Source organism: Pogoniulus pusillus, chromosome 19 (assembly GCF_015220805.1).
Source record: "Pogoniulus pusillus isolate bPogPus1 chromosome 19, bPogPus1.pri, whole genome shotgun sequence".
Classification (NCBI taxonomy): Eukaryota; Metazoa; Chordata; class Aves; order Piciformes; family Lybiidae; genus Pogoniulus; species Pogoniulus pusillus.
Genome location: NC_087282.1, coordinates 7,493,690 through 7,564,523, shown reverse-complemented (window position 1 = coordinate 7,564,523; position 70,834 = coordinate 7,493,690). Strand labels below are relative to the sequence as shown.

Below are 70,834 nucleotides of genomic sequence, written 5' to 3'. Positions count from 1 at the left end.
AGGACAGCTGGAACAAAAGTAAATAAAATAAGTTTAAATCCTTGCAATTAGTTCTAATTTTTTGTGCCTGTTTTTGCTTCTTTCAATTTGCCTCTTCCCAGTTCCTTTGCCAGTTTGAACGTCCCATTCCCTGTCCCCCTCCCCTAAAATTCAGCCTATACTAACAGGGTAGTTTGGTCCTATAGCTTCTTATAACTTGATTTCCCCCCCCCCCCCCCTTTTTTTTTTTTTTTTTTAAAGCTAGCTATTGTTTAATTACTACTTTGAAGTCAATTTAGCAGGGGAAAAAAAATCCCTAGTTTTAAGGTGGCTTTTTGCATCCCCACCAAGCTATTCAGCAGGGCATTCAGCCAGGATACAAAACTGGGCTGAAGCTTTAGGAGCTGAATGGATCACTCCAGTAGAGATTTAATTTCCATGAAATTCCTCCATGAAAATCCACTCACTCCTCTCAGATCTGACAGACAGGCACAGAGCAGGCACTACCTTTGAACTGGGTGATTTCTAAATGCATCCCACCCCTCTTTGCCCTCCGTGTAAATATGAATTGCTGAGGCTCAGAGCGCCCTGTGGTAGACTTTAAGCCACAGAGTGCAAGGAGCTGGGGGTGGGTGGAGTGGGGGAGCAAAGTCAAGCACATGACTGCTTGATGACCACACTTGGGATGGTGAGGTGAATTAACCCAAAAGCCATCTCCTGACAGGTCTAACTATGGCTTCTTCTGCTATGGCTAACTCCACAGAGCTGTCCTCAGGAGTGCAGCTCTAGCAGCTGAGGTACCCATTCCTCTGCAGGCCTGTAGGAAGGCACTGGGCTGAAACCTGTGATCAGAGAAGGTCCCCAGCAGCTCTGAACACTTCACCTTCATATAATAATAGAATCATAACACCACAGAATCATGGAACTGTAGAGGTTGGAAGAGACTGCCAGAGATCATTGAGTCCAACCTCCCTGCCAAAGCAGGATCTCCTAGGGTAGTTCACACAGGAACACATCCAGGTGGGTTTGGATCCTTTCCCTTGTGTGTGTGTGTCAGAATATATTTACCCTGCAGTCACCAAGAGCATCACTTCATGGTTGGGCCAAAATATGGCTTTAGGTGTTTCTAAAGCTTTGGTATTCCAGGATTTTTCAACAGAGAGCTCACTTGTCACAGCTTCCAATTCACTGCTGATTTTCCCAAGTGTTGCTGCACCCCCCCTCCTTCCCAAGCATTATTTCCCAGCCTTGGACACTGCTTACACTCCACTCAGACCCTCACAGTAAATCCTTGCTGTTTAAATGTGAGGTCCAAGCTGCTCCTCTTGCCTGGATCTCTCCAGTTCTTCATTTCATCTCCACTTTGCTATTTTTTTACCCTAAGCCTGGTTTTGAACCATCAACTCCCAGATTTTTCCCACCTGCTGCACCAGAGAGCTTTGTACTGCATCTGGTGGCTCCCCTTTTCCCTTCTGCCATTCACCACTCCTGCCCTACTCTCCCACCAACACTGCCTGGGCTTCCACCAGAAGTTGGGAATGCCTCTGCATTCCAGGCACAATGACCTTCTATTCTCTCTAAGCTTTCTTCAACTCCAACATCTAAATCAGAAGCCCCTGCCCAGCAGGCAGAATCCCCTCCTATTTCCTCCACCCAGAGGGCCGACCAGATCCTGGGCTGCATCAGGAGAAGTGTTGCCAGCAGGGCCAGGGAGGTGATTCTCTCCCTCTACTGTGCTCTGCTGAGACCCCACCTGGAGTACTGCATCCAGTTCTGGAGCCCCTGGGACAAGAGGGATGTGGATGCTGGAGTGTGTCCAGAGCAGGGCCAGGAGGATGCTGAGAGGGCTGCAGCAGCTCTGATGTGAGCACAGACTGAAAGAGTTGGGGCTGTTGAGTCTGGAGCAGAGGAGGCTCCCAGGTGACCTTCTTGTGGCCTTCCAGGATGTGCAGAGGGGCTCCAAAAAAGCTGGGGAGGGACTTTTTAGGCTGTCAGGGAGTGCCTGGACTGGGGGGAATGGAGCAAAGCTGGAGGTGAGGAGGAAGTTGTTGAGCAGGAGAGTGGTGAGAGCCTGGAATGGGTTGCCCAGGGAGGTGGTTGAGGGCTCATCCCTGGAGGTGTTTGAGGCCAGGCTGGCTGAGGCTGTGTGCAGCCTGCTCTAGGGTAGGGTGTCCCTGGACATGGCAGGGGGTTGGAACTGGCTGATCCTTGTGGTGCCTTCCAACCCTGACTGATTCTATGATTCCTATATCCTCATGGGTAACGTTTATCTTTGCACCTACTCTCTTAAAGTCCCTGTGCTTTAATCATGGGTTTGGGGATCTACTCCTTACCTTCTCAAGCTCTTTTTCCCTCTAAAGTTTTGGAGGTGTTTTTTTCTTTTTGGCCACTGCGGTATTGTAGAGGATTTTTCACTCCCTTTGCTCTTTCTAAAGCCAATTTTTCAAACATCAGTGATTCAGATTGATTGGTTTGACTGAGGAAAAAAAAAAGCCTCTGCGATGAACTGAAGAGAAAATAGCTCCTCCCAGTGTTTTCTCTCCAGTTTTTTTTCCTATCACACAGAGAGAAAAAAAAGAAGTCAGAAGAACACAGTGGCACCTCGATGATTATTTTTATTGCAGAGAGCTTAAAGGAAGCTTTCTGCAGGAGCCCTGATGTAAAGGGCTGTGGTGAGAAGCTTGCACACCAAGGTGGTTTTCTTTGGTCTAAGGGTCTTAGCAGCATGACAGCACTGAGCTAGAGAGGTGCTCAGCTGGATTTTAGCTTCTGGAGTAATGGGAAAGCTGTTAGCAAGACACCACTTTGCTGGAGGAAGCTTTTTAGGGCTGCCCTTCCAATAAACCGAATAAAATGCGGGTGGTTGGTGCGCTTCGTGTGCTAAATAAAGTGAGTTTCCTAGAGCCTGTGTTTGAAACCTTGGTTTTATGGGCCGGGGGAGGGGGGGGGGGGGGTGTGCTTTACAAACGATGCTCGTGGTAACCTGGCTTCTTCCTTTAATTGCAGCACCACTCAGAACCCTTTCACAGGCGTTCATTTCGTTTTAACATTTGCATTGGGACCCGAATGTATGAAAGGCTGCTGGGATGGAGGCGCTAAGTGCTAGTTAAGAACTGTGGAGGTGTCAGAGCTGATTATGCTGAGTTACTAGAAAGCTATACATAGGAGAGACAGGCAGTGTATGCTGCCTCTGGTAACCTTGACAATTGCCCTTTAATCCTGACCTACAAGATTCCTGATATTCCAGTCATAGTCCATTCTTTGCATACAAACTGAGCAGGGAGACAATTAGACAGCCAGGACAGAAGTTTTGGCTAGGCAGGCAAACTGCTGTGGGAACTTGGAAGCTGTCTCCAAACCCATAGAATTTCAAACGAAATCAGGACATGACTCAAAACCTCCAGAGTAGGGGGGACGGACCAACAAACCACAAAACAAAAGAAACCACAAAACAAACCCAAACAACAAACCCAAAGTGACAAACCACTGTGGAGCACATTATCATCCTATTTACTCAAAGTTGTTTGTTCAGATGTGGCGCATTGCATGGTAACTGCTGAACTGAGATGAAACTTGCTGTTAAAAATAGAGGAGTAACACATTCCACCTGGATTTACATTAAAATCCCAGCCAGGACAACGTCATGAGGTGAAATACATTGACAAAAGGTGATGGCGAGGGTTGGCCTCTCCTCAGAATTGGCTTATCTATGTAGAATTTTGAATGGGTAAGTATCGTAACACCAGATCACTGAGTGTCATAACAGTCACAGAATCACAGTATCACAGTATCACAGTATCACAGTATCACAGTATCAACAAGGTTGGAAGAGACCTCATAGATCATCAAGTCCAACCCTTTACCACAGAGCTCAAGGCTAGACCATGGCACTAAGTGCCGCATCCAGTCCTGCCTTGAACAGCTCCAGGGACGGCGACTCCACCACCTCCCCGGGCAGCCCATTCCAGTGCCCAATGACTCTCTCAGGGAAGAACTTTCTCCTCACCTCCAGCCTAAATCTCCCCTGGCACAGCCTGAGGCTGTGTCCTCTTGTTCTGGTGCTGGCCACCTGAGAGAAGAGAGCAACCTCCCCCTGGCCACAACCACCCCTCAGGTAGTTGTAGACAGCAATAAGGTCTCCCCTGAGCCTCCTCTTCTCCAGGCTAACCAATCCCAGCTCCCTCAGCCTCTCCTCATAGGGCTGTGCTCAAGGCCTCTCCCCAGCCTCGTCGCCCTTCTCTGGACACGCTCAAGCATCTCAATGTCCCTCCTAAACTGGGGGGCCCAGAACTGAACACAGTACTCAAGGTGTGGTCTAACCAGTGCAGAGTACAGGGACAGAATGACCTCCCTTCTCCTGCTGGCCACACCATTCCTGATGCAGGCCAGGATGCCACTGGCTCTCTTGGCCACCTGGGCACACTGCTGGCTCATGTTCAGTCATGTCATGAAGTATCATAACAATCATATCACTGAGTATCATAACATAAGATCATTAAGAATCATAGCAATAACTTCACCGAGTATTACAACAATCATATCATCAAGTATCATAACATCATATCACTGAGTATCACAGCAACCATATCAATGAGTATCATAACAACCATATCATTGAGTATCATAACATCATACCACCGAGCATTACAACAATCATATCACCGAGTATAACAACAATTGTATCATCAAGTATCATATCATATCACTGAGTATCATAACATCGTATCACTGAGTATCATAACAATCATATCACTGAGTATCATAACATCATATCACTGAGTATCATAACAACCATATCATTGAGTATCATAACATCATACCACCGAGCATTACAACAATCATATCACTGAGTATAACAACAATTGTATCATCAAGTATCATATCATATCACTGAGTATCATAACATCATATCACTGAGTATCATAACAATCATATCACTGAGTATCATAACATCATATCACTGAGTATCATAACAATCATATCACTGAGTATCATAACATCATATCACTGAGTATCATAACAACCATATCATTGAGTATCATAACATCATACCACCGAGCATTACAACAATCATATCACTGAGTATAACAACAATTGTATCATCAAGTATCATATCATATCACTGAGTATCATAACATCATATCACTGAGCATCATAACAATCATATCATCGAGTATGATAACATCATATCACTGAGTATCATAACAATCATATCACTGAGTATCATAACATTATATCACTATCATAACAATCACATCATTGAGTATCATAACGTCATATCACTGAGTATCATAACATTATATCACTATCATAACAATCATATCATTGAGTATGATAACATCATATCACTGAGTATCATAATCATATCACCAAGTATCACAACAATCACATCATCAAGAATCATAACATCATATCACCGTGTATCATATCATATCATATCATATCACCAAGCTAGGAGCAACTGTGGGGCTGCTGGAGTGTAGGAGAGCCCTGCAGAGGGACCTGGCCAGGCTGGATGGGTGGGCAGAGGCCAATGGGATGAGATTGAACAAGGCCAAGTGCAGGGTTCTGCACTTTGGCCACAACAACCCCAAGCAGCACTACAGGCTGGGGCCAGAGTGGCTGAGAGTAGCCAGGCAGAGCGGGAGCTGGGGGTGCTGTTTGGCACCAGCTGAAGATGAGGCAGCAGCATGGCAGGGGGCTAGAATTGGATGATCCTTGAGGTCCCTTCCAACTGAACCCATTCTATGAGTCTATGATTACAGGAAGATCAAATTGAAAGCAATTTGAAGTCCTCAATTTCTGTCTCCATTGACTGGAGATTATCATGCAATTTATCATGGAATTTGCCTTCCTCCTCTGTGGGATTTTGATTTTTCTGATCTAGCAGTAGTGTAGTTCATAGAATCACAGAATGGTGAGGGTCAGAAGGGACCTTTGGAGATCACAGAGTCCAACCCTCCTGCCAAGGCAGGATCAGCTAGGTGCCATTCACACAGGAACACATCCAGCTGGGTTTGCAAGAGTGGCAAGAGAAGAAGCAAGAAAGGATGAAAGAGAAGAAGCAAGAAAGGATGAAAGAGAAGAAAAAGAACTCTTAAAAATAAAAAAAGACAGGAAAAGGACGGAGGCAAATAAATAAATGAGAAGAAAATCTGCTCTGCTCACAATGAGTCCCCATCTAGAGGGTCTGGTGTCCAGTTCTGGGGCACTCAGCAGAAGGAGGAACTGTTGGAGAGGCTCCAGAGAAGGTGTCCTGGAGTCCTGCCCGCCCCAAACCCCTCTCTGGCACGGGAGAGAAAAGGGCGGGAAAAGCTGTCCCCGAGCCCTGCCCTGCAGCGCAGCGCAGCAAAGGCTCCTCCGGCACCAGGGCTGGGGCCGGGCTGGGCACCGGCTGTGGGCTCCTCGCCCAGGCAGGGGTAACTCGGCCCTGTGCCTGGGCAGGGTAGGATGCTTGGGGGCTTCCCGCCTTGGGGTGCCCACCTTAGAGCTCTGCCCCGCCTGGGTGGCTCCTGCAGAGAGAGTGCCCTGGCGCTGCGGGGGACGAGCTGCTGAGGGCCAGGCCCGTCCCTGCTGCGGGCGGCTCCCGCCGTGAGCACGGCCTGGGTGCGGCTGGATTGGCCTTGGCGAGCCTCGGCTGGCTCTGAGAGAGAGCAGGGACAAGCCTCTGGGTGCCCTTGCTGCCAGCCTCACCGGTGAGTAACCTTGGCTCAGCCGAGTGAGCAGTGCTGTGTGAGTAGCTCAGCCTGTGCCAGCTCCTGGCTCCCAACACACTCACAGTTACCTGTGGTGTCCCTGTAAGATCTTCTCAGTCAAGCTGAGTCTGCTAATTAAAAGTAAGTCAATGTCTGTACATGGTTCTGGGGGCAGGGTTTCAGGAAAACAAAATAATTCTATGGAGGCACCATCCCTGGAGGTGTTGAAGCCAAGCCTGGCTGGGGCACTTAGTGCCATGGTCTGGTTGGTTGGGCAGGGCTGGGTGCTAGGTTGGGCTGGATGAGCTTGGAGCTCTCTTCCAACCTGCTTGATTCTATGATTCTATATATATATATATATATTCCTGACTGGGCCACATTAATACCCTGCCTCCACAAGAGACATGAAGGGGTCAGGAGCCACTCCCTGTGGGGATAGATTGAAAGAGTTGGGGCTGTTCAGCCTGGAGAAGAGAAGGCTTCAGGGAGACCTTAGAGCAGCCTTCTAGTGCCTGAAGGGCACTACAGGGGAGCTGGGGAAGGACTTGTTCACCACGTTTGTAGTGCTAGGAGAAGGAGCAATGTGTTGAAAGTAGCACAGGGTAGATTTAGATGAGACATTTGGAAGTGAGAACATTACAGGCTCACAGGATGTTAGGGGTTGGAAAGGGGACCCAAGGAGATCATCAATTCCAACCCCCCTGCCATAGCAGGACAATCCTATCTAACACAGATCACATTAGACATTTGCAAGTGAGACATTTGGAACTTGGCAGTGAGGGTGGTAGAACACTGGAACAAGTTGCCCATAAGATGGTGAAGGCTCCATCCCTGGAGAGATTCAAGGTCTGGCTTGATGGGGCTCTGAGCAGCCTCATCTGGTTGGGGTATGTCCACGCTGACTGCACAGGAGTTGAACAAGATGACCCTTAAAGGTTCCCTTCCAAACCAGTGCATTCTCTGACTATTAATGAGAACTGGAGAGTGTGCACCATGAGCCTGGCATTAGATGGCCAAGGTCAGTAATCTTTGGCAGAGGACTGAGGTGACAAGCTGGAGGCTGCAGCAACTTTGCTGCCTTGACGGGATCTGGAAGAGAGTATTTGTACCAGCAGAAGATTTCTAAACACACAGTAAAAAGAAAGATCTCCTGTAACAGTTTAAGGAGGGTAACAGCTCTGTTTCCAAGTGACCTGGTAAAAGATGGGAATGAGGTCAGCAAGCCTAAGTGACCTTAGGAATCCAGCCACCAGCTCCTGCAGGAGGAGCTTGGTTGTCATTCCTCCAGTCAGAAAGAATCAGGCAGTATTCAGCCTGATGGCTGCATGGTCTGAAAGCACAGAGCAGGTCAGAAGCTTGTTCCTTGGGAGAGAAAGGTGCACACTAAACAAACTACCTCTACATCAGCAGCAGGAGGAAGGAGGGGATTCTGCCTCTCTGCTCAGGGAAACCCTACCTGCAGTACTGTGTTCCCTTCTTCTGTTGCTGCTTGCCTGGCAGAAAAGACCAACCCCACCTGGCTACAGCCTCCCTTCAGGGAGTTCTTGATAGCAATGAGGTCTGCCCTGAGCCTCCTCTTCTGCAGGCTGCACACCCCCAGCTCCCTCAGCCTCTCCTCACAGGGCTGTGCTCCAGGCCCCTCCCCAGCCTTGCTGCCCTTCTCTCAACACCTTCCAGCACCTCAACAGCTCTCTGCAATTCAGGAGCCCACAGCTGGACACAGCATTCCAGGGGTGGCCTGAGCAGTGCTGAGCACAGGGGCAGAAGAACCTCCCTTGTCCTGCTGCCCACACTGCTCCTGAGCCAGCCCAGGATGCCACTGGCTCTGCTGCCCACCTGGGCACACTGCTGCGTGCTCTGCAGCTCCTCTCTCCCAGCACCCCCAGCTCCCTCTCTGCCTGGCTGCTCTCAGCCACTCTGGCCCCAGCCTGTAGTGCTGCTTGGGGTTGTTGTGGCCACAGTGCAGAACCCTGCACTTGGCCTTGTTCAGTCTCATCCCATTGGCCTCTGCCCACCCATCCAGCCTGTCCAGGTCCCTCTGCAGGGCTCTCCTACCTTCTTCCACTGTTCTCCACTCAGTAGCTCCTGTCATGACTTTAGACTACTTAAATGTGCCTGTAGGAGAGGGGAGCAACTGCCAACTTTTTTTCTTTCACAGCACTGACCTTATCCAGGGCATGACACTGTCAAGCCACAGATTCCAACAATTAGGTGCTGGGCTACATCTCCTCTGAAGGAACCGATTTGTATTGGAAGCAGGTGTGGAAGCTGAAGCAATGCTGGGAGGGTGCTGTGGGAGTAGTGAAGGGATCTACTACTGGAAATAGCAAAATCAGCTGGGCAGGAGTGATTCTATGTTAAGAAGGAAGCACAGATATTTAAGGAATGTGCTTCTTTCTTTCAAGCTTTCTAAGGGCAGCAATTAAACCTCCTGTGAGAGATTGGGATCGCCTTAGTCTTTAAGGGTCCTTATGAATCATGATTTAACGGATCTGAGTTAGGGGCAGTTAAGTCAGCTGTGTGAGTGAGCAAAGTAGCATCTGTGAATGCTTCCCAACGAAGTTCCAGCTGCAGAGTAAGAGCCCTTCAAAAAAGACACCAGAAAAGAAAACAAAAGGAATCAAACCAATTTTAAGTAGAGCCACATAGTGAAGAAAAAAAAGGGTGGAAAAAAGTTGGATTTTAGTTGTTTTAAGTCGGATTTTGGTTGGTTTAGGTTGGATTTTGGTAATTTTAAGTTGGGTTTTAGTCATTATAAGTTGGATTTTGGTCATTTAAAGATGGATTTTGGTCGTTTAAAGTTGATTTTGGTGATTTTAAGTTGGATTTTGATCATTTAAAGCTGAATGTTACTTGTTCTAAGTTGGATTTTGATCGGTTTAAGTTGGATTTTGTAGTTTAAAGTTGGATTTTATTTGTTTAAAGTTGAATTACAGTTGTTTAAAGTTGGATTTTAGTCGTTTTGGTGATTATTGCTTGAATGCTGAGTTCTTGGGTAAATTCAGGGAGTTTATCAATTGATATTTGTTAATGTTTGGGTACTCCAACCAAGTGCTTAATGCTATTTTCTCTCCTGAAGTGCAGTTTTAACTGCAATTAGCACTTTGTTTAATGCTATCTTCTCTCTTGAACTGCTCTTCTAACTGTGATTTTCCAAAGTATGCAGCTGAAGTTCTGCTTCATGAAATACACTCCCTGCCTTAACCAACTTTAGGGTCCTTTGACTGCCTTTTTATAGGGAACTTGAGGCTGGGAGGAACAAAAGGATGCACTTTTCACGACCCTGGAACCCTGTGACCACTGGGAAATCAAAAGGGTGGTGACACGAAGGAAAAGCATTGTCCAGGAAAATAAGCTCTTCAAGGGGCACCAGGAATGCACAATAAAATCCCAGTTTCCTTTGTGTAGCTGTTTATGCCTATGGCTTGCATCATCCAGAGCTTAAGAAAAGGTCTACACTAAGAAGGAATCCTGATTTCTAAGGAAATTCTATATTCTTATTAAAAAAAACCCCACCCAAACCACAAAACCAAAAGCCCAACCTCTATGTGAGATAGAATCTTTTAAGGCTTCATCATCTCTTTACTAATTAAATATGGATCTCTGTGGTAATAAAGATCCTTCAGCCTGCTTTGTGGGAATCCAAGAGGTAGATTTAAAAAGTGATCCTAGCAAGGAGGAAGAGGCAGATGGGAAAATAACTTGATTTAGCAGGGCTGGAGGAGTTAGTGAATTTCTTGCCTTCTAATTCTTGTTACTAAAAGGTAGCAGCATGTAAAAGTTTGATTAGAGAATCAGCTCTGCTCTGAGTTGAAAGCATTTCAAGTCAAAAGGTGGATGACAAAAAAAGATGGAAGAAAAGAAAGATGGAAGAAAAAAGGTGGAAGAAGATAAAGGGGGAGGAAAAAAAGGAAGAAAAAAGGTGGAAGAAAAAAAAATGAAAGAGAAAATAAAAGGTGGAAGAAAAAAGGTGGAAAAAAAAAAGGAAGAAAAAAGGTGGAAGAAAAAAAGGTGGAAAAAATAAAAGATGGAAGGAAAAAATGTGGAAGAAGAAAAGGCGGAAGAAAAAAATGAAGAAAAAAGGTGGAAGAAAAAAAGATGAAAGAGAAAAAAAAGGTGGAAGAAAAAAAGATGAAAGAGAAAAAAAAGGTGGAAGAAAGAAAGGTGGAAGAAAAAAGGTGGGAAAAAAGGTGGAAGAAAAAAAGATGAAAGAGAAAAGAAAGGTGGAAGAAAAAAAGGTGGAAGAAAACAACAACAACAATCAGCAAACAAAACCCAAACAAAAAAATAACTAAACCAAACTAGAATCATAGAATCAGTCAGGGTTGGAAGGGACCACAAGGATCATCTAGTTCCACCCCCGCAAAAAGCAAAACCAGCCAAACAAAACCACCTCAAAACCAAACCAAAGAACCCAAACACAAGCCAAACAAAAAACAAACTCAAACCAAACAAAAAAAAACCCTCCAAAACAGCCAAACAAAACCACCCTAAAACCACAACCACAAAACAGCAACCAGAAGCCACAGAAAACTCAAACAAAAATCAAACAACCAAACAACAACTCCCCCTACTCCCCCCCAAAAACCCACCAAATAATAAGAAAACCAACCCAAAACCCCCCAAACCTCTCCTGGTTCTAAATTCTTCATTAACCCAAGATAATAGCTTTATTTTTTGGGGGTGTGTGTGTGTCTTTTTTTCCTACTGAAAACTGCAAACAAAAAAAAGGCAAATAAAAACCTCAGGTAAATCAAATGATGAGTGAGCCTCCTGTTCCAGTCTCTGACAGCAACCCCCAAGTGCCACATCTTGCTGTACAAAATTGTCCTAAAGTTCTTTGTTGTTAAACAATTTATTTATGTATTAGCCCCAAGGCTTGATGAGGCTCTGGACAGGCTGATCCTAGGGTAGGGTGTCCCTGCCCATGGCAGCGGGGTTGGAACTGGCTGATCCTTGTGGACCCTTCCAACCCTGACTGATTTTATGATTTTATGTCCTTTCTAGTTGATTGGACAGGGTTGGGTGCTAGGTTGGACTGGATGAGCTTGGAGGTCTCTTCCAGCCTGATTGATTCTATGATTCTATGAACTTTTTTTTTGCCGCTCTACTGATTTCAAAGTTGAATTAGGAAAAGTTCATAGAACCATAGAATCAAGCAGGTTGGAAGAGACTTTCAAGCTCATCCAGTCCAACCTAGCACCCAGCCCTAGCCAATCAACATAGAATCAGGCAGGTTGGAAGAGACCTCCAAGCTCAACCAGTCCAACCTAGCAACCAGCCCTATCCAGTCAACTAGACCATGGCACTAAGTGCCTCATCCAGGCTTTAAGTTGTTGTTAATCTGTTTATTTATTAATTTATTTATTATCTCCAAGACTTTTCTAATTCAACTTTGAAATCAGTGAAGTAGCAAAAAAACCCACCAGTTATTGTTGTTAAACTATTTATTTACTTATTTATTTGCTTATCACCCCCAAAACTTTTCTAATTCAACTTTGAAATCAGTGAAGTGGCCAAAAAAGAAATTGTTGTTGTTGTTAAACTCTTTAATTACTTGTTTAGTCTCCCCAAGACTTTTCCCAATTTAACTTTGAAATCAGTGGTCAAAAAAAAAAAAAAAGTTATTGGTGTAAATTAAACTATTTATTTATCTACTTCTTTTTAATTCCAATACTTTCTAATTCAACTTTGAAATCAGTGAAATGGAAAAAAAACCAGTTCTTTGTGTTAATTAAACTATTTTTGAACTATTTATTTATCTATTTTTTTATTCCAGTACTTTCTAATTCAACTTTGAAATCAGTGAAATGGCCAAAAAATAAGTTGTTGTTAAACTATTTATTTATTTATTTATTTATTTATTTATCCCAAGACTTTTCTAATTCAATTTTTATATCAGTGAAGTGGCCAAAAGAAAAAGTTATTGTTGTTAGACTATTTCTTTATCTAACTATTTATTTATCTCAGGACTTTTCTAATTCAATTTTTATATCAGTGAAGTGGCCAAAAAAAGAAGCTATTGGTGTTGAACTATTTCTTTATCTATCTATTTATTTATCTCAAGACTTTTCTAATTCAACTTTGAAATCAGTGAAGTGGCCAAAAAAAGAAGTTATTGGTGATAAACTATTTCTTTATCAATCTATTTATTTATCCCAATACTTTTTCTAAGGCTTTTCTAATCCAACTTTGAAATCAGTGAAGTAGCAAAAAAAAGTTATTGTTATTAATCTATTTATTTAGTTATTTATCTGTTTATTTATCCCAAGACTTTTCTAATTCAACTTCAAAAGCATTGAAGTGACCAAAAAAAAAAGTTATTGATGTTAAATGATATATTTATTTATTATGCCCAAGACTTTTCTAATTCAACTTTGAAAGCAGTGAAGTGACCAAAAGAAAAGTTATTGGTGTTAAAACTATTTATCGACTTATTTATCTCAAGACTTTTCTCATTCAACTTTGAAATCACTGAAGTGACAAAAAAAAAAGGTTATTGGTGTTAAACTATTTATTTATGTATTTATTATGCCCAAGACTTTTCTAATTCACCTTTGAAATCAGTGAAGTGACCAAAAGAAAAGTTATTTGTGTTAAAACTATTTATCTATTTATTTATCCCAAGACTTTTCTAATTCAACCTTGAAATCACTGAAGTGACCAACAAAAAAGGTTATTTGTGTTAAAGTATGTATTTATTTATCTATTTATTTATCCCAAGGCTTTTCTCATTCAACTTTGAAATCACTGAAGTGGCTGGGGGAAAAAAAGTTTGTTGGTGTTAAACGATTTATTTATCTGTTTATTATCCCAAGACTTTTCTCATTCAACTTTGAAATCACTGAAGTGGCTGAAAAGAAAAAAGTTATTGGTGTTAAAAGATTTATTTATCTATTTTTTTATCCCCAAGACTTTTTCGAATTCAACTTTGAAATCGGTGAAGTGGCAAAAAAAAATACCCCACCCCAAAGCAAACAACCCCAAATAAGGATCCCTTGATTTTAGTAAGCAGGGTAAGCTTTGTATCAGGGGGTACAGCCTGGCAATTTAGGCGAAGCATCGTAATGAAATGTTCTTCTAATCGAATAGGTTCGCACAAAACTTGTTTCCTGGTGAAAGATGTAGCTACCACGCTTTTGTTAGCCTCGAGGTGTTACTCAAGAGATCTGCCAGAGCAGAGTTCAAAAGCGCTGCGCTGGTGGAGTGAAGTTTTAGACAATGGCAACGCTCAGCAGCTCTTCGGAAGCGAAAGTGCAAACCGACTCTGATTGTTCTCATTTCTTCCTAGAGGCTTCCCAAAGGAAAAAAGGCAAAAGGAGATTTGGCGAAACTAAAAAGCAAAGGACAAGCAGCACAGTTTGTAAACGTTGTAGGCTTTGCGAGTCTACAGCAGGGAGGTGGAGAAGTGTTGTTTTTTTTCCTTCGATTTCAGATTAGAGTAATTTAAGACAGAGACTGAGAGGGTTTATTTAGTTTATCAGTGCTGGGACATCGTAGCCTTTTGTGCTGCAATCTTTGCTCATCTCTGCAGTTACTAAATGAATCGTCATCAAAATGAATCGTCATCAAAATGAATCATCATCATCTAAATGAATCACCTAAATGAATTATCATCTAAATGAATTCTCTAAGTGAATTATCATCTCAATGAATTCTCTAAATGATCTAATTTAGAAGTATCCGAAGTTGAAAATGAGAATTAAACTATTCCTACAAGCAGGAATCGTTTGGGGGTTCTGTTTAGTTTTCAGTGGCATCTTCTTAACGATTATTTGGTAGGTGGAGATTTGATAGCGGAACACACAATACGAGCCCCCCCACCCCCCTCCCGCCTCACATTGATGCTGCAAAGGCTGCAAGCAGCGGCACAGCAAAATCCAGCGGCTAAAAAGCTTCCATACAAAGCCCAAACCTACCAAGTGACCTCTTGAGCCCTGAGGCACCTCATGGAGCCTGCAACATGTGGAGGATAAGCTGCAAATAGTCCTGGTCACGTTTACAAACGGTTTGTGAAGTGGTTTCCTCTATTTCCTAGGAAGCAGAGAGTAAATTTAGCTGGAATTCTGTGTAAGACTGTAACAAAAAGAGTACAGAGGAAATTTATCTGGAATTCTGTGTAGCTCTGTAACAAAACAAGGACAGAGGAAATTTATCTGGGATTCTGTGTAACTCTGTAACAAATAAAAGGACAGACTGAATTTATCTGGAATTCTGTGTAACTCTGTAACAAATAAAAGGACAGACTGAATTTATCTGGAATTCTGTGTAGCTCTGTAACAAAAAAAGGACAGAGGAAATTTATCTGGAATTCTGTGTAACTCTGTAACAAATAAAAGGACAGACTGAATTTATCTGAAAATCTATGTAAATCTGTAACAAATAAAAGGACAAAGTAAACTTATCTGGAATTCTGTCTAACCCTCCAACAAAAAAAGTTCAGATAAATTTATCTGGAATTCTATGTGACCTTGTAACAAAAAAGAGCAGAATAAATATATCTGGAATTCTGTGCAACTGCAACAAAATCTGGAATTCTCTGTGACTGCAACAAAAAGGACAGAGTAAATTTATCTGGAATTTTGTGTGGCCCTGTAACAAATTAAAGGACAGAGTAAATTTAGATGGAGTTCTGTCTGTGACAAATAAAAGTACAAAGTGAATTTATCTGGAATTATGTATAACTCTGCAACAAAAAGGACAGAGTAAATTTATCTGGAATTTTGTGTAACTCTGCAACAAAAAAAGTTCAGAGTAAATTTAGATGGAGTTCTGTCTAACTATGTGACAAATAAAAGTACAAAGTAAATTTATCTGGAATTCTGTGTAACTCTGTAACAAATAGAAGTGCAGAGTGAATTTATCTGGAATTCTGTGTAACTGTAACAAATGGAAGTGCAGAGTGAATTTATCTGGAATTCTGTGTAAATGCAACAAAAAGGACAGAGTAAATTTATCTGGAATTCTGTGTAACCCTGCAACAAAAAAGGACAGAGCAAATTTATCTGGAATTCTGTGTAACCCTGCAACAAAAAGGACAGAGTAAATTAATCTGGAATTCTGTGTAACTCTGTGACAAATAAAAGTACAGAGTGAATTTATCTGGAGTTCTGTGTAAATCTGTAACCAAAAAAAGGACAAAGTAAGTTTATCTGGAGTTCTGTGTACCTATGTAACAAAAGTACAGAGTGAATTTATCTCAATTTCTGTGTAACTGCAACAAAAAGTACAGAGTTAATTTATTTGGATTTCTGTGTAACAAAATCTGGAATTCTGTGTAACTCTGCAACCAAAAAAGTACAGAGTGAATTCATCTGGAATTCTGTGTAACTCTGTAAGAAAAAGAAGTGCAGAGTGAATTTATCTGGAATTCTGTGTAGCTCTGTAACCAAATAGAAGTGCAGAGTGAATTTATCTGGTATTCTGTGTAGCTCTGAAACAAATAAAAGGACAGAGTAAATTTGTCTGGAATTCTGTGTAAATGTAACAAAAAGGACAGAGTAAACATCTGGAATTCTGTGTAACCCTGTAACAAAAAAAAAGGACAATAACTTCATCTGGAATTCTGTGTGACCCTGTAACAAAAGAGGACAAAGTAAATTTATCTGGAATTCTGTGTAGCTCTGAAACAAAAGGCCAGAGTAAATTCATCTGGAATTCTGTGTACCTCTGTAACAAAAAGTTACAGAGAAGAATTGAAACACTCCTGAAGTTTGATGCACTTTTCTCCCCCCTCCCTTCACATGATGTTACAGAGCTCAAAAGGAAGATTAAAAACACAGAAGAGGGGGTTAGAAATTCATGTTAGAATTGATATTTATTCTCACTGCACCTTCATAAAGTTTTCTGTTGTTAGAATTGATATTTATTCTCACTGCACCTTCATAAAGTTTTCTGTTGTTAGAATTGATATTTATTCTCACTGCACCTTCATAAAGTTTTCTGTTGTTAAAGTTGATATTTATTCTCACTGCACCTTCATAAAGTTTTCTGTTCAGCACAGCAATGAACTATTTACCTTCTAGGCAAGCAAAGCACCATCGGGAAACAAATGGTGATGCCACAAACCACAGCAGCTCGGTATTTTTGGACGCAGCAGAAGGAATGTAAGAGAACAGGATCTGGCTAAATGAGTGATTTAGGAAGGAAGAGTCAAGCCGAATCAAAATAAACAACCTAGGGAGGGCGATATTGGTTGAAGGCTTCACGTTACACCATGTGCGAGGTACGACAGCTCTGTAACATCTAACGTTTGACCTACCCAGAGGTCCACGTGGAAAATCCTCCTTCGGTTTTCCAGGGGAGTGAGTAAATGAAAAAGCAAATTTAAATATACTGAGCGTGCTCTGCTCATTTGCATTTAAAGCTTTTCTCTTCCAAACCACACAGTTGGGTTTGGGGTTTTTGTTCTAAGCGGAGCAGCAAGAAATCGAACGCAGAGGTAGATAGCAGAAAATCTACTTGAAATGACTCCTCCCAGATCTCTTTTCTGCCTTTTTATCCAAAAGTCTGGGTCCATTTTAACAAAAGGATGCACTTTGCACGACCTTCAGAGCCTCTGACCATTGGGGAAAATCAAAAGGGGAGTGACACTAAGGCAAACTATTGTCCAGGAAAATAAGCCTCTCCAAGGGGCACCAAGAATCCACAATAAAATCCCTGTTTCCAAGAAAATTCAGGCATTTCCATCAAAAAAGCCTGGTAAGATGAAGAGAATGTCCTGATAAGCCACAGATTCTTAATAATACAAAATGGCTAAGTCCATGGTAAACAAAGCCCCAAGGAAAACTAACATCTACTAACTCAGGCTTCTCAAGCCCTAGGTCGTGACCCAGCGCCTTGCCGCAAGGGACCTCAAACGCATTTCTGAGTTGATACTGCACAGAGTTTGTTTTGCAGAAGCTGGTTTGGAGTTTTGCTGCTGGGCAGGGCTCCCCAAACTCCCACCAACATCTTCTTGCCGTTAGGTGTGATTAGAGCACTAATAATGATCGCTGCTCTTTCAGATCTCAGGAGAACGCTGTGCTGCTCTCAAGACAGTCACACACACACCCCCACCCTCGGCATGCTGCCTGCTTTCTTGCTCTCTGCTGATAAATTTGGGGGCATTTGCACTTCTTTCCTAAGTTTTTTTTCCCCAACCAATCCAGTCGGAAACTTAAAGAGAAAAACAAACCAACAACAAATAAAAATTAACTAAAACAAAAATCAGGAGGAAATGCAAATGGCATTTTTATTTCGGGTCTTTTTCTTCCTTTCCCAAGATTTCCAATGAATTAATGTGGAAAAAATCATCATCATCATCATCATCATCATCATCATCATCATCATCATCATCATCACCACCACCACCAATAACAACAATAATAATAAATCATAAATCATCATAATAATAAACCTTAATAATGAACCAAATTGGAAATGTAATAATAATAACAACAATAACAACAAAAATCAATAGTAAATGCAAATGGCATTTTTATTTGGTACTTTCCTACCTCTTTCCCAGGTTTTTCAAGGAATCAAATTGATAATAACAATAATATTACAATCATCATAAATTATTATCATAATAAACCCTAATAATCAATCAAATTGGAAATGTAATAATAATAACAATAATGGCAACAACAATCACTAGTAAATGCAATTGGCATTGTTATTGGGTGCTTTTCTCTTTCTTTCCTAAGTTTTTCAATGAACCAATTAAATAATAATAATAATAATAATAATAATAATAATAATAATAATAATAATAACGGTGTCATAATCATAATCAAAAATCCTAATAATGAATCAAATTGGAAGTGTATTAATGATTACAATAACAACAACAATCAATACTAAATGCAAATGGCATTGTTATTTGGTGCTTTTCTCTTTCTTTCCCAAGTTTTTCAATTAATCAATTAGATAATAATGATAATAATAATAATGGTGTCATAATCATAATAACAAGTCCTAATAATGAATCAAATTGGAAGTGTATTAATGATTACAATAACAACAACAGTCAATACTAAATGCAAATGGCATTGTTATTTGGTGCTTTTCTCTTTCTTTCCCAAGTTTTTCAATTAATCAATTAGATGATGATGATGATGATGATGATGATGATGATAATGGTGTCATAATCATAATAACAAATCCTAATAAAGAATCAAATTGGAAGTGTATTAATGATTACAATAACAACAACAGTCAATACTAAATGCAAATGGCATTGTTATTTGGTGCTTTTCTCTTTCTTTCCCAAGTTTTTCAATGAATCAATTAGATGATGATGATAATAATAATATTAATAATAATGTAAAAAATAATCATAATAACAAATCCTAATAATGAATCAAATTGGAAGTGTATTAATGATTACAATAACAACAACAATCAATAGTAAATGCATATGGCATTTTCATTTGGTGCTTTTTCTTTCCTAAGTTTTTCAATGAATCAATTTAATAATAATAATAATAATAATAATAATAATAATAATAATAATAATAATAATAATAATGTCATAAATAATAATAACGCATCCTAATAATGAATCAAATTGGAGGTGTATTAATTATTACAATAACAACAACAATCAATAGTAAATGCATATGGCATTTTCATTTGGTGCTTTTGTCTTTCTTTCCCAAGTTTTTCAATGAACCAATTAATACTACTAATAATAATAATGTAATAAATAATTATAATAACAAATCCTAATAATTGAATTGGAAGTGTATTAATGATCACAATAACAACAACAATCACTAGTAAATACATATGGCATTTTCATTTGGTGCTTTTCTCTTTCTTTCCCAAGTTTTTCAATTAATCAATTAGATAATAATAATAATAATAATAATAATAATAATAATAATAATAATAATAATTCAATTTGAAGTGTATTAATGATTACAATAACAACAACAATCACTAGTAAATGCTAATGGCATTTTTGTTTGGTGCCTTTATCTTTCCCAAGTTTTCAATGAATCAATTTAATAATAAAAACAATAGGAAGGAGAGTAGAAAGAAGATGATGACAATTGTCATAAGTCATCATAATAATAAATCCTAATAATGAATCAAATTGAAATAATTACAGTAACAACAACAATCGATAGCAAATGCAAATGGCATTGTTATTTGGTGCTTTTCTCTTTCTTTCCCAAGTGTTTCAATGAATCAATTAGATAATAATAATAATAATAATAATAATAATAATAATAATAATAATGATGTAATAAATAATCATAATAAAACATCCTAATAATTAATCAAATTGGAGGTGTATTAATGATTACAATAACAATAACAATCAATAGTAAATGCGGTGCTTTTCTCTTTCCCAATTTTTCAATGAATCAATTTAATAATAAAAATAGTAAGAGGAAGAAGAAAATAAAGAAGAAGAAAGAAGAAGATGATTATGACAATTGTCATAAATCATACTACTAATAAAAAATCCTAATAATGAATCAAATTGGAAAAGTAATAATAATTACAGTAACAACAACAATCAATAGTAAATGCAGATGGCATTTTTATTTGGTACTTTCCTCTTTCTTTCCCAAGTTTTCCAATGAATTAATAATAATAATAATAATAATAATAATAATAATAATAATAATAATAATAAAAAATACTACTAAATAAATTTAGTAATTAAATAGTAATAGTAATAACACTAATGATAATAATAATGCTGACATTTTTATGTGGTGCATTTTTCTGTCCCTAAATGATCACTGAATTAATTTGATAATTAAATAGTAATAGTAATAACACTACTACTACTACTGACATTTTTATTTGGTGCATTTTTTCTTTCCCTAAATGACCAGTGAATTAATTTTGTAATTAAATAATAATAATAATAATAATAATAATAATAATAATAATAATAATAATAACAATAATAATGTCATTTTTATTTGGTGCATTTTTCTGTCCCTAAATGATCAGTGAATTCATTTGGTAATTAAATAGTAATAGTAATAACACTACTACTATTACTACTACTGACACTTTTAGTTGGTGCATTTTTCTTTCCCTAAATTACCAGCAAATTAATTTGGTAATTAAATAGTAATAGTAATAACACTACTACTACTACTAATGACATTTTTATTTGGTGCATTTTTCTTTCCCTAAATGATCATTGAATTAATTTGGTAATTGCATAGTAATAGCAATAGCAATAATATTAATACTACTAATAATAGAGTACCTCCACTTGATATTCTAATTTGGTGCTTTTCTCTTTCTTTCCCAAGTTGAATAAATAAATAAGAATTTAAATTAAATAAATGAATAGATTTGGAACAACAACAAAAAAAAATAGAACATTCATTAGTAAATGTAATTGGCAACTTTATTTGGTGCAATTCTCTTTCTGCAGCAAGTTTTTGAATGAATCAATCTGGAAACTAAAAGGAAAATAAATTCAATGGTAAATACATATTTTTCAGGGTTTAATTTCATAATTCTGTATTCAGACTCTTAATTTTTCAATTAATTTTGTTTGGTTGGTTTTATCCTGATTCCCTTCATTTTTCTTTTCCCCTAGCGATTGCATGGCAGAAAAATTCTTCCTGATAGATTCAAGCATCAGGAAAGAGGCAATTAGTGAAAAATAGGTGTGGCTTTGCTGACAAAATCCTTTGCAACCTGTCTTTAGCTTGAGTCCCGCCTGTGGCACTAAACTCACGCTTTTGGTTTTAATCTCGCTCCTGTAGGAGGCAGAACACAACAAATCTTCCCTCCTTTTAGGTGTCCTGAAGGCATTTTGCTTGCTGAATGCTTTGCTAGGCTCTCCTGGCAAGAATTAATCCAACAGAAGTTCCCCACAGCAATATTTTTCTTTTAGCTGATGTACACTTTTTAAAGTCTCAGCCTGCAAATATTTACAAGCACAAACAACTTTACTTACAAAGTATTCACCTGCAGGAGTAAGGTTAATAGGTAAATATTTACCTGGATGAGTAACTTTACTCATCAAATATTTACCTGCACGAGTAACTAAGAGAAAAATATTTACCTGCAGGAGTAACTTTATTCACAGACTATTTACCTGTATGGATGACTTTACTCATGGAATTCAACCTATTGCACATTAAAGCATTTCCAGACCTCACTTAGTATTTCCATGCAAATCTAAAGAAAATCCTGTTGGATTTTACTCCAGGAGTTAACTAAAGGGCATATGGAATAGGTGGACCTGGGAACTAGGTGACCTATTAATTAACTCAGTTTACTGTGAATTCATCAGGGTTATTGCCTCCAAAAGTTCTACCCACTGGCTGGGATTTTGTCTTTTATCCTTACAACCCCCAGTGATTAAAGCTACAATGCCCCAGGTCCATTTGGAGAGCTGAATCCCAACGCTCTGAACATTTTCACTCCTGCAAAGCTGACAACTCTGCAGCGCCAAACTGCAAATTGGCCTCAGCTGCTCACATATGGCTCATGTTTAACCAGAAAATAATTTGATGCAATGAGCCTGCACAGTAAACCATTCTTAAACATTGACAGGACTTGGTGTCCTGAGAGATGTGATTTACTGCCTTTAGTCCATGTGCTCTCTTTGGATGAAGGAAACTGCATCTCAGAAGTGCTGCTTTTAAAATGCACTTAATAGTTGTTTAATAGTTGGTTTTGTTTGTTTTTACAGGAGGAGTAAATTTGTGCAGGCACAGGGAGTGTCTTTCCAAAGGTGGCAGCTTTCAGATCTAGAAAACAACTGTGCCAGGAGAGATGATTGGTCTTTTTTTGCATGCCTGATGGGGCAGGAGCTGGCATCCTGCCTCTTTTGCTTGAGGTGGCACTGGCAGGACAGAGAGCACTGCATCCACTTGCATACTGCTGTGGCTGGAAGCCAGTTTTATTAGGAAGAGCTTTTCCTACAGTGCCAGATCCTGGACTGCCTTCAGATCCTGGATTGCCATTGGATCCTGAACCTTCATTGTATCCTAGACCTCCATCCAGTTCTGAACCTCCATTGGATCCTGGACTGCCATTGCGTTCTGAACTGCCATTGTATCTTTGACCTCCATCCAGTCCTGGATCTCCATCAAATCCTGGACCTGCATCCAATTCTGGATCTCCGTCAGATCCCGGACTGCCATTGGATCCTGGAGTTCCATCAAAACCTCGAGTTCATCAAATCCTGGAGTGCCACCCAATCCCGAACTGTCATTGGATCCTGGAGTGCCATCAGATCCTGAACTGCCATTGGATCCTGGTCTGCCATTGGATCCTGGACTGCCGTTACATCCTAGAGTCCCGTCGAATCCTGGAGCTCCATTGCCACCGCAAGGCTGCTGCAGCTTCCCGTCCTCACTGCCAGCACACCACGACCGGGTGCGTACGTGTGGGGGAGTCAGCTTCAGCCTCTGGCTTCACCTCAGCCTTGCCTTTGCCTTGGCGACATCAGTGCGGCTCCGGGGCCGCTGTCCTTGCTGGGTGCTGTACTGCAGCCTACGTGCAGCTGGGGGCAGAGCCACGCTGGCTGCTGCTGGCAGCTCCCGCAGGTTTGTGCAGCTGACGGGCGGGTTTCCATCCTCTTCCCTCGGGTAGGCTTGCAGTTACTGCACTCTGATGCATAAAGGTGCATCCCTCCTAGTGAGGAAAGCATTTTTGCCCCCAAACCCAAACGCTGTCTTTGCCTCTTTAAATGTGTGCTCCAGACTGCACCCAGCCTCATCTTACTCCCAGGCTGTGCTGGGGTGTGTTCATGGAATCGTAGGACCGTTTTGGTTGGAAAAGTCCTTCAAAGCAGCACATTTCCCCACATAAATTCCATGTTCTTCCTCACGTTAAGGCTTGTTTACCTGCTGTCAGAGTTTTCTTTTCCAGCAGACCATTCTGAGTTTGGGATAACAGGATCATCCTTTAAGCATGCACGTCCAAAAAATGTGTTAATCTGCTTGTTAATGTATTTTACCTTCTTAAGCAGGGACCTGGAGTGTGCACAACACATGGACTGGAAACCTGGGTTCCCTCAGGATGAGAGGTGAGATCCTGTGTTATGCCTCCAGCCAGAACTCTGGGAATGTATAGCAGGTTTAAGCTGCTTTTATGCCTTTCTAATCCTTAGCTGCTCTGCAGAGACGCTGGTGTTCAGCCAGCCTGAGGTTTCAACGTGGTTTAATTGCCCTGTGAGCTCCTTGACTTTCCAAAATGCTACTGCAAGAGGCAGAAGTCTCTCTGAGAGACACCTTCAGCAGCTCCTGCACCAATCTTTGGAAGCAGAATCACTGAAGGGAAACTCTGACAAGCTGCACAGTGAAATGCTTCCCCCAAATGGATGTAAGAACTGCTTCACACTGCCCTGCTCTGAGCTCAGCCTGAATTACAGGCTTTTGAATTTAATGGCTACACACACTTATTTCTGCCTAGGAGATCTGCTTTCATGAAGTCGATGCTCTTGAAGAAGTAATCATCAGGGCTTTTAAAAGAACAAGGGCCTCAGGGATGCTCAAGGTGCTGCTGGGACCTCACGCAGCATGAGCATGCTGCCAGCTGCACGTGGTTCGTAAAGCTCTGCAAGTTCTGTGCTCTTAACTGAACACCTGAGAGCTTCTGTCTGCAGTGTGCTCACGTTTCTTGTGGCCAGCAGCACCAGGGCTGTCATTCTGCCCCTGTGCTCAGCACTGGTGAGGCCTCACCTCAGCACCGTTTGCAGCTCTGGGCACCTCACTGCAAGAGACATACTGATGTGCTGGAGCAGGTCCAGAGGAGAGCAATGAGACTGTGGAAAGGACTGGAGGGGAAGGCTGATGAGGAGAGGCTGCAGCATCTGGGGGTGTTTAGCCTGGAGAAAAAGAGACTCAGGGGGGACCTTATCACACTCTACAACTACCTAGAGGGAAGCTGTAGTAAGGTGGGGATCAGGCTCTGCTCCCAGGCAGCTTGTGACAAGAGGAGGGTGCATGGCCTGAAGCTGTGTCAGGGGAGGTTTAAGTTAGATGTTAGGAAGCACTTCCTCATGGAAAGGGGAATTAGACACTGGAATAGACTGCCCAGGGAGGTGGCTGAGCCTCTGTCCCTGGAGGTGTTTAAGAAAACATGGGATGTTGCACTTGGTGCCATGGTCTGATCAATGTGGTGGTTAGGTCGTAGGCTGGACTGGATGATCTCAGAGGTCTATTCCAGCCTCAGTAGTTCTGTGATTCTGTGTTGGAAAAGAAGCAAGAGCTGGATTTTTGGCTGTGCATGCTGACACGGGGTGTGTGCACAAATCATTGTCCCTCTGCCTCTTTTTACAGGCTCTCTATCAGGAACAGCTCTCCAAAATCTCCTATCTGCTGGACCCCCTGGAACATACAGAAGATGATCAGCTGGGGAAAGGTAAATGTGGCCCCCTGTGCAAGACAGAACATTTGGACAGAGAGCAGCACAAAGACCCTGTGACACAAGGGAAACACGAGCACAAGCTCTGGGTGTCTGAGTCTTCTCGGCAGGTCCTTACCTCAAACAGTGACAATACCTATAGACTGTAGAGAAAAAACAAAGGCAGTAGTACTGCATCCTATGGCAACTGAGCTCACCAAAGTATGGAATTCATGTGTAACCTGTAGTCAGTAACTTATTGCCTCGTCTCTAAAAGGCCACGTGGTGCAAGAGAAGTGCTTTTGGGAGGTGATGGCTCAGCTAGGAATGAGTCATGCCTGTTCTGAACTTTACCCACAGTGAAGAAGTTTAAACAAGTCCCACTCTGTGCCACTGACTTTAAGGAGAAGTTCACTGTGCACAGTGACCAGGACCAAAGGCTTCCCTGCCCTTGTAGAAGGACTGAGTTGAATGATCAGCAGCACCACTCACATCCCAGGCACCCAGCATGTTTGTAGCACCTTTGTAAGATCAGGTTCTTGGTGTAGCTTGCTTTTGGAGCTGGTTTGGATGGGAAGAGGATAGCTTTCTCAGGACTGTTTGCAAACTTGCACAGACCCCCCACTGAAGAGATGTGCAGTGTTTTAAAGGCCTAAGCACAAATGTAGCTATGTGCCTCAATCAAAAGATGAAGACTTACACCAAATCCAGGCAGCTCACAACATATTCTGGTTGGCATCTGTGGGAAAATCAAATCTTTGAAGGAATTTTACACAAGGGGAAGTTGTGCACTGTTACAAAACAGAAACTACTTCAGGATTCATGTGCAGGGATGCATGCACCGATTAAAATGTCATGCTTTATAGACAAGTAAGAAAAGTTATTGAAACACCAGTCAGATCAGGCAGGATTAGGAACCTGTCTGTGGGAAGGATAAATATGTTTGGAACGAAATGAAGCAGAGGAATTGTGATACAACAAACCCCTTCAGAAACTGTAACAAGTCACAGAATCACAGAGGCTGGAAAAGACCTCTGAGGTCATCCAGTCCAGCCTATACCCTAACACCATGACATCAGCAAAACCATGCCACCAAGTGCCACATCCAATCTTTTCTTAAAGACCTCCAGAGATGGTGACTCCACCACCTCCCTGGGCAGTCCATTCCAGTATCTAATTCCCCTTTCCATGAGGAAGTGCTTCCTAACATCCAAGCTAACCCTCCCCTGGTGCAGCTTCAGGCCATGCCCTCTCATCCTGTCACAAGTTGCCTGGGAGCAGAGCCTGACTCCCACCTTAGTACAGCTTCTATTCAGGTAGTTGTGGAGAGTGATAAGGTCCCCTCTAAGCCTCCTCTTCTCCAGGCTGAACACTCCCAGGTGCTGCAGCCTCTCCTCATCAGACTTTCCCTCCAACCCCCTCAATAATCTCCCCTGGACCCCTTCAGAAACTGTAAGAAATGTAACAAAACCCTTCTAAAACTGTAAACCAACAAAACTCTTCTGATGAGAAGGGCAAATCTCAAACCACAGAAGCTTTGATTAAGATCTTTGGGGCAGGTAAAATCCACAATCTTATCAAAATGGCAGAAGTGTGCCTGGAGATGTGTTAAATAACTACCCAGAGGATCTGACAGACAGAATCTATGGCCAGCTTGGCTACTCATTCAAAACTCTGTCCTCAAAGATCTGGTTTTCACATAAAGAAAATGCCAACCCTACTACTGGGCAAATTAATGTGAGAAGCATTCCTGACAGAGCAATTCCGCACCATATGGGGTCCTATCCTGTGAACTCAACATGGATCATTTAGTCATGTAAGCAACTACCTTGTCAATTAGATAGTTTATATCTAGATTTCAGGATTTCACCCACCTGAAATCAGAATCACAGAATGGTTTGGGTTGGAAGGGACCTTTAAGATCATCTAGTTATAGGGTCCTGCCCTGTGAAGAGACCTTTAAGATCATCTAGTTATAGGGTCCTACCCTGTGAACACAACACAGATCTTCAGTCATGCAAGCAACTGCCTTTCCAATTAGCTTATATCCAGATTTCAGGATTTCACTCACTTGAAATCAGAATGAATCACAGAATGGTTTGGGTTGGAAGGGACCTTTAAGATCATCTAGTTATAAGGTTCTATCCTGTGAAGAGACCTTTAAGATCATCTAGTTATAGGGTCCTGCCCTGTGAACACAACACAGATCTTCAGTCATGCAAGCAACTGCCTTTCCAATTAGCTTATATCCAGATTTCAGGATTTCACTCACTTGAAATCAGAATGAATCACAGAATGGTTTGGGTTGGAAGGGACCTTTAAGATCATCTAGTTATAGGGTCCTGCCCTGTGAACACAACACAGATCTTCAGTCATGCAAGCAACTGCCTTTCCAATTAGCTTATATCCAGATTTCAGGATTTCACTCACTTGAAATCAGAATGAATCACAGAATGGTTTGGGTTGGAAGAGACCTTTAAGATCATCTAGTTATAGGGTCCTGCCCTGTGAACACAACACAGATCTTCAGTCATGCAAGCAACTGCCTTTACAATTAGCTTATATCCAGATTTCAGGATTTGACTCACCTGAAATCAGAATCACAGAATGGTTTGGGTTGGAAAAGACCTTAAAGATCATTTAGTTATCCTGCCACAGGTAGTGACAGCTTCCACTAGACCAGGTTAATCAAAGCCTCATCCAGCCTGGTCAATAGAAGAACTCAGCACTATGAAGGAATGAATTAAACTTCCCACAGTGTAAATGAAAGTAGAAGCCACTCACAGAATCCAAACCTGCAGAAACTGAATAAAAGAGCTGCAGAGAGATTTATTTTCAAGCTGCTAGGAAATAATACAAACATAAACTCCTGTGTGACCTACTCTAGGTGATGCCACTCTGGCAGGGGGGTTAGGCTGAATGATCTTTCAGGGTCCCTCCCAAACCCCAACGTTCTGTGATTCTGTGAGAAGGATTAGAAAGCTAAATGCAGAACATTGCTTATTTACACAGCTACCAAAGTAAGAAAACAAAGAGGAGGCAGCTTTGGTTCTTGACATTTACATTTTGTTTTAGTAAACATTTAGAATCAATTTCTACAATAAAAGAGCCATTAAAAAGACAGGTTTGGGGCATCAGCAAGCAGCAGCCCTCTAGAGAATAGCAGAGGTACAACAAATGTGACTTGATTTAATCACAGCAAAGAATATCACACTTACAAAAAAATCAAAATGCATTAAAATCAGGCATAAACCCCAAGCTGTTACTATCCATTTGTTTCCCTTTTTGCACGCAGATTAGTCAGATTTAGGAGAGAGTTTAATGATTTTATAAAGCATATTTCACATCAGAAAAAAAAGTGCAGAATTACAAAGCTTACCCAGTTCTTATGTTTCAACCTGCATCTATTTTTCTACCTGCATCTTATTTTTCAACCTGGATCTCATTTTTCTACCTGTATCTCATTTTCAACCTGGATCTTTATTTTTCAACCTGAATCTCATTCCCAACCTGCATCCTATTTTCAAGCTGTATCTTCTTTTTCCACCTGCACCTTATTTTTCAACCTGTATCTTATTTTTCCACCTGTATCTCATTTTTCTACCTGTATCTCATTTTCAACCTGTATCTTATTTTCCAACCTGTATCTTATTTTTCTACCTGTATCTTATTTTTCCACCTGCATCTTATTTTTCTACCTGTATCTTATTTTTCCACCTGCATCTTATTTTCCAACCTGTATCTCATTTTTCTACCTGTATCTTATTTTTCCACCTGCATCTTATTTTCCAACCTGTATCTTATTTTCCAACCTGTATCTCATTTTCAACCTGTATTTTATTTTTCAACCTGAATCTAATTTTCCACCTGCATCTTATTTTCCAACCTGTATCTCATTTTTCTACCTGTATCTTATTTTCCAACCTGTATCTTATTTTTCCACCTGCATCTTATTTTCCAACCTGTATCTTATTTTCCAACCTGTATCTCATTTTCAACCTGTATTTTATTTTTCAACCTGCATCTTATTTTCCAACCTGTATCTTATTTTCCAACCTGTATCTTATTTTCAACCTGTATCTTATTTTCCAACCTGTATATTATTTTTCCACCTGTACCTTATTTTCCAACCTGCATCTTATTTTTCTACCTGTATCTTATTTTCCAACCTGTATCTTATTTTTCAACCTGTGTCTAATTTTTCAACTTTATTTCATTTCTCTCTCTCTCTCTCTCTCTCTGGTTTTTTTTTCCTACATGCAACAGTTCTACAAATAAATAGAAAGGCAAAGGTGAAGCCCAAGTTTGAATCTGTTTTACTGAGGCAATGACAAAACAGTGAAATCTTTTATAAGAAAACCTCTGATATTAGTAATTTTAGTTTTGTTTTTTCACATTGAAGTGCAAATCTGTGGAGATTATTCAGGAAATTAATCCTGGGTCATTTTTCCCCCCTGTAGACACCAAGGAAAATGTTGAATTTTAATCTCTTCAGTATTTCTTTTGATTCTGTCCTCAAATGAGGAAAGTTAATTTTCTTTCTATGTATTTTTGGTTTTCAGCTGAATGCTTTAAAACAAAGGCAGTTTGGCAGCAAATGACAGAGAATCCACAGTTCTATCAAAGCCCAAAGTGTGTAGAAGACAAATGAAGAAGGAATTCCATTCCTGCAAAGATGTACCAAAGCTGGAAGTGTGTGAGCATTGAGAGGGGGAAAAAAACCAGCAGTCTCTGGAGGAGCAGAATAACAACTCGGTAGCTAACAAAATATTTTCTCCTTTGCATTGTTTTTGTTTCTTTTTAAGATGACCTGAACTTTTGGCACATTTTCATCTAGAAGTGTAAAACAGGATGTCTGAAAGACACGAGAGCTACACTGGAAAACAGAGGCTTGGAGCCTCATTTTGTGCTGCTGTTTTGCAAGTTTAGGAGAGCTTAAGGCTTTCAACCATTCCCATAGCTTTGAGAAATATGTGAGATGGTATCAGTCTGACAGAAACTTGACAGCAACTGACATCTTTGGATAGTTTGGGGGGAAAAAAAAGAAGAGGGTTTTCTGTTTCACAAGGATACATCCCCTTACACGCTGCTGATTTTCATTTCTTTTATGCATCTGGATAGTTCAGCACAATTCACTGCACTTTCTGTGGCAGGGAAAAAGATCAGACAATATTTCTGATGCTTGAAGTTGAGGGGACAGGGCAAGGCAATCCTCGCAGGCAGGACTGAGTATGAATGAATCAGCAAGCAAGAAGAGATGGAACAGAGTGATCTGCAACACTGAGTGCAACGAAGGAAACAGATCTTCTCAGCCTGCATGCACGCACATGATTCCATCACAGATAAAGAAGAGTAAGAAAAGAGGGAGCTTTAGAATTTCACCACAAATTCTGAAAGCTGTTTTTTTTTTTTTCCTTTCTGTTTTAGTTTTGCATCTGTGTCTAGGAATTGCATCTCAGGTTTTGCTAACCTGGAACAAACCCTTACCACAAATAATGTGCTTTACAAGCAATCACCAGCCCTCAACAGCACAAAGCTCTGCCTAACTAACAGGGCTGAACGATTTAGCTGGGCAATACCCTTTAAAATATCAAATGCTTCAGCTTTTTTTCTTTGACCACTACTTTTTTCTTTTAAGCAACCGATGTACTTGCAGACCCCTAAGACTCCCTTCCAAGATACACAAAACCACAAGTCAAAGGTCAGCAAGAGGATGTAAAAATACCATTTAATCTTATCTGGGCAACACTTCACGTAGACTTATTTCACCATCTTCAGGCCCTCTGTTGAAAGACAAATTTATTTCTGAGCTGGCAGGGAAAAAAAAGACAATCCACTTGCAGCAGGAAAAGCTGTGAAACCCACACCTAACTTTATTCATATGCAAGACTTGAACAACACGATGTGGCTTTTCATGTTAAACACAAACCTCAGCACAAGGCATCGAATTATTTTCTTAGGCAAATAGTTTTCTAGGACTGTGTCATATTTACTTGCTTATTTGCTCCAGGTTTTGAAAAGTTTTGTTTCTCAGAGCTGGAAAGTGCCTTTAATTTGGAATCTGTTCTCTCTTGTGCATGTGTAAGTGGCTGGGAGACTTCTGTATTTTTCCTTGCTGTGTCATTTCTCTGTTCCACATCTGCAGGGGCAAATTTACACACCCGTGCTAAATGATTGACTTTTCTTTGCTTGAGCATTTTGCTCCCTTTTAGCATTAGGGGCTTGAGACTTCAGGAAGTTACTCTGAGCAGGAGAAAATGTCAGTTTCGGATTTTGCTGCATCCTCCATTACACAAAATCTCCCTGCAGCTCCAAATCAGGAGTCAGCAAACCCCGCATCTTGCCACCACAAGAGAAAAGTTTGCAAGGGCCAACCCGGCCGAGCGTTTTCACTGACAATGAAGGAACAAATTGCAGGGTTTTTTTTTATGGGGGGGGGGGGGGAACAAATAACCAAACAAGCTCCGAAGTAGGTCTGCCTGCGGAGAGAAAAGCCCTCCCGTCTTGCCCCAGGAGCGCTTAAATATGGTGGTGGCTTTGTTTTAGGCCGCACACGCATGCAGGCGGGGAGGGAAGCAGGGAAGCTCAGCACAACTCACCCTTCAAACCTGAAAAGAACTTGGCTGCAGGACTTAGAAAGAGAAATTAAACAGTAGTAAATAGAGGCGGGACAAAGAACCCTTTTCTCGTTGTGTAACGAACGTAATGCTGATAGATTACTCCTGGGTTTCCATGGGGACCTTTTTGTTCTAACTTCAGATACCAATGCTCAGGGTTAAATGAAGCACCTCGGATATAGAGATATAGATTGCTTTTCTTTCCCCCCCAAACCAAACAGAGCAGCCAGGACGGGGAGATGCGAGGCAAACCCGTTCGTTATCGATTGATTTTTGTTGTTGGGGGAGGAGGGGGGGGGAGGGAGGGAAAAAAAAGGAAAAGGCGAGAGGGGGGAGGAAAAAAAAAGATGATTACTTCTAATCCTTGAGGAACAGCGGCTGCTGGCAGGGCACAATTAGCACATTTTTAGCATTCCTGCGAGGGCCGCCCGCCGAGGCAGGCTGACCGCTCTACCCTGCCCAGGCCAAGGGTCCCCAGCACTGCCTGGCCCCTGGCAAACCCCCCCGGGAGGCACCCGAGGGTGGCTCAGAGGTAGCGAGACTCCTCCAGGTGTGCCGCGGTGGGGTTCGCTCGCAGCAAGACCTCGCTCTCTCTCTCTGGGTGCACCTCGGTGGGGTTCGGGTCTAGTGAAACGCCTCAGGGTGTTATCTCGGTGGGGTTCAGTTGTAGCAAGGCTTCTCGGGGAGCTTCTTGGTGATGTACAAGTGTAGGGAACCCACGGAGAGCAGAAGCGGGGAGTCGGCAGCGGCAGGGTATCGCTGTGAGCCTGGGCTGCTCCCGTGTAGGCCAGCCTAGGCCGGGCCAGGCCCTCTGCCACACCATTTCGGGGTGTTCCACCCCAAAATGCCTACAAGTTTGCAGCCAGCACCGCGCCGGAGACCCGGAGTGACCACGGCCACGCGTGTGCGTGAGGAGCTGCAGGGGCGCAGCGGTAGTTTGTATTCCCACGACGAGAAGGGCGTGGAGAAGCTGCTCTGCGCCCCGCCACGCCAGGGCCCCCTCCGGGTGCACAGCGGGCCGGGCCGGCAGCTCCCGGACCCACTACCAGGCGTGGGGCGCTCGCCACGACCCCCTAGAAAAACCACCCTCCTAGCAGCCGGGCGGGCAGATGAGCCGCTCCCCGCCGTGCCCCGAGCACGCCGCGGGGCGATGCCCGTCCCAGGCTCTCGGCGAGGTCTCCGGCCATCGCCATCCTGCCCGGGCGGGGAGGAAGAGGAGGCCGGGGAGGCGGTGGCTGCCATTGGCCGGGGAGCCGCGGCTGCAGCTGCAGGACACAATTAATTATGCTAATGGCGTGGGGAGCGGATGTGCTCTCCCCCCCCTCTATTCCTCTCTCTTTTTTTGGCTGGTCGGTGCGGGAAGGAGCCGCCCTGGGCTGGGATCACATGATATTGTCTTCGCGCCACTTTCGTAAACCCCTTTTTATTCCAGGGCTTTGCTCGGGCTCAAAGGTAACGTGTTTATCTTTCCCTTCTCTGCCTCTCTCCTTGCCGCTTCTCCCCCCCTCGCCTCGCCCCCGGCCCTTTTCCTCTCCCAAAGGCCGGCGTGACCCCGAGGCTGCTCCCCGTGTCTGCGCGCGTTGTGGAATTTAGGCTTTAATTGTCTTTAGCTTTTTATTTTCGCCTGTACCTCTCGGAGCGGCTCCCACCGCCCCGCCGCTCTGCGCCGCAATCTCTACCCGCTGGGGCGGCGCGGATTGCTCGGGATTTGGGGACACGCAGTCGGGCGGGGAACCCTCCGTCCCCGCTGGGGTAGGGGGCGGCAGCGCTTTACCGGAGCTGGCCGCCACCCACCTGTAGGAGTGTGCGGAGCGCGTCTCGCCTCCCGCGTGGGCCCGCGGCTCGCACGCTGCGTTCCCGTACCCCCTGTGCCCCGCACCCCGGGGCCGCCCGAAGCGGCCGATCCCCCCCTCCCACCAAGCCCCCCACCCCCATTGCCCGTGGCTCCCGCCGTTCCAACAATGGATGGTGCTACCGCGGGCGGCCGAAACTTGGGGCTCCCCGGCCGGGCGCGCTGCTGCGCGGTGTGGGGTGGGCGGAGGAGCGGGGGCGCGCCGCTGGCTGTCTCCCCTTCTCCGCCGTGTACCCCACGCCCAGCCTCAGTGTGTGCAGTATGTGCGTGGGGGGTGGGGGGGTGTCGCGCGCGCCGCCCCCGCGTGGCCGGCGCGTGGGGGGAGGGGGAGGGGGGGCGCGCGCTCGCGCGGGGCGAGCACATGGCGGCGGCGGCCGGGCGCATGCGCGGCGCGCGGGGGCCGCTGGGGGCTGTAGTCGGCGCGGGGCCGGCCGGCAGGCGGCGCGCGGCGGGGCCGGGGGCGCGCGCGCTCGCTGGCTCGCGGGCAGGCGCGCGGAGGGGGCGGGCGGGCGCGCGGGAGCCCGGACCACGCGCTCGGAGCCGCCGCCGCCGCCGTCGGGGCACCGCGCGCCCAGCCCGCCCGGCCGCTGCGCGCCGCCCGCCGCGGGGAGGGAGCGCGGCAGGTAGGGGGGCGCGGAGGGCCAGGGGCCGGGGCGGCGGGAAGCGGCTGGGCTGCCCCCGACGGGCCGGGACAAAGGGGCCGCCCGCCGCCGCGGGGAGACGCCCTCGCTGTAACTTTAGGGCCAGGCTCGCAGCGCTCCCTTCCCGGGGCGGGTGGCGGAGTGGGCCCATTTCGGTGGCGAGGTGGTGGGGCAGAGGAAGAGGACGGCCGGGCGGCTTGGCGCGTTTTTGGGGCTTTGAATGGAGGACTGCATTTCCCACCGTGCTTTGTTCCGCCGCTTTCATTGCTGCCGCCCGGACGGGGCGGGCAGCACGTGGCGGGACACCCCCACACCCCCTGCACGGTGGGGCGGGGGGTAGGCAGCGTCCCCGGCGGATGCGGCACCGCACTGAAAGCACCGGTGCTGAGCGCCGACCGGTGGGTACCCCGTGGGGGCTGCTCCGGTTGCTCACCCCGGAGGTGGGGGTCGCGGCGTGCACGTGGCGAGCGTGGCCGAGTAATCCCCCTGCCCGCCCCCACCCCGAGCAGATGGTCAGTGCGGAGGAGATAACGGCGGGCTGCGCTGCCCCGGGGGGAGATAATGCCCCGCTGGAGGTGGGAGTCCTTCCCTCGACACAGCCCCCCCCTCGCCATAAACACCCAGCGTGGCTCCGCTTCTGCCGGAGCTACTTACGGGAGGACAGGAAGGAGGTGGGGAGGGTTGAGCTGCGCTGCCCCCGGGCATCCCCGCGTGGAAAAAAAAGACAATTAAACCTTCCCACCTCCGCGGCTTCCTAAGGCAGAGTCTCGACAGCCTGGCTCCGGAGGGAAATTCGAATTTTGGTGCACATATGTGTATTTAAACCAAAAATATTCTTCCTTCCCTCCTGCGAGGAGGGTTGGCTTTTGTGCCGCGCTGCATCATCTGGAGGACAGATACTTGACTATCTGGTGGGGGGGTTGCGGGATCATGTGTCGGAACTTTTTCTTCCACTCCTGGGTGGGAACGCTTGTGGGTTGGGTGATGCAGATAGGTGGCGAAGCCCTGCGAGGAAAAAGGTCAGGTAAAATGTCTCATGTGCCGTAGCGAGGCACCAAACCCCACGGGTGTGGGAAGCTGAGATGTTTTGGTAGCTATCAGGGTGCTTTTTAACTGCCACTGGAAAGTGGAGGAAGCCGTTTTCACCTTTATTCGAAGTGGAGCACCTTTCCTTGTTTGGTGTGGTCTCGGCTAAACTGCCTTCTCAAAACCCTCAGCCCATTTCTGCCTCTCTGCTCTTAATAAATAAAACCTCTGCCAGATCAAACAGCGAATCCCTCTCTGCGTTGTACGATGCTAATGTTCCTCTTCTCTCTTGGCAGGTACTGTTGGCTCCTGTGCTTCAGTCAAGATGCTTCTGCCGTGCTTCAGCTGTGCTGAAAGGGGGAAAGGACCTTTCGAATCGAAGATGGTGATGGGCCTTGAGTTGTGCAAAAGTGCTTACAGTGCAGGTAGAGGTTAGGATCTACTGCAGTATAAGCACTTCTGGCATTACTGTGGCGATTCAGTGACGATGGCGGGGCACGGACCTAACCAGGATTTGCTGCTTTGCTGCCTTAAAGCTGCCTCTCCCAAGTGGTCCTTGTGTTAAGGTGCATTAAAGCTACCTCTCCCAAGTGGTCCTTGTGTTAAGGTGCATCTAGTGCAGTTAGTGAAGTAGCGTAGAATCTACTGCCCTAAATGCTCCTTCTGGCACAAGCTGCTGCCTGCACGTCCAGAACGACCGCATCCATCTGGCTTTAGCTCAGCGATTGCACTTTCTAGCTCAAGTGTGGTAGTGTGTTGTGTTCCTGTTCTTTTCCCCCCCCCCCCCCACCCCCAACTGAATACAGTTGGCTCAGGAAGTAGTTTTGTCCTAGCAGTATCAAAGTGCTCATAGTGCAGGTAGCCTTGAATTGGACCTACTGTAATGTGGGCACTTACAGTACTGCTAGATAAAGTGCATCCTAGCCAGTGACAGTTTCTGGAGAAGATGGTGCTGATTACAGTCAGTTTTGCAGAGTTTGCATCCCAGCTTACTAAAATTGCTGTGCAAATCCATGCAAAACTGACTGTGGTGGTGGAGAATCTGTGGTCAGTCATGGGGTCATTGAAGCAGCTTTATTTTGGTGGTGGTTGGTTTTTTTTTTTTTCCCCTCCCTGACTTGGCTTTTTTTTTTACCGTGGAAGATCTGAAGCTAACCTTGCGCTGGTTTCTCCATGGGTGGGGATTTGTTGCATTACTTATAGCTATATGTAGAGTATTGCACTTGTCCCGGCCTGTGGAGGAAAGGAGGACTTGTCTTCAGGCTGCCACTAGCACGATGGTGAGGTTTGGTTTGCTGTTGTCGGGTGGATCACGATGCAATTTTGATGAGTTGAGCAGGAGAAAAATTGCACGGTATCCATCTGTAAACCGCAAGACCTTCGTCGCTGGCCACACAGCTTGGCTCACTGACCCACTCCTCCCAGCAGGGGCTGGAGGAATCTCTTACCGTGCCTTGCTGGGTGCTCTCTGCAGCTTGAAGGGATGGGAAGAAAGGAAACTTCTCCAGATGTTAAGGTTTGGCAACAAAAAAACCCCAAACCAACCACTAAACAGGAAAAAAAATCCCAACCTACTGGTGTGGTGGCAGCAGGGGTCCAGGGAAGGCCATCTGGGGACTTTGTGACCAACCCCCCAGGAATGGTGGCAGCAGGGGTCTAGGGAAGGCCATCTGGGGACTTTGTGACCAAGCCCCCGGGAATGGTGGCAGCAGGGGTCTAGGGAAGGACATCTGGGGACTTTGTGACCAACCTCCCAGGAATGGTGGCAGCAGGGGTCTAGGGAAGGACATCTGGGGACTTTGTGACCTAGCCCCCAGGAATGGTGGCAGCAGGGGTCCAGGGAAGGCCCTCTGGGGACTTAGTGACCAACTCTCTAGAATGGTTGCAGCAGGGGTCTGGGGAAGGATATGTGGGGACTTTGTGACCAATCCCCTGGAATGGCTGCAGCAGGTGTCACAGACTCACAGGATGTTAGGGGTTGGAAGGGACCCAAGGAGATCGAGTCCAGCCCCCCTGCCAGAGCAGGACCACACAATCTAGCACAGATCACAGAGGAACACATTCAGACAGGCCTGGAAAGGCTCCAGAGAAGGAGACTCCAGGGAAGAACGTGTGGGCAGTTTGTATAGTAAGATGGAAATGACTGTGGTGGACTGACCAATAAAAAGATTCTTTCAAACCCAAAACTTGTGTTTAATAATGTGTCTCACTGAAATGCACTTGCAGGAGACAAGTGAAAATGCAGGAGTCCCTTGCTGGTTTGTGGGCTACAGCCTTGTCCTGCCTCCTCCAGCAGCCTCCTCCTCAATTTAGAAGGTGAATCTGCTACAGACCTCTTGCTGCTGCTGTTTCTGCTTCAAGGAGGCCCTTTGCTGGGATGGGAGATGTTCTCCCTCAGAGTAAAAGATGTCCTTATTGCCCTGAAGCAATAGTCACACCTTTTTTTCTTTCCTTCTGCTCTTTGACTTGTTAAACCTTGACGTTGGGAGTGGAGCTGCATTTTGTCTTGAATTGCTGCCCTGGGAGTGGGGAGACCTTGGTTTGTTCCAGCTTTGGAGGCAGGCAAAATGGTGTGAGCTGTTCTGCAGGGACAAGAGGTGAGGTTCCATTGCACAAGCTGAAATATTCTGCTCTGCTGTTGGGTGTTGCTGGTGGGAGAGTCCCTGCTGACCAAATGGGGGAATCTATAGATGCTGTTGGGCAAAGGAGAGAGCTGAGCCTCAGCTGTGTGCTCTGAGTGTGCAGTGATGTGCTTGGAGAGGCTGCTGCCATGCTGTAGTGTGTGAAATCTTGGGTGGCTTTAGGTGGCCTACCTGCTGAGGGGAAGCTCTGAGTGTCTTGGAGGGAGGATTGCTGGAATGTTCAGGCTTCAATTGCTTGGCTTTTTGTTTTGTTTCCATTTTTTTCTAGCCTACCCTCTTAAAATTATGGTTACACACATGTTTGGTGGCACAGCTGCAGCTTGAGGTGGCTGCAGTTGCCCCATTACAAAGAGCTCTCTGGTCGAGTGGGCAATACCAGTGAGTTTACAACATCCTCCTTCCCACAGAGAAAATATTTTGAGATCTAAAAAGATAGTTTGTGTCCCTGCCTATGGCAGGAGGGTTGGAATTAGATGATCTTTAAGGTCTCTGCCAACCTAGACCAAGTTGTTATGCTGTTTTGCTGCTCTGGCTTATGGTGGACAGTGCAGCTGGGCTGGTACCACAGTGGGTTCCTGATGCAATCCTGTCCCCAGGATCCAGCCTCCAGACCAGGTCCAGGAGGCATGGCAAGGAAAAAAAATGTGCCCTTGCTTACCTCAAGCACAACCACAGAGCTCCTGAAAGGGTTTCACTGCTGCAGCTGGTGGCTCTGGATGATTTTCTAGCCCAGCATCTAATCTGAGGCTGAGGTGTAATCTTCCTTGTGCTGTGGAGAGCTGTAGTCTGGGCTTCCCTGTGCAAACAGAAGGCAAAGATGTTCCCCCAGTGTAGATCTCTTCTGTGCCACTTGTTGACAGTGGAGAAAAATGAGTTGGAGTATGTGCTAATTGTGATTTACTGTAGTGCCTCCTACCCCAACTGAGAGGAAGGCAGCATGCTGAGTGCACACCAGGAACAAAGCCTGAGCCTGCTACTGTCTTAATGTGCTTTTGGGAGATGCTCCAACCCGGCTTTGTGTTGCTAGCACTGGAGCTGTAGCCTTCTCCTTGCACTGGGGCTTACTGCTGATGCTGGAGTGAGCCAGGCTTGTGTTCATGGCGTAGGTGCTGGAGGGCGTTTGGTGCCACCAGTGGATGTGCTTACTTGGCCAGTTTGGTGTGAGGTGCTGGTGTGGCCATCCCAGGATGTCTTGCTGGTGAGGGCTTCTGAGTGCTGTGGTATTGGCCAGAGCTCGAGCTGAGCACCCCAAAACCTTCCCACCCAGAGAGCTGCTAGCAGGTGACCCACACTTCAGCAGTAAGCAGGATGAGTGTTTGAGGTACCTGAGTGAGGAGGGTGGTTGTGGTCTGATCTGTGAGTGAAAGCTCTCCACTAACAGCAGAGATGTCAGCTGCTCTGGCGAGTACCCACACAGTCTGTTCCCAGCCACAGGCCTGTGGTTTGCAGTTTGGATGGAATCATGGAATCAGCCAGGTTGGAAGAGAGCTCCAAGCTCAGCCAGCCCAACCTAGCACCCAACCCTGGCCAACCAAGCAGACCATGGCACTAAGTGCCCCAGCCAGGCTTGGCTGCAACACCTCCGGGCACGGCCACTCCACCACCTCCCTGGGCAGCCCATTCCAATGCCAATCACTCTAGCAGGAACTCCTGGCTCTGCTCTGGATGCACTCCAGCATCTCCATAGCCCTCTTGTCCCAAGGGCTCCAGGTGTGGTCTCAGCAGAATGGAGTAGAGGGGGAGAATCACCTCCCTGGCCCTGCTGGCCACACTTCTCCCAGGCTCTGGTTGCTTTCTCTGCTGCAAGTGCACACTGCTGGCTCCTATCGAGCTTCTGGTCCAGCAGCACCCTCAAGTCCCTGTCCTCAGGGCTGCTCTCCAGCCACTCACTGCCCAGCCTGCATTTGTGCTTGGCATTGCCCCAACTCAGATGCAGGACCCTGCACTTGGTTAGGGAATGGTTGGACTGGATGATCTTAAAGGTCTTTCTCGACCAAAAACCAATTATCTGACTTTGAGTTGCAGAAACTGCTTGCTGAGCAGGCCACCCCTGGCCCACCCAGCTCTGCAGCTGTGTCAGACCTCCAACCTGCTCCACACTGCTCTGACCCCTGTGTCACTACTTAGGTTTTCAAAGGTCTAAAAATGCTGAACTTGACTTTTGAAGTAACAAATGTCCTGTCTTCATCCTAGCAGCACTGCACAGAACTGCCTTGTTTTAAGCCCAGAGCATTGCTTTGGGGGATTTTTCAGGAGGTGTCCTTGCTTTCCAGCATTGTGATTGCCCTGTGTAAGCAGGTGGAACCTTGGAGGATGAACAAAAAGGCACAGAAAAGCCCCACAAACAAACCCAACCCCACAGCAAACCAGCCTAAGAATGGTAGGTTGGGGTTATGGTTTGAAACTAGAGCAGAGTAGGTTTAGATTGGACATGAGGAGAAAGCTCTTTACTATGGGGGTGGTGGAACACTGGAATGAGTTGCCCAGGCAAGTTGTGGACACCTCATCCCTGGAAGTGTTCAAGACCAGGCTGGGTGAGGCTTTGAGCAATCTGGGCTAGTGGGAGGTGCCCTTGTCCATGGCAGGCAGTTGGAACCGGATGATCCTTATAATCCCTTCCAACCCAACCCCTTCAGTGACTTGTGCTCTGCTGCTGTTGCTGTGCTGCTGAAGGGCTTTGCTGTGCTGCTTTCCAATGAGAGGTGGTTTGGGTTTCATCTCCATGAGAAATGGTGTTGCAGCCAGGTGGCTGCTGGATACTGGTGCTGAGGGGCTGTGGCTGTTCCAGGAGCTGTCCCAGCATCTATTTCTGAGACTGGAATGTCAGGAAGGAGTCAGCACCAGGTGTTTTTCACTGGGAGAGGGTATAAATGGATACCAGCACACTCAGACATGAGGGCTTCTCGTGGAAAGAGACAGCTGGAAACTTCAGAGGGCTCTTAGCTTTACAGTGCCCAGGCTGTTTTTGCAGAGTGAGAATATTTTCTATTCTCTTCCTTTTACTCTGCTCTCCTCAGACCCCACCTGCAGTTCTGTGTGCAGTTCTGGAGCCCCCAGCACAAGAAGGACATGGAAGTGTTGGAGCCAGTCCAGAAGAGGCCACCAAGATGCTCAGAGGGCTGCAGCAGCTCTGCTCTGGACAGGCTGAGAGAGTTGGGGCTCTGCAGCCTGGAGAGGAAAAGACTTTGAGGAGACCTTGGAGTGGCCTTCAGTATCTGAAGGGAACCTACAGGAAGGCTGGGGAGGGACTATTGACAAGGTCTTGCAGTAACAGGACAAGGAGTAATGTGTTGAAACTGGCAGAGGGGAGATTGAAACTGGATGCTATGAAAGGGTTGTTTGCAGTGATGATGGTGAGACACTGGCACAGGTTGCCCAGGGAGGCTGTGGAGCACAGAAGCACCAAATGTGTGATCCAGTCCAACCATTCTCCAGCTCTACCAAGGCTGGTGCTAAACCATGTCCCTCAGCACCACATCTTTTCAACACCACCAGATTGAACCACCTCCCTGGGCAGCCTGTGCCAGTCTGAGAACCCTTTTGTTGAAGAAATTTTGTATGTCCAACCTAAACTTCTCCTGGTTCTACTTGAAGCCATTTCCTCTCATCAACTTGCTACATGGGAGCAGAGCCCAAGCCCCACCTGGCTCCAAACTCCTTTCAGGGAGTTGTAGAGAGTGAGAAGGTCTCCCCTCAGCCTCCTCTTTTCCAGACCAAGCAATCAAAGTTGTTTATAAGGGGGGGAAGGGGGAAAATCATAGTTAGTTTTGGAGAAAATCAACTTCAAGCGAAGAGAGTTGGAATTGTATTGGCAGAGCTTGGTGCTTCCAGAAGCAAACCCAGGTGTGAGCGAGGGGGTGGAGCAGCATGGCACTGCCATCCATTGCCACCTGCCCATGCACTTTTGGGAGTGCAGTAAGTGTAGCAGATGCAGCTGCATCGAGTCTGATGGTTGTGCTGCCACAGCTCTGCTGCTCTACCATTCCCAAGGCAAGCAGCGTGGGGATGGACCTGCTCAGAATGAGTTTTATGTGCTGAAAAATCAATTTCACCCACTTATGCCTGGCTCTGCAACTAAAACATGGACCTGGCTTGTTTTAGGGGGTGATGACAAGCAGATAAACTGGAATTAGAGCCTCTCCTTGAGCGCAGGCAGGGCTTTAGAGCTGCCTTTAACAGTGTCTCACGTTGGCTGTTTGTGTTGCAGTGCTGGTGCTCCAGCTGCTGGAATGTAGCTGATGGGAGAAGGGGATTAGAAGGGGAGATTTAAACTAGCTGTTAGGAAAGGGTTGTTTGCAGTGAGGGTGGTGAGATACTGGCACAGGTTGCCCAGAGAGGCTGTGGCTGCTCCCGCCCTCTAGGTGTTCAAGGCCAGGTTGGATGAGGTCCTTGAGAGTGGGAGGTGTCCATCCCCATGGCAGGGAGGTTGGAACTGGATGATCTTCGAGGTCCTTTCCAACCTAAACCATTCTGTGATGGAATTGTTTCAGTTGGAAGAGCCCTTTAAGATAATTGACTCCAAACATCAGCCTGAAACTGGAAGGTGTCCAGAGAAGGGTGGCAAAGCTGATGAAAGGCCTGGAACACAAACCCTAGGAGAAGAGGCTGAGGGAGCTGGGGGTGTGCAGCCTGCAGCAGAGGAGGCTCAGGGCAGAGCTCATTGCTGTCTGCAGCTGCCTGCAGGGAGGCTGTAGCCAGGTGGGGTTGGGCTCTGCTGCCAGGCAAGCAGCAAGAGAAGAAGGGGACAGAGTCTCAAGCTGTGCCAGGGGAGGTCTAGGCTGAATGTTGTTAGGAAGTTGTTGTCAGAGAGAGTGATTGGCATTGGAATGGGCTGTCCAGGGAGGTGGTGGAGTGGCCATGGCTGGAGGTGTTGAAGCCAAGCCTGGCTGGGGCACTTGGTGCCTCTGTCAGGGCACTCGCCCATGGCATCTGCGGACCGGCAAGGGAAACGGCTGCTGAGCAGGTGAGAGGGGAAAAGGGCATAAAAACGAGCGAGGAAGGGCGACCGAGCTGTGAGAGACGTTCTGCAAAGTGCTCCTGGTCCTGGCCGCAGCTTCGTCCTCCTCATCCTCCATCCACCACACGAGGGCAGGCTGCCGCTGGCTATAAGGCAGCAGCGGCTGCCGCTCACTCAGCTCAGCGCTCCGCCGGCCGCAGCCGCCCCCGCTCGGCAGGGACTGGGCACTGCAGCCTGCGCGCTGCAGCCTGGCACACTTTGTCCTGCCCGCCCCAAACCCCTCTGCCCCCGCGGCTTGCACGGGAGAGAAAAGGGCGGGAAAAGCTCTCCCCGAGCCCTGCCCTGCAGCGCAGCGCAGCAAAGGCCCCTCCGGCACCAGGGCTGGGGCCAGGCTGGGCACCGGCTGTGGGCTCCGCGCCCAGGCAGGGGTAACTCGGCCCTGTGCCTGGGCAGGGTAGGATGCTTGGGGGCTTCCCGCCTTGGGGTGCCCACCTTAGAGCTCTGCCCCGCCTGGGTGGCTCCTGCAGAGAGAGTGCCCTGGCGCTGCGGGGGACGAGCTGCTGAGGGCCAGGCCCGTCCCTGCTGCGGGCGGCTCCCGCCGTGAGCACGGCCTGGGTGCGGCTGGATTGGCCTTGGCGAGCCTCGGCTGGCTCTGGGAGAGAGCAGGGACAAGCCTCTGGGTGCCCTTGCTGCCAGCCTCACCGGTGAGTAACCTTGGCTCAGCCGAGTGGGCAGCTTGAGGCTGTGTCCCCTTCTTCTGGTGCTGCTTGCCTGGCAGCAGAGCCCAACCCCACCTGGCTACAGCCTCCCTGCAGGCAGCTGCAGGCAGCAATGAGCTCTGCCCTGAGCCTCCTCTGCTGCAGGCTGCACACCCCCAGCTCCCTCAGCCTCTCCTCACAGGGCTGTGCTCCAGGACCCTCCCCAGCCTTGCTGCCCTTCTCTCAACACCTTCCAGCACCTCAACATCTCTCTGCAATGGAGGAGCCCAGAACTGGGCACATGTAGATGTGGTAATCCCTGAGCTGGCTGGCTGCAGCTGTGGGCTCTCCATCCTTGCCATACAGCCACCCAGAGCAGGTCCTCATCCTCTCGTGTTCCAGCCCAGCCAGTTGTCACCTTTAACTCAAACCCTGAAGCTCAGTGTGGTTTTGTCCAAGCTCCTCCTGGAGTGATGTTGCTCTATTACCTGTGTAAAAGCTGCAAGTGCTGTTAATTTCATAACTTTTCTGTTATTCCATGGCAGATGTTGACATTTCACTATTGTCCCAGAATTAAATGTCAAGTTATTCCTGTTCAAAGCTACCACTGGAATGTGGAGGGGCTCCATCTGCAGCTGTATTTCTAGCTGCCTGCTAAAGCAGCCTTTCCCAGCAGGTTGATATGGGGGCTGGGGTGAGTTTGTGTGTGTTCTAGAGTTGGAATCAGAGAATTCTTTTGGTTGGAAGAGACCTCTGAGAGCATTCAGTCCAACCATCAGCCCAACACCACCATGGCCACTAACCCATGTTCCCAAGTGCCATGGCCACACATTTCTTGACCATCTCCGGGAATGGAGACTTCACCACCTCCCTTGGCAGCTTGTTTCAATACCTGACCACTCCTGCAGGAAAGACATTTTTCCTGGTATCCAGCCTGAACAACTTGAGGCCATCTCCTCTTGTCCTGTCATTTGTTCCAACCCCCACCTGGCTCATTTCAGGGAGCTGTAGACAGCAATGAGGTCTCCCCTCAGCCTCCCCTTCCCCAAGTGGAACATGCCCCAGGTCCCTCAGCTGCACCTCCTCAGCCCTGCTCTCCAGACCCTTCACCTCATTTGTTGTCTTCCTCTGGACCTACTCTAGCTCCTCACTTCCCTTCTTGGAGTGAGATCCCCAAAACTAAGCCCAGGACTCAAGGTGTGGTTTCAGCAGTGCTGAGCACAGAGGCACAATCCCTGCCCTGCTCCTGCTGGCCACACCACTGCTGATCCAGGCCAGGATGGTAGTGTGTCCCCCCCAAAAAAAGCCCTCAGATGGTTCCAAATACTTCCAGAAGAGAATCATAGAGTGGTCTGGCTTGGAAAGGACCTTCAAAGGTCATCCAGTCCAACTCTCCTGCAGTCAGCAGGGACATTCTCAACTAGATCAGGTTGCCCAGAGCCCTGTTCAAACTCAGCTTGAATATCTCCAGGGATGGGTCCCCCACTACCTCCCTGGGAAACCTGCTCCAGTGTTCCACCAGCCTCATGGCACAGAACTTGCTCCTCACATCCAATCTAAATCTGCTCTGCTCTACTTTGAAGCCATTACCCTCATCCTGTCACTACAGATCTCCTTGGCTGATCTCAGCGCAGTGCTGCCACAAAATCTCTTGCAGCCTGACTGGTTCCCACCTGCCACAATCTGTGCCCTTGGGACTGACTTTTGAATGACAGAGCAGAAAATGTCCCTCTTTTTTTGGTTGTTGTTTGTTTTTGGAAGGCATGGTGTGCTAGTTTGAGCCTAGCTGGGGTATTTTGGTGAGAATAATTAGATTCTGGGCTGTGAAAATGAAACAATGGTGATGGCTACTGCATTTATAGCCTTTCTGAGATGGTTAAAAACAAGAACACAAACCCTATGAGAAGAGGCTGAGAGAGCTGGTGGTGTGCAGCCTGCAGAAGAGGAGGCTCAGGGCAGAGCTCATTGCTGTCTGCAACTACCTGAAGGGAGGCTGTAGCCAGGTGGGGTTGGGCTCTGCTGCCAGGCAAGCAGCAAGAAAAGAAGGGGACACAGCCTCAAGCTGTGCCAGGGCAGGTCTAGGCTGGATGTTAGGAGGAAGTTCTTCACAGCAAGAGTGATTGGCATTGGAATGGGCTGCCCAGGGAGGTGGTGGAGTGGCTGTGGCTGGAGGTGTTGAAGCCAAGCCTGGCTGGGGCACTTAGTGCCATGGTCTGGTTGATTGGTCAGGGCTGGATGCTAGGTTGGACTGGATGAGCTTGGAGGTCTCTTCAACTTGGATGATTCTAAGAACACAAACATAGCTAACAGAGTTGCTCTCTGGGCTCTGGGGCTGCATGAACTTCTCTCTCTAACCTAACTTGCTGGCTAATCCCTGTGCTTCCTAACCCCCCTGGCCGAACCTCCAAACTCACCCTGAACATAAGGCAAAGTCTGGGGTAAGGTAGAGGGGTGAGAGAAGGTGGAAGTGTGGTTGGGAGCCCCTTCCTGGGGACTCTGGTTTCTGGGAGGGCTGCTGTGTTTCTGTATTACTTTTTAGCTTGTCTGTTTCTCTGTATAGCTGTATATAGAGGAAGGAGATTCAGCCTGGCCATGAGGAGGAAGTTCTTCAGAATGAGAGTGGTGAGAGGCTGGCATGGGTTGCCCAGGGAGGTGGTTGAGGCCCCATGGCTGGAGGTGTTTGAGGCCAGGCTGGCTGCGGTTGTGTGCAGCCTGATCTAAGGTAGAGTGTCCCTGGGCATGTCAGGGGGCTTGGAACTGGCTGCTCCTTGTGGTGCCTTCCAACACTGACTGATTCTGTGATTCTAAATGGTAACTATCTGCTCATATATTGTGCTAAGCTCTAAGTATAAAGCTTCATTCTTCAATTTCCACCTTGGCTGAGTCTAGTCTGGGTGATTTTCTTAAGTGTAGGGTGGCAGGCAACACCCAAACCATCACACAGGGGGATGGCAGCTTGCAGGGAGTTTATTGCTTCCAGATGCATGAGGAAATGCTGAGATGATCAGTCAGGAGCATGGAGAGTCCTGATTTCTGCAGTCTGAAAAAAAGCAGGGGTGGGTAATAAGACCTAATTTGAGGAGGTTTTATTGCTATTATTACATTTAGCAGTAGGGTTTGTCTCCTTAATGCTCTGTAGGTTGTTTGCTTTCTTTTTTTTCCCCATTCCCACCTCAGACAGCTTAACTCGTATCACAGAGTAAAAAGCTATTAGTTTTCTCAGAAGATTGCTGATTTTCCCTTCCAAATTGCTAAATTACCTTTTCAATTTGATGGAAATGCTCTTTCATTTGTGCAAAATCCTCCCTTCAGATGGTCAGGCCAATCTCATCATGCCAAGGCTATTAGGAGAACTAATTGGATCTGTCTTTGCTTGTACATTTCTATCAGGAATAGCTAATAAATGGGGAGATCCATTTGGAAATGGAGATGGCATCTTCATGTTCTCAGCATGCAGGCATTTCTGGTGTTGCAGCTGCAGCCTGCAGCAATTAGCTGCAGGAATTGGCTGCAGGAACTGGCCATAGCATTTGGCTGCAGCCTGCAGGAATTGGCTGCAGGAATTGGCCAGAGCATTTGGCTGCAGCCTGTAGGAATTAGCTGCAGGAACTGGCCATAGGATTTGGCTGCAGCCTGCAGGAATTGGCTGCAGGAATTAGCCACAGGGATTGGCTTCAGGAATTGGCCACAGCTGCAGCCTGCAGGAGTTAGCTGCAGGAATTGGCTGCAGCTGCAACCTGCAGGAATTTGGCACAGGAATTAGCCACAGGAATTTGCCACAGCTGCAGTCTGCAGGAGTTAGCTGCAGGAATTGGTTGCAGCTGCAGCCTGCAGGAATTAGCTGCTTTCTTTCTTTGGTGGACAGTAAGTTATCTATGGGACAGCAATATGCCCTTGTGGCCAAGAAGGCAAATGGGCTCCAGGGGTGCATTAAGAAGAGTGTGGCCAGCAGGTTAAGGGAGGTTCTCTTTCCTCTCTACTCTGCCCTGCTGAGGCTGCAGCTGGAGTATTGTCTCCAGTTGTGGGCTCCCCAATTCAAGTGGGACAGGGAGCTACTGGAGAGAGTCCAGCAGAGGCTGTGAGGATGATGAAAGGACTGGAACATCTGCCTGATAATGGAAGATTGAGAGCCCTGGGGCTGGTTAGCCTGGAGAAGAGAAGGCTGAGAGAGGCTCTGATCAATGTCTATAAATATCTCCAGGGGGGGGTGCCAAGAAGCAGGTACCAGGCTCTGTTAGTGGTGTCATGTGATAGATCAAAGAGCAATGGACACAAACTGGAACCCAGGAAGTTCCACCTCAACATCAGGAAAAGCTTTGCTGTGAGTCTGACAGAGCCCTGGGTCAGGCTGCCCAGAGAGGTGGTGGAGTCTCCTTCTCTGGAGACTTTCAAGACCAGCCTGGATGCAGTCCTGTGTAACCTGCCCTAGGTGACCCTGCTGTGGCAGGGAGGTTGGCCTGGATGATTTCCTGAGGTCTCCTCCAACCCCCACCATAATGGGATTCTGTATCATGCAACAAGAGCACCTTCACAGGTCCCTTCCAACCCAGACCCTTCTATGGTTCTGTGATTTTGCTCTCAAAGCGAACCACTTTATTGATGATTCAGGCTTTTGCTTTCCCAGGGAAGCTAAACCAAAGCTCCACCTTCACCACCTGTATGGTTTGGGAGTCCCCCACCCCCACTCTTATGGAATCACCCAGACTAGACTCAGATGAGCTGGAAGTTAAGGAATGAAGCTTTATATTTACAGCTTAGCACAAGATACAAGCAGATAGTTACAATATATACAGCTACAGACAGAAGTCATAGAATCAGCCAGGTTGGAAGAGAGCTCCAAGCTCAGCCAGCCCAACCTAGCACCCAGCCCTGGCCAATCAACCAGACCATGGCACTAAGTGCCCCAGCCAGGCTTGGCTTCAACACCTCCAGGCACAGCCACTCCACCAGCTCCCTGGGCAGCCCATTCCAATGCCAATCACTCTCTCTGACAACAACTTCCTCCTCACATCCAGACCTCCCCTGGCACAACTTCAAACTGTGTCCCCTTCTTCTATTGCTGCTTGCCTGGGAGAAAGGTCTTAGGTAAAGCCTGAATTCTGCTTGCTCCACTCTGCCAAAATCAGCAGAACATTCACTGCTGGCTGCAGAGAAAGTGCAATGAATGCAGGGAGGGGGGAGGGGGGCACAGGGAAGTAAAACCACTTGGCTTTAAGCTTGTGTTGTTTAAATTATTCAGCTTCTCCTAAACCAGCCTGCTGAATATTGCAGCATGGTCACTTTTATTTCTAAATGCTTGCACTTAGAGTAAGGTTAAAATGAAGTCCTAAAATACCACTTCTGCTTGGGTTGCTCTGGAGATGTTCACTGGTCCTAGCAGTGCCTTGGGCCCAGCACCTCTATTCTTCTCTCCCATGTTTTAAGGCTCTGAGTCCTGCGTTTGGGCAGTGCCACCTTCAACTGCTGCCCAGCCACGTCCCTTGCACCTCTTGTGCTTTCAGACTGCTTTTAACCACCCCCAAAGCACTACAAATGACAAGCTCAGGTCTGTTTCTCTGCTTTCTCCATTGCTGGCTAAGCCTTCTGGAGTAATTTGCCAGCAGCTAAAGTGGAATTTTGGCTTAATTGCATTAATCTTTGACATAGAGCATCACTGAGGTGCCCTGCACCTGAGCTACAAAGTGGAGTGGTGGTGGGGCATAGTGAATTGCTCCCCCTTTCTTTCCCATCCTATCTCCCCCACCCCACTCAGAGAGATTTCTGTGTTTGAATCATAGAATCAACCAGGTTGGAAGAGACCTCCAAGATCATCCAGTCCAACCTATCACAAAGGAATCTTAGAATCAGTCAGGGTTGGAAGGGACCACAAGGATCAGCCAGTTCCAACCCCCTTGCCATGCCCAGGGACACCCTACCCTAGAGCAGGCTGCACACAGCCTCAGCCAGCCTGGCCTCAAACACCTCCAGCCATGGGGCCTCAACCACCTCCCTGGGCAACCCATGCCAGCCTCTCACCACTCTCCTGCTCAACAACTTCCTCACCTCCAGCCTGACACTCTCCACCTCCAGCTTAGCTCCATTCCCCCGAGTCCTGGCACTCCCTGACAGCCTAAAAAGTCCCTCCCCAGCTTTTTTGTAGCCCCCTTCAGATCCTGAAAGGCCACAAGAAGGTTACCTGGGAGCCTCCTCTTGTCCAGCCTGCACAGCCCCAACTCTTTCAGTCTGTGCTCACAGCAGAGCTGCTGCAGCTCTCTGAGCATCCTCCTGGCCCTGCTCTGGACACACTCCAGCATCTCCACAGCCCTCTTGTAATGGGAGCTCCAGAACTGGATGCAGGACTCCAGGTGTAGTCTCAGCACTGTGAAGTAGAGAGGGAGAATCACCTCCCCTGGCCCTGCTGCCCACTGCTGTTGCAGCCCAGGCTCTGCTTGGCTTTCTGGGCTGCAAGTGCACACTGCTGGCTCCTGTTGAGCTTCTCCTCCAGCAGCACCCCCAAGTCCCTCTCCTCAGGGCTGCTCTCCAGCCACTCACTGCCCAGCCTGGGTTGGTGCTTGGCATTGCCTCGACCCCAGTGCAGGACTTTGCCCTTGGTCTTGTTGAAGCTCCTGAGGTTGGCTTGTGCCCACCTGTGCAGGTCCCTCTGGCTGGATCCCTGCCCTCCAGCCTGGCTGCTGCACCACACAGCTTGGTGTGGTCAGCAAGCTTGCTGAGGCTGCACTCAGTGCCTCTGTCCATGGCCCCCACAAAGATGTTGAACAAGACTGGAGGAGAAGCTCTGCTTGACACGCCCATAACTCAGGTGTGGAGTTTTCAGCCTTAGAGGATGGAAGAAGTCAGGAGAATCCATCTCTGCTCCACGCTCCCCTGCTTCTCAATTTCTGCTTAATGTTTGAGATAATAACATTCACAATCACACCCCTACCCCTCTCCCCCAAATCTCCCCAGAGCTGCTGGAGAGAGCTGACATTTATGCCTCGTGTGCAGGAATGATTTAGCATTTAAAAAGAAAACAAATCTCCCTCTCTACGGTGATTCATTATTCTAACTGATTGGGAACGAGACAAATGTGGATGTCTGGTGAGGCTCCTTTTAAAAAGGAAATGTCCCCTCTGTCAATACTTTGTCCTCCTCCGTGGAGAGGTGAAAAGCAGCAGGATAATTAGGTGTTTGGGAGATGCCTTCAGATGCACAGCTCTTAATTCTTACTGGGTTGCCTTGGTTTGGTTTTAATTAGGCTTATGCAAGAAGATTGGAGCATCTCTCCTATGAGAAGAGACTGAGAGCCCTGGGGCTCTGCAGCTTGGAGAAGAGCAGCCTGAAAGGGGATTTTCTCGTTGCTGATCAGGAGCTAATGGGTGGGGGGCAAGAGGATGGGGCTGGGCTCTTTTCAGTAGCGTTCAGTGACAGGGCAAGAGGCAAAAGTTAGAACAGAGTAGGTTTTACTTGAACTTAAGGAGAAGCTTCTTTGCTGTGAGAGTTCTGGAGACTTGGAGCTGCCCAGAAAGGTTGTGAAGTCTTCTTCTCTGGATGTGTTCCTGGGCAACCTGCTCTGGGTGACCCTTCTTTATCAGGGAGGTTGGTCTAGATGATCTTCAGAGGTGCCTTCCAACCCTCACCATGCAGGGAAGCCCTCTGAGATCTGTTAATGCCTTCACAGAAGCAAGTGAGAATGCTGGTAATGAATAGTAGCCCAATGTATGCTGTCTACATGTGTCTGCAATGTATTGCTGTCTACAGTTACCTGAAAGGAGGCTGTAGCCAGGTGGGGTTGGGCTCTGCTGCCAGGCAAGCAGCACCAGAAGAAGGAGACACAGCCTCAAGCTGTGCCAGGGCAGGTCTAGGCTGGATGTTGTTAGGAAGTTGTTGTCAGAGAGAGTGATTGGCATTGGAATGGGCTGCCCAGGGAGGTGGTGGAGTGGCTGTGCCTGGAGGTGTTGAAGCCAAGCCTGGCTGGGGCACTTAGTGCCATGGTCTGGTTGGTTGGGCAGGGCTGGGTGCTAGGTTGGACTGGCTGAGCTTGGAGCTCTCTTCCAACCTGGCTGATTCTATGATTCTATGCTGAGCTCTGAGCCCAGCTAGCAAGGAGGAGTGCTTGGATAGCTTATTGTGTAGCTGCTGCTGCCATCAGTTTGGGAAGGATCAGGCCATGAATGCAGCTGAAAAGAAATAACCAGTGCAAGGTTGTGGTCTCTCAGTGTGATAGGCTGGAGCAGGGACAAAGGCCAAGGGAGTTGCTGCTTTGCACAGCTTGTGGGACTTTCACCAACCCAGGCAGAGAAGGGCTCTGGGGCACAGGCAGCCACACTCAGCACTGACATCCTGTCTGCAACTGGGAGAGCCTGAGCAGCAAGAGGCCAAGAGAGCCTCTGAGAAACATCAGGTATCAACAGCAGAAGGGCAAATAGGTGTTGTGCCCCCTGTGAGCTGTATGTGCAGCTAGTGAACATCAGGCTGCTGCCCTGGCTGCTGGATGATGCTCACAGCAACCCCATGAGTCTGGTGGGAATGTGGGGACAGTAGCTCCTCTGGTTTGCAGTTCTCCCCCCACCTCACCATTATGAGCAGTAACTTTTCCTTAATGGGAAAGAATTACAGAATCATAAAATGGTTTAGGTTGGAAAGGACCTCAAAGATCATCCAGGACAGGTTGCTCAAGGCCTCATCCAACCTGGCCTTGAACACCTCCAGGGAGGTTGTGGAGCACAGAAGATCACATGGGGTGCTTCTGTGCTCCACAACCTCCCTGGGCAACCTGTGCCAGTGCCTCACCACCCTCACTGCAAAGAACCCTTTCCTAACATCCAGTTTGAACCTCCCCTCTGCCAATTTAAACCCTTTCCTCCTTGCCCTGTCATTACAAGACTTTGTCAATAGTCCCTCCCCAGAAGTGAGAAGCTCAAAAAGAAGGGGAAGATGGAGGGGAGAGAAAGATGGTACTGGGTCCCCCCTCAGTACCTTACTATACAGCAAATAACAGAGATGTTATTCCTCTTGCTTCACTCTACAGGAGCCCATCGTTGCCCCAGAGTCATCCTGTTGCTGATGGAAGCTCTCCATGCTGCCTCAGATTTCTTTGTTCCAAAGCCTCCTCCCTTGTCAGGACTCCTTGCCTGTTGGGATCCCTCCAAATCCACTGGCTCCAGTTACTGGTGAGTAAGAGGAATTCTGTGTCTCTGCAATTTCTTCAATTATTGGAAATGAAAGTTGCACTAAGTCACCCATCCACACTTCTACCCACAAAGCAGCCTTTGAGGAGCAGCCTAATGCTTCTGACACCTTTGGAAGCACCTCATTATCATGCAGTTGGAGACAGCTTCTGCATGAGCCAAGCAGGAATATTCCTCTTATATCTCTTTGCAGAGGGTTTTTTTTTTTTTTTGCATATAATATTAAGCATTAAAATAATTTAATAAGGCATAAATCAAGTTTTACTGTGGTGCTACTGCAGGAGATAAAAGCACTCCTGGAAAGGCACCTGAATGGCTTGTGACCTCCTTTGGAGAGGGAGCAACTTCTGTATTCAGCATGACTTCTGTTGATTCTGCCTCCAGTCCTGTCTCAAAGCTTCTGTGCTATCCATGTAGGACCAGTGGGACTTCACCAGGGTGTGGAGCCACATCACTCTTACTTTGGCAACCTGATCTGCCAAGATCTAGTCTGGCTTTGCACTTTGAATCATAGAATCATAGAGTCAAGCAGGTTGGAAGAGAGCTCCAAGCTCATCCAGCCCAACCTAGCACCCAGCCCTGCCCAACCAACCAGACCATGGCACTAAGTGCCCCAGCCAGGCTTGGCTTCAACACCTCCAGCCACAAAGACTCCACCACCTCCCTGGGCAGCCCATTCCAATGCCAATCACTCTCTCTCACAACAACTTCCTCCTAACATCCAGCCTAGACCTCCCCTGGCACAGCTTCAGGCTGTGTCCCCTTCTTCTGGTATTGCTTGCCTGGCAGCAGAGCCCAACCCCACCTGGCTACAGCCTCCCTTCAGGCAGCTGCAGACAGCAATGAGCTCTGCCCTGAGCCTCCTCTGCTGCAGGCTGCACACCCCCAGCTCCCTCAGCCTCTCCTCACAGGGCTGTGTTCCAGGCCCCTCCCCAGCCTTGCTGCCCTTCTCTCAACATCTTCCAGCACCTCAACATCTCTCTGCAATTCAGGAGTCCACAACTGGACACAGCACTGGAGGTGTGGCCTGAGCAGTGCTGAGCACAGGGGCAGAAGAACCTCCCTTGTCCTGCTGCCCACACTGCTCCTGAGCCAGCCCAGGATGCCATTGGCTCTGTTGCCCACCTGGCCTCATCTTCAGCTACTCTCTACCACCACCCCTAAGCCCTTTTCTTCCTGGCTGCTCTCAGCCACCATGCCCTGTGCACCACACTGCCTGCTGTTTCAGCTGCTTGCAGGGCTGGCTCTGTACTGGGAACCATAGAGTCATGAAATCATTTTGGTTGGAAAAGACTTCCCAGATCATCCAGTCCAACCATTCCCTAGCCCTACCCAATCTGGGGCTAAACTATGGCCCTCAGCACTGCATCTCTGCCTCTCCTAGGGGTGGAGATTCAACCACCTCCCTGGGCAGCCTGTGCTAGTCTTTGATGACCTTATCAAGGAAGAATTTTCTTCTAGTATCCAAACAAATCTCCCCTGGTGCAACTTGAAGTCATTTCCTCTTATCCTGTCACTTGTTCCTAGAGAGAAGAAACTGACCCCCACCTGCCTTCAGCCTCCTCTCAGGTAGAACCAGGGTGCAGCATCTCTCCAGAGCTAAATGCTGAGTGCCTTCCATGCCTGTTCTGAAGCTTTCAGGCTGCTCACTGAGTGCAGAGCAAGTTCAGAGCAGTGCCCTGTGATTATACACCCCAGTTCCCCCTGCAAGCAGGATGCCCACAGTGTGACAGCCCTGGCTTGGTAATTGTCAGCAGCACTTCATTTTTGTACACAAATGCTCTAGGTTGATCCCTTTTGGGCTGTCTCCCGGTGGCATCTCTTCAGCTGATTAATCACTGGGAGATGATAAATGACATTATCAGCTTGAGGAATGCCTGCCCTGTGCTCCCAGCAGAGGCAGCAGTACATGGTGAATAGCTGCCTCCCATCTCTTCTGCTTTCATTTCCTCTGTAGAGCTGCTTCTCAAGTGATTCTCTTCTGCTCAGGAGCTCACCTGGTGTTCAGCCCTGCTCACTCCTTATTACATGCAGAGGGGAACATAGTAACAAATGATCTGAGGAGTGGGTGTCAGGATGAAGGTGCCAGGCTCTTTGGGTGCTGCCAAGGGATAGGACAAAGGGCAATGGACACAGACTGGAACACAGAAGGTTCCACCTCAGCAGGAAGGTTGCAGATGACACCGAGGTAGGAGCAGGTGTGGAGCTGCTGGAGGGTAGGAGAGCCCTGCAGAGAGACCTGGCCAGGCTGGATGGGTGGGCAGAGGCCAATGGGATGAGATTGAACATGGCCAAGTGCAGGGTTCTGCACTTTGGCCACAACAACCCCAAGCAGCACTACAGGCTGGGCCCAGAGTGGCTGAGAGCAGCCAGGCAGAGAGGGAGCTGGGGTTCTAGGAGAGAGGAGCTGAAGATAGGGCATCAGTGTGCCCAGGTGGGCAGCAGAGCCAATGGCATCCTGGGCTGGCTGTGGAGCAGTGTGGGCAGCAGGACAAGGGAGGTTCTTGTGCCCCTGTGCTCAGCACTGCTCAGGCCACCCCTGGAGTGCTGTGTCCAGTTCTGGGCTACCCCATTGCAGAGAGCTGTTGAGGTGCTGGAAGGTGTTGAGAGAAGGGCAGCAAGGCTGGGGAGGGGCCTGGAGCACAGCCCTGTGAGGAGAGGTTGAGGGAGCTGGGAGTGTGCAGCCTGCAGCAGAGGAGGCTCAGGGCAGAGCTCATTGCTGTCTGCAGCTCCCTGAAGGGAGGCTGTAGCCAGGTGGGGTTGGTCTCTTTTGCCAGGCAAGCAGCAAGAGAAGGAGGGGACACAGCCTCAAGCTGTGCCAGGGCAGGTCTATGCTGGATGTGAGGAGGAAGGTGTTGTCAGAGAGAGTGATTGGCATTGGAATGGGCTGCCCAGGGAGGTGGTGGAGGTGGCACTGCCCAAGTTACAATTCCTGCCACTTCTCCAGCTGGCAGTGAATCACAGAACCAAGCAGATATTGAACAGGACTAGCACATACTTGGCAAAAAACACCCTAAAGAAACAAAAAACTCAAACCCAAGCACCTTCCATTTGTGAGCTATCTCATTTTTGGGTGGGTAAAATGACTTGTCTGTGCATTCCTGATGTACAGCTGCATTGGCATCTGCAGTGTCTTTAAGAGATGCTGCTCTCTGAAGGCTTCTCTGCTTCTGCTGCGTGGCCTGCTCCCACCAAACTCCAGAGAGCTGGTGATTTATCAGCCACTGCTTGCTAGGGTGAGGAAAAGGCTAGTGCTTTATGGATCTATCAGCGTTCCTGTGTGGCACATGGAATACAATATCCTGCCAAGGCAGGGAGGGATGCCTGCTGCCTGGCAATCCATCATTTCTCCCAGTGCCCGATGGCAAATGCACTTCTCTCTTCTCCATCACTCAACATGCAAGTGCTGTTACACAGCAAAGAGCTTCTCCCTTCTCCTCCTCCACAAAGAGTTAAGAAATCCTGAAAAATGCAACTTTTGGAGGGTGAAAAGTAAGATGGAAAGGGTCATTTTGACAAGGAGAAGCCATCACTGCCTGCAGCTCCTGTTTTCAGCAGGACATGTGGGTTCTCAGATGATGCAGCACTGGGCCATGGACAGCATGATGGGATAGCAGCAAGGATGAGGAAGCCAAGTCAAATGTGCCCATGCAGGCTGCCAGGGAGTGATTGAAATACAGGCAGATGTGTCAAGAGGTGCTCCAGGTTTTTCTTTTCTCCCCTTGCAGTGAGGTGGAGGTTGGTCTCAGCTTGTGGCTTGGACACATTCACTCTGATAAGGGTCAAGAACTGGCTGGAGGGCCAGGCCCAGAGAGTAGTGGTGAATGGTGCCACATCCAGTTGGCAGCTGGCACTAGTGGTGTGCCTCAGGGATCAGTGCTGGGCACAGTCATGTTCAATGTCTTTATTGATGATCTGGAGCAGAGGATTGAGTCCAGCATCAGGAAGTTTGCAGATGGCACCAAGCTAGGAGCAGGTGTGGAGCTGTTGGAAGGCAGGAGAACCCTGCAGAGGGACCTGGCCAGGCTGGATGGGTGGGCAGAGGCCAATGGGATGAAACTGAACAAAGCCAAGTGCAGGGTTCTACACTTTGGCCCCAACAACCCTAAGCAGCACTACAGGCTGGGCCCAGAGTGGCTGAGAGCAGCCAGGCAGAGAGGGAGCTGGGGGTGCTAGGAGAGAGGAGCTGAAGATAGGGCATCAGTGTGCCCAGGTGGGCAGCAGAGCCAATGGCATCCTGGGCTGGCTCAGGAGCAGTGTGGGCAGCAGGACAAGGGAGGTTCTTGTGCCCCTGTGCTCAGCACTGCTCAGGCCACCCCTGGAGTGCTGTGTCCAGTTCTGGGCCCCTCAATTCAAGAGAGATGTTGAGGTGCTGGAAGATGTTGAGAGAAGGGCAGCAAGACTGGGGAGGGGCCTGGAGCAGAGCCCTGTGAGGAGAGGCTGAGGGAGCTGGGGGTGTGCAGCCTGCAGCAGAGGAGGCTCAGGGCAGAGCTCATTGCTGTCTGCAGCTGCCTGCAGGGAGGCTGTAGCCAGGTGGGGTTGGGCTCTTCTCCCAGGCAAGCAGCAACAGAAGAAGGGGACACAGCCTGAAGCTGTGCCAGGGGAGGTCTAGGCTGGATGTTAGGAGGAAGTTGTTGTCAGAGAGAGTGATTGGCATTGGAATGGGCTGCCCAGGGAGGTGGTGGAGTGGCTGTGGCTGGAGGTGTTGAAGCCAAGGCTGGCTGGGGCACTTAGTGCCATGGTCTGGTTGGTTGGGCAGGGCTGGGTGCTAGGTTGGACTGGCTGAGCTTGGAAGTCTCTTCCAACCTGCTGGATTCTATGATTTCAGTCACACTTTTCACCTGAAATTGCACTGAGGAGGGTTAAATTGGACATTAGGAAAAAGCCTCTGCTGGAAGGGTGGGCAGGCATTGGAGTAGGTTTCCCAGGGAGGAGATGGAATCACCGTTACTGGGTGTGGCCAAAACCTGTGTAGTCATCGCACTTCAGGTTGTGGTTCAATAGTTGTGGTGGTGTTAAGTCTGAAGGTTGGAGCTGGTGATCTTAGAGGTCTTTTCCAACCAAAACAATTCTATGATTCTTTGGCAATTTCTTCAGGCATGTCTCAGCTGACCTTGTCCCCATGGAGCTCATCAACCCAAGCACTGATATAGGCTGGGCAGTGATTGGCTCAAGAGCAGCCCTGGGGAGAGGGACATGGGGGTGCTGGTGGATGAGAAGCTCAAGAGGAGCCAGCAGTGTGCACTTGCAGCCCAGAAAGCCAAGCAGAGCCTGGGCTGCAACAGCAGAAGTGTGGGCAGCAGGGCCAGGGAGGGGATTTTGCCCCTCTGCTCCACTCTGGTGAGACCACACTTGGAGCACTGTGTCCAGTTCTGGAGCCAATTGTACAGGAAAGATCTTGAGGTGCTGGTAGGTGTCCAGAGAAGGGCCCTGAGGGTGATCAGAGTGCTGGAGCTGCTGTGCTATGAGGACCAAGAAAGAGAGTTGGGGCTGTTCATTCTGGAGAAGAGGAGGCTCCAAGGAGACCTTATTGTAAACTTCCAGTATCTGCAGGAGGCCTGAAAGAAAGCTGAGGAGGGACTTTTTAGGGTGTTGGGTAGTGATAAGACTGGGAGGAATGGAGCAAAGCTATAAGGGGGTAGATTCAGGTTGGATGTTAGGAAGAAGTTCTTCAGCATGAGGCTGATGACACACTGGGACAGGTTGACCAGGGAGGTGGTGGAAGCCTCAACCCTGGAGGTTTTTAAGGCCAGGATGGATGTGGCTCTTAGCAGCCTGATGTAGTGTGAGGTGTCCCTGCCCATGGCAGGAGGGTTGGAACTGGATGATCCTTGAGGTCCCTTCCAGCCCTGACAATTCTATGATTCTATCCAGCCCTTCGACAGTGGAATTGCAGTGTGTTGATAGCCTGGTGAGTGTCTGCTGGGGAGCACCAACCCCCCCTTCTCCATCTCTCCTCGGTGTTTTAATTGATTCAGGGTTTTCCCAGTGAAGAACTCCATAAGGGCAATTGATAAAATCAGCTACACACCATCCTGCCTCTCATTACTTACAGGCTTGAGGCAGGTAGATGATTAAGTGAGGTTTTTATGGTGTGAGCAGTAGTAACAAGGGAAATTATCAGGTGGAGATGAGCAATGACTTGGCTCTCACTACATCTGCTGGCAGGTAGCTAACCCAGTGACTTTGCCTCTGATCTTGGAGCAAGTTGTCTGCTTTCTCCTCCAGGACAGACTTGCCATCCTCCCACAGTGAAGGTCCAAGCCACACGGATGTGCAGGGCTTAGCAAAAGGGCTTCAGACTTTCTCTGGGCTGCTGTAGTCCTACTGGAGGTGGGAGCATCTGCAGTCATCACCTGGGGAATGCCTCTGCAGGCATGGGCTGGAGAGCATCCTCTGGGGCTAGGAGTTGATCTGGAAAATGTCCAGAGAAGGGCAGCAAGGCTGTTGAGGGGCCTGGAGCACAGCCCTGTGAGGAGAGGCTGAGGGAGGTGGGGGTGTGCAGCCTGCAGAAGAGGAGGCTCAGGGCAGAGCTCATTGCTGTCTGCAGCTGCCTGCAGGGAGGCTGTAGCCAGGAGGGGTTGGGCTCTGCTGCCAGTCAAGCAATACCAGAAGAAGGGGACACAGCGCCTGAAGCTGTGCCAGGAGAGGTCTAGGCTGGATGTTGTTAGGAAGTTGTTGTCAGAGAGAGTGATTGGCACTGGAATGGGCTGCCCAGGGAGGTGGTGGAGTGGCCATGGCTGGAGGTGTTGAAGCCAAGCCTGGCTGGGGCACTTAGTGCCATGGTCTGGTTGGTTGGGCAGGGCTGGGTGCTAGGTTGGGCTGGCTGAGCTTGGAGCTCTCTTCCAACCTGCTTGATTCTATGATTCTATGCACTCGCTTCTGACATAACTCTGGTGCTGAATAAACTTTGTTTTGCAGAGGGTCATTGTCAAGATAATGACAGATTCCATCACAAAGGCAGATCCAGTAAAGACCAGTAATGATGTTTTCTAATTCAGTCTGAAAAGGGACACCCTCATCTTAGCAGAGATTCCTAACAGCCACCCATTTGGCACTGGATGCAATTCTTTGCTGTAGTGACGTGCTTGACAGTATCTGTGTACTTACCTGGAACAGTAAAAGCCTCCTGCACTTAAATGAAATACACACAGCAGGTTTGAAGACAACCACAGGAGTTGCTTGAGTGCCTTTTAGACAACTGTAATCCAGGCCATAAACTTCATGTAGATTGCAGCAGCCTAGAGAGAGCAGTGCTTCCAGCACCACCCTTTGTGTTCTGCTATTCAGTCCAATCCTCACACTCCAGAGCCCCAAAGGGTTGCATAAACATAACAAATCCATCACCAAGTCAGTGAAGGAGATGCAGAGCAGCTGCTTTGCTAACTCTGTGGTGAGAGGCAGCTCCCTCTGTGTGATGGCTTTTCATGTAAGGGACCAGGAGGGATGAAAATGTGGAAAGAATCACAGAACCAGAGAATCATTTCACTTGGAAAAGACCTCTAAGGTCACTGAGTCCAACTGTCAACCTAACACCACCATGGCCGTTAAAGCACGGTGGAATCCTTGTCTGTATCACTGAGCATCTGCCTGCTTGTGGCTCTGCTGCAATCAGGTGTAGCTTGCACCGTGGAGCACCTGCACCTCTGAGCAAAATAGAGTTTCTGTATTCCTCCCAGCTCCTGCAAAGCTTTTTGCTGCCTGGTCACTGTCAGTTTTGTCAGCCTTGCTTGATAGACAGGATAAACAGATACCAACAAGCTCTGACAGTCACAGAATCACACAGAATCATAGAATGGTTTAAAGTGGAAGGAACCTGAAAGATCATCCAGTTCTAACCCCTGTCGTGAGCAGGGACACCTCCCACCAGCCCAGGTTGCTCAAAGTCTCACCCAACCTGACCTTCAGCACCTCCAGGCAGGGGACATCCACAGCCTCCCTGGGCAACCTGTTCCAGTGTCTTACCATCCTCACTGTAAAGAATTTCTTCCTAATCTCCAGTCTCAGTCTCCCCTCTTCCAGCTCAAAGCCATTGTCCTTCACTCTGTCACTCCCAGCCCTTGTTAAAAGTCTGTCCCCCGCTCTCCTGCAGCTCACTTCAGCTACTGGAAGGCTGCTCTAAGGTCTTCCTGGAGCCTTCTCTTCTCCAGGCTGAATTCTCTCTGCCTGTCTCTAGAAGGGAGGTGCTCCAACCCTCTAATCACCTTTGTGGCCTTCTTTGGACCCTCTCCAGCAGTTTCATGTCCTTCTGCAGGGAGCACCAGAATCATAGAATCAGGCAGGTTGGAAGAGAGCTCCAAGCTCAGCCAGTCCAACCTAGCACCCAGCCCTGCCCAACCAACCAGACCATGGCACTAAGTGCCCCAGCCAGGCTTGGCTTCAACACCTCCAGGCACGGCCACTCCACCACCTCCCTGGGCAGCCCATTCCAATGCCAATCACTCTCTCTGACAACAACTTCCTCCTAACATCCAGCCTAGACCTTCCCTGGCATAGCTTGAGACTGTGTCCCCTTCTGTTGCTGCTTGCCTGGACTGGATGATCGTAAAGGTCTTTTCTAACCAAAATCATTTTATGACAAGAGGAAACAGCCTCAAGTTGTACCAGGAGAGGTTTAAATTTGGCGTCAGGAACAGTTTCTTCCCTGAAAGAGTTGTCAAGCTCTGGAACAGACTGCCCATCTCTGGAGCGATTTGAAGGCCATGTAGACGTGCTGGGGAGTGACACGGTTTAGCGGTGGACATGGCCCTCGGCACCGCATCTCCGCTCCGTGACGCTCCCCATGCCGCCTGCAGTAGCAGAGATAGAACCTCCAGGCCGGGGCCCTCTGGACGGTGCAGGGGCGGCACTGGGGGGCGGGGCAAAATTAGGAGGTTGGGAGGGGGCAACCAATCAGCTTGCAGATCGATTGGGTGGGGGCCAATAAGGGCGGGGTGGGGCGTGGCTAATCCGGTTCCGGTGGTCCGGCAGCGCGGAGCTGAGCTCCGCTCCTGCAGGAGGGTTCTTGCTCGGCGCGGCTGAACTCCGCAGCCCAGTCCCTGTGCGACCCGGCGGGCCATGGCTGCCGCAGGGGTGTAGAGCGGGGTGCCCCGGCAGGATGTCGGGGAGCGGCGGCGCGCTGCTGTTGCTGGTGGCGGCTGCGCTGCTCGGTTCCCCGGGAGGCGCTCAGCCGGCGGGGGAAGCTGCTTGCCGCCCGGTCCGTGCTGCTTTCCAGGTGTTGCAGCCCGGAGCCAAGTGGGTGCCCGAAAGCCCTGTGCCAGGTGAGACCTCCCAGTCCTATGGGCTGCCTCCATTCCCTCCCGGGGCTCGCTGGGGTTGCGGCGTGTTCGAGGTTGGGGCCGCTCGGGTGCTTGGCGAAACGGTTGCGGCTGCGGGACGCTGCGGAGCTGGGTGCTACCAGCTGCGGTAGCTCGCTGGTGGTGATCGCCCCGTTCCGCACTTAGGGTGCTCCTTGTTCCAGCCTGTTATGGTGCTGTCCCTGGGGTGGGAACCTCCTGGATTAGCGGATCTTTAACGGATTTTGTTATGTTTGGGGGTGGTTTAAGGGAGTGTCCTGCTGTCTAGGAGTGGTCGAAAGGCATAGCAGGTCTGCAGGGCAGCACCAGCCGGTTGCTATACTCTGGGTTCCGATGTGAGGTGTCAGGGGGAACGCAAAGCCGTTGCCGGTGCTGCTTTCCCTAGAACCACGGAATCATTTCGGCTCTAAGATCGAGGCAACGCACTGGGTGTGAGGAGCTAGGCAGGGTCTTATTTTCGTAGAATTTGGGTCGGAAAAGATCTTTAAGATTATTAAGCCCGAGTGTTTCTCTAACAAGTCTGGGGCTAAACCATGCCCCTCGGCACCGCATTTCTGCCCTTTTCAATCAGCGGGACAAGGTGCAGCTGTCCTGCAATTAGTGTTACAGGTGGCTGCCCGAGTGATCCCTCCCCACACCTCCGCCCTACGCGGCTCCTTTCAGCAGGTGTGCCTCGTTCTTGTCTTTAAACCGAAGCAAAACAGTGGAATTCCCTGCCTTTCGAAGGTCCTTCCGCAGCTTTTTGAGAAGTAGGGAGCACGGCTGTGCCCCCCGCGTGGGTGCGGGGAACATGTGCATGGAGGGCTGGGTTTGGCAGCTGCGTTACGGAGCTGCCGCGGTGGGTTAAGTACGCATCGGCAAACGCCTGCCCCGAAAACCTGATGATCAAAGTATAAAAAGGCAGAGGTAAGAGGCAAACGTGACAGGCAGGGGAGGTGCAGTGAGATCATCGCCAGCAGGAGCTGCTTCTCGCAGCGCTCTGCTGAGTGCTGTGGCTTGCGTTCGGTGTGGCTCGAGTCGCTGCTGCCGCGATCTGCTGCAGCTCCGGAGAGGAAGGGCAGAAGCAGGATGCGCGGAGCTGGGGCTGCACGCTCTGCCCGCTGGTGCATATCCCAGATCCTTGGGTCTCTAGCAGTGCCTCAGCTTACTAACAGTTGGGAGATCTAGAGGGAGAGTTCAGATCTCAGCCCTGATGATGAGAGAACCTCCTCTGTCCCTTTTTATCCTTGTATCTGCTCTGCGTATAACTTTTTGTCTGCTCAATGCTCTCTTTGGAATAGCTGCAAGGGCAGCATCTCTGTTTTCCCTCAGTTCCTGGGGCCTCGATCTCTTGGTCAGTGCTGGAAACAGTTTGTGATGAAATGGTTGCATGAAGACTTGCAGGGAGGGGAAAGACCTTCTCTTATCGCCCCTGAAATGACAAATTCTGTTGTTTGTTTGTCATCAGAGGAATCAATGTCTTCCCTTGCTTCTGGGGAAGTCACTGAAATGTTTGCTCTGATCCCCGGGTAGATTTCTTGCAGTGAATTTTCACAGAGAAGAGTGAAGGAGAGGCAGGCAGCTGGGATGCTCCCAGGCTCTGCTGTGAGGGGCTGCTGGGGTGTCTGTGCTGCAGTGTGGTTAGTCCTTCCCCAGAAACTAGTGGCATCCTCCATCCTGACCTAGGCAGTGATTACAGCAGGTGCCTTTACTGGAGCATTTTCCTCACCCAGTAGAGTTCAGGTTGCTGGAGTTGCTAGGTTGTGTTCTTGCTCTACTAGGAGCATTGGCTGTATACTTGCTACTCAAGAGGAGTAAGAAGCCCTCAGCCTCTCTGCAGAGCCTGTGGTAGCTGGATCAATATCTCATAACAGGGCTGGTGTTTCAAGTGAATGCTTCCAGCTTGTTATGATGATAAAGTTGCCACATATCAAATCGAAAGTGGATTTTACATTTGCCTAAGTACATAAACTTGATCATAATTAAAGCAGTGACTGCTTGCTTATACCTTGGGTCTGGCCCATCCTGCGTGACTCTGTGTAGTAATTACACTTCAGAGCACTCACTTCTGCTGCTAGCAGCTGCATAAATCTCTGTAATAGGAGAACATCACTCAAAGACTATTTTCCAGGCTTCTGTTTATTGCTTTGCTTCCTTTCATACATCTGTCAATTAAAAAAAAAAAGAAAAGTTTTGGAGTTTCCAGCCACAAATCACTGTGGAATCAATTCTGAGAAGCTCTCCCTATAGATCATACCACCTTGGAGAAGCTGAGAGTTGAAACAGGCTCACAGAATGTTGGGGGTTGGAGGAGACCCAAGGAGATCATTGAGTCCAACCTCCCTGCCAGAGCAGGACAATCCAATCTAACACAGATCACACAGGAACACATCCAGACAGGCCTTGGAAGGCTCCAGGGAAGGAGACTCCACAACCTCTCTGGGCAGCCTGTGCCAGTACTCTGGGACCCTTACAGGCAAGAAGTTGTCCCTTGTGTTGAGCTGGAACCTCCTGTGTTGCAACTTACACCCATTGCTCCTTGTCCTATCCCAGGGAGCAGTGAGCAGAGCCTGTCCCCTCTTCCAGGCAGCCCTCAGATACTTGTAAACGTTGATCAAATCCCCTCTCAGTCTTCTCTTCTCCAGACTAAAAGGTCCTGAGTCTCTCAGCCTCTCCTCATCAGCTATGTCCTCCAGTCCCCTCATCATCCTCATAGCCCTCAGCTGGACCCTCTCCAGCAGATCTCTGTCCCTCTTCAACTGGGGAGCCCAAACCTGAACACAGTATTCAACTTACTGCAATCCCTCGGGGTTCTGTTTGGCACAATCACCCCTGAAAGCCATGTTTTGCATGATGAGCAGTTGGGGCTGAAGGTGGAAGCAGAAGAAAATCTTCTGAGCTACCATCTACACAGGAGATATCTCCAATGGCTCTGTTTTACTGGGTCAGAGGTGCATGGAGAGGAGGGACATGGGCACAGTGCTCCATGTAGTGGCGACAGGGACAAAAAAAGAGGCAATTCTGATGAATGAGAGGGATGTGTCATGCTGTTTCATGAGCAGTATTAACAATCCTGCACTAATTCTAGCTGAGGGTGTGCACCAGGCAGCAAGCAGAAAGAAACTCAAGTCTCCTCCCACCCTGCAGCATGGGGACTGGGTTTCTGTAGCACAAGAGCATGCTTGGAGGTGGGAAGCAGCACGATCTAACTACTATCAGCTGTGGCTGACTTTTTGGAGCTGTGGGAGGATGCAATTCATGGTAACAGCTTGACTGGAGAGGAGCAAAGGCAGGCTGATGGGAGAGTGCTTCTCATGATGGAGAAGAGGAGGCTGTGAGGTGACCTTCTTGTGGCCTTTCAGTATCTGAAGGAGGCATCCAAAAAAGCTTGGGAAGGACTTTTCAGGATATGAGGAAGTGACAGGACAAGGCGAAATGGAACTAAGCTGGAGGTGGAGAGGTTCAGGCTGGACATGAGGAGGAAGTTGTTGAGCATGAGAGTGGTGAGAGGCTGGAATGAGTTGCCCAGGGAGGTGGTTGAGGCCCCATCCCTGGAGGTGTTTAAGGCCAGGCTGGCTGAGGCTGTGTGCAGGCTGCTCTAGGGTAGGGTGTCCCTGGGCATGGCAGGGGGCTTGGAACTGGCTGCTCCTTGTGGTCCCTTCCAACCCTGACTGATTCTGTGATTCTTTTTCCTGGAGCTGAGCCTGGATGCCAGCTCATGAGCCAGCCTCTGCTTCTCTGCTGGGGTTAATAACCGAGTTCTCTTTTGCTTATGCTGCCTCTCTTGGGTTTCTTCTTTCTTTGGTCTTAACCCTAAATGTAGAAATAGCAATGAGAATTTCCTTTTTTTTCTTCCTTTCTTCTTTTTCTTATTTCTTGTTCTGTTTGGTGTTTTTTTGTGGGTGTTTTGGTGTTTGTTCTGGTTTTTAAACCTTTTCCCCCTGCTCTGTCTTTCTCTCCCCTTTGCTACCTGCATTTCTTTGGATTTGTGGTGACACTTCAGGTAAAAGCACTGATGAGTGTGGCTAGAGGGGAAGGGGCAAGTTGTTACCTTGCCAAGGCAAGGAGTGGGAATGGATATCTCTGTCCCTGGTTGTATGGAAGCTGAGGAATAATCTTCTCAGCAGAAATAGCTGTCAGTGGGTCAGTTCTCCTCCTCCTGTTTCCAGCTTTTTTGTTCATTCTCTTTGATGAAAGATGGAATCACCCCAAGAAAACAAGAGATTAACCTTTTCCTTTTGGAGCTGAGGGGTAAAGCTTTACAACTGTCTGGCTGAGTGTGCCAAGCTTTCTTCTCTTCTCTTATTTTTTTGCAGCTGATGAGGTCCAACATACAATTGAAACCCTAAAAATCCCAACTTTTCCCACTGGACTCAATGTACCTTTGCTCAGGAGTAGGCTCCCTTTGTGCTGCTGCTCTTTTATTCTGTGTTGCTTTTCCCCCCACCCCAAGTGAGGCTAATAAAACTCCTCCCCGTGCAGCCTTCCCCTTTTAGCTTAGTGTGGTGGTTTAAGATCTTAGTTTACCAGATAATTGAGTTTTCTGTTCTTAATTATTTTGGGCCTACAAAGTTGCTCTCCTGATAGTTAGGAGAGCAGGAGCAGAACCCTGAAATGCAGTAACCTCCCCAGGCAATGCTTTTATAGCAAGATCATTAATTTTACTTTTCTTCCCAGGGGTTAATTTTAACAACCTCCTGAAGAGTGTTCTTCCCAGGCTTTGGAATGGCTGTAGGGCATGTGCATGTGAGTGGGACAAATCTGGATGGTGAAATGGGTGCTTCTAAATGAACTCTATTTCTGGTGACAGGATTGCTGATGTTTGAACCTTCACTAGGAAGAAATTTGTGCTAGCTTGAGCCTAGCTAGAATGTTTTGGTGAGAAGTATTAGGTTACAGGCTGATGAAAAGGAAACAGTGGTGATGTCTACTGCACTCATAGGCTTGCTGAGATGGATAAGAACAGGAACATAGATAGCATGATTGCTCTCTGGGCTTTGTGGGCTGCACTTCTTTCTAACCTAACCTGCTGTCTGTGTGACTAATCCATCTGCTTCCTGACCCTCCAAGCTACCTTGAGCATAAGCCAAAGTCTTGGGTAAGGTAGAGGGGTGGGAGGAAAGGTGGAAGAAGAGTTGAGAGCCCTTCCTGGGGGCTCAGGTTTCTGAGAGGGCTGTTGTGTTTCTGTATTACCTTTTAACTAGTCTGTAACTGTATATATTGTAACTACCTGCTTGTATCTTGTGCTAAGCTGCCAATATAAAGCGTTATTCAATTTCCAGAGCTGCTGAGTCTAGCCTGGGTGGCTTTCCAAACCCTCACAAAACTCTCTCTCTCTGTAAAACCTCTCTGTTTTCTCTATCAGGTGATAGGACAAGAGAAAATGGCCTGAAATTGTTGATGTGGTGGAGTGGATGGGATGAGATTGGACAGGGCTAAGTACAGGGTTCTACACTGTGGCCACAACAACCCCAAACAATGCTACAGGCTGGGGGCAGAGTGGCTGGAAAGCATCCAGGCAGAGAGAGACCTGGGGGTGCTGGTAGTAAGGAGCTGAAGCTGAGGCAGCAGTGTGCCCAGGTGGGCAGCAGAGCAAACGGCATCCAGGGCTGGCTCAGGAGCAGTGTGGGCAGCAGGACAAGGGAGGTTCTTCTGCCCCTGTACTCAACACTGCTCAGGCCACACCTCGAGTGCTGTGTCCAGTTCTGGGCTCCTGAATTGCAGAGAGGTGTTGAGGTGCTGGAAGGTGTTGAGAGAAGGGCAGCAAGGCTAGGGTGGAGCCTGGAGCAGAGCCCTGTGAGGAGAGGCTGAGGGAGCTGGGGGTGTGCAGCCTGCAGCAGAGGAGGCTCAGGGCAGAGCTCATTGCTGTCTGCAGCTCCTTGCAGGGAGGTTGTAGCCAGGTGGGGTTGGGCTCTGCTGCCAGGCAAGCAGCAAGAGAAGAACGAGACACAGCCTCAAGTTGTGCCGGGGGAGGTCTAGGTTGGATGTGAGGAGGAAGTTCCTACCAGAGAGAGTGATTGGCATTGGAATGGGCTGCCCAGGGAGGTGGTGGAGTGGCTGTGGCTGGAGGTGTTGAAGCCAAGCCTGGCTGGGGCACTTAGTGCCATGGTCTGGTTGGTTGGGCAGGGCTGGGTGCTAGGTTGGGCTGGCTGAGCTTGGAGCTCTCTTCCAGTGTGGCTCATTCTATGATTCTTTCTGGAAGGAGTGGTCAGGCATTGCAACAGGCTACCTTGGAAGGTGTTGGAGTCACCATCCCTGGAGGTGTTCAAGAAACATGGCACTCGGGGACATGGTTTAATGGCCCTGGTGGTGTTGGGTTGATGATTGGACTCAGTGATCTTAGAGGGCTTTTCCAACTGAAGCAGTTCTATGAATCTTCTTATTCTGAGAGATGTGGTGGTAAAAAGCTTTGTATTTGCTTGGCAATCATCTGGCCAACTGGAAGAAGTGGGGAAGAATCCAGAGTCAGATGGCCTGGTGAAAGGCAAGATGGAACAGAAAATAAAGGCTAATTAAGCAGTAATAAATATCCTGTGAACGACCTATACTGTTCCAACTTTAATCACCTATTGAAGGGGGTTGGTTTAGAATTTATCTCTTTAATTAGGTTCTAAAAAGATCAGCACTTAACCTGGGTTCTGCACATTTGTTTCCTTTCTCCTCCCCCAGATGCTGAGCTTTAAAAGCCTGTGACAGATGCATGACCCCCTAACCACATAGCTTAAAACCTCACTGGATGTGAAGGCTGAATCACTGCTTTTAGCTCTTTAAAGCGTGATGATGACTGTGAAACAACGAGAGAAAGGAAGTTATCACAAAGCAGCAGCTTTCTTATGGGTAACATTAGCAGCTCGGCGAGCCGAGGGTGGGAGGAAGCTCTTTGACGCTCCTAGACTGCAGAAGGTGAAGGGTGGTGCTGCGTGAGGCTGCAGAGCCCTCCTGTTCCATGGGGAGGAGGCAGCAGTAACAGGTCATTAAGCAGAGACAGATTCGTACTTTGGCAGTGCCTGGGGCAAATTAGAGGAGGATTTTAGTCTGATTCAAGCTGCTGTTGGGTTTTGGTGGACAGGCTTGGGTGCCTCCGTGTCTTCATAGCGTCATAGGATGGCTTGAGTTGAAAGGGACCTTAAAGGCCATCCAGATCCAACCCCATGCCAGGGGCAGGGGCATTTCCCACCAGCCCAGATTGCCCAACGCCTCATCCATCCCAGCCTTGAACACATCCAGGGAGGGGGCATCCACAACCGCCCTGGGTAACCTGTTCCAATCTCTCACCACCCTCGCTGCCTTGTCTGCCTGTAGCTTACAACAGGATTGGAGCTATCCGGGGAGGCATAAAATCTGAATTGCAGAATCAAGCAGGTTGGAAGAGACCTCCAGGCTCAGCCAGCCCAACCTAGCACCCAGCCCTGCCCAACCAACCAGACCATGGCACTAAGTGCCTCATCCTGTCTTATTTTGAACACCTCCAGCCACGGCCACTCCACCACCTCCCTGGGCAGCCCATTCCAATGCCAATCACTCTCTCTGACAACAACTTCCTAACAACATCCAGCCTAGACCTGCCCTGGCACAGCTTGAGACTCTGTCCCCTTCTTCTGTTGCTGCTTGCCTGGCAGCAGAGCCCAACCCCACCTGGCTACAGCCTCCCTGCAGGCAGCTGCAGACAGCAATGAGTTCTGCCCTGAGCCTCCTCTGCTGCAGGCTGCACACCCCCAGCTCCCTCAGCCTCTCCTCACAGGCTTTGTGTTCCAGGCCCCTCCCCAGCCTTGCTGCCCTTCTCTCAACACCTTCCAGCACCTCAACAGCTCTCTGCAATGGAGTAGCCCAGAACTGGACACAGCACTCCAGGGGTGGCCTGTGCAATGCTGAACACAGGAGCAGAAGATCCTCCCTTGTCCTGCTGCCCACACTGCTCCTGAGCCAGCCCTGGATGCTGTTTGCTCTGCTGCCCACCTGGGCACACTGCTGCCTCCTCTTCAGCTCCTCTCTGCCAGCACCCCCAGCTCCCTCTCTGCCTGCCTGCTCTCAGCCACTCTGCCCCCAGCCTGTAGTGCTGCTTGGAGTTGTTATGGCCACAGTGCAGAACCCTGCACTTGGCCTTGTTCAGTCTCATCCCCTTGGCCTCTGCCCACCCATCCAGCCTGGCCAGGTCCTTCTGCAGGGCTCTCCTACCCTCCAGCATATAGAACCCTTCAGCCTCATGAAGGAGTTTACAACTGCCTGCAGCTAATCTCAGGGGTTGTTTTGGTGGTGTGCTGAGTTGTTATTTTTTTTATTGACATTTAATCCACTGAAATTATTTCCACTTCTTCTGTACTAACCACCTCTCAGTGAGAATAATTGTACATCAAAGTCAAATGTAATGCTTGAAATTGACTGCTGCCCAGTCTTCAGTCAAAGTTTCTGTGTCAGGAGGAGGAGGAAGAAGGAAGAGTGCTGATGGAATTACTGCAGGTGTTGGGATCAGTTCTGACAGCTTAGGAGCACCTGCAGAATTACTGGAGCATTTACAGTGCTGTTCCCCAAGATGGCATAAATGGCACAGTGAATGGAATCACAGATCCACAGAATGCCAGCTTGGAAAGGACATCAAGGACCATCTGCTCCAACCTTTCTACGTAGTAGTAAAGTTGCAATGAGCTGCCTCAGCATCCTGACAAGCTGAGTCTTAAACTGCCCAGTGCAAGGGACTCCACTGCTTTCCTCAGGAGATGATTACAGGATCTGACTGTTCTCATGGCAAATATTTTCTTCTGGAGCCCCAGTGGGAATCTTCCCCAGCAGTAACTTGTCCCCATCACCCCTTGTCTGTTCCATGGCACTCCTTGTTCAAAGTGTCTACATCCTCCTTCTGGCCACCCTGTGTGTCCTGGTCCATGGTGGTAAGGTCTCCTCTGAGCTTTCTCTTCTCGGGGCTGAACGGCCACAGCACTCTCAGCCTTTCCTCACAGGGCA

The 70,834-nt window shown here is 48.0% G+C and overlaps 1 protein-coding gene and 2 long non-coding RNA genes across 4 annotated transcripts in view; all 3 read left to right on the top strand.

The window, feature by feature from the left end:
* LOC135183858 (uncharacterized) overlaps nucleotides 1–47 on the top strand; it is a 3,441-nt gene extending 3,394 nt beyond the window's left edge. The window contains exon 2 of the long non-coding RNA XR_010305738.1: nucleotides 1–47. This exon is cut by the window's left edge and continues 337 nt beyond it. This is a non-coding gene — a long non-coding RNA (uncharacterized LOC135183858).
* Nucleotides 48–31,981: 31,934 nt separating this feature from the next.
* LOC135183668 (uncharacterized) lies at nucleotides 31,982–35,743 on the top strand. The gene is made up of 2 exons (XR_010305645.1): nucleotides 31,982–33,070; nucleotides 35,434–35,743. It is a non-coding gene; the product is annotated as an uncharacterized LOC135183668 (long non-coding RNA).
* A 25,821-nt stretch (nucleotides 35,744–61,564) lies between these two features.
* Nucleotides 61,565–70,834, top strand: part of GPC3 (glypican 3) — a 192,306-nt gene continuing 183,036 nt past the window's right edge. Inside the window, exon 1 of one of the 2 annotated variants that reach the window (XM_064159110.1) lies at nucleotides 61,565–61,861. In XM_064159110.1, coding sequence (XP_064015180.1) covers nucleotides 61,699–61,861 — 163 coding nt within the window. In that variant the 5' untranslated portion in view covers nucleotides 61,565–61,698. Of the gene's footprint in view, nucleotides 61,862–62,739; nucleotides 62,804–70,834 lie in introns of those variants that run through there. The other variant, XM_064159111.1, reaches the window with a different exon arrangement.